General features: G+C 41.0%; 1 protein-coding gene across 1 annotated transcript; it reads left to right on the top strand.

Annotated features, from left to right (window-relative positions):
- Positions 1–17,780: 17,780 nt before the first annotated feature.
- BACE2 (beta-secretase 2) lies at positions 17,781–65,679 on the top strand. Its single transcript, XM_063127555.1, has 9 exons — positions 17,781–17,912; positions 44,043–44,131; positions 45,754–45,970; positions 47,425–47,553; positions 51,735–51,869; positions 53,967–54,068; positions 59,160–59,309; positions 62,232–62,400; positions 64,093–65,679. Exons 1-9 carry the CDS (start codon positions 17,832–17,834, stop codon positions 64,344–64,346), a joined length of 1,326 nt encoding a protein of 441 aa, XP_062983625.1. The 5' UTR covers positions 17,781–17,831; the 3' UTR covers positions 64,347–65,679.
- Positions 65,680–72,089: the final 6,410 nt, after the last annotated feature.

The raw sequence follows: 72,089 nt of genomic DNA, 5'->3' as shown, positions 1-72,089 counted from the left end.
AGGCATTCAGAAAAATTAAACTGGGAGAATCGCCGGGCCCAGGCGGTTTTTCAGGCGCGTATTACAAAAACTTTGAAAAGGAGTTGTTACAACCGCTACAAAATGTAATGAACTCCATCCTGGATACCGGGAAGATACCAGATACTTGGGAAATGGCATATATAACATTAATACCAAAAGAAGGACAAGATCCTACTTTGACTAAAAATTACAGACCAATCTCACTATTGAACAATGATTATAAATTATTCACAACAATACTGGCAGAAAGATTTTTAAAAATTCTACAAGAGATAATTCATGAAGATCAGAGTGGCTTTCTACCATAAAGACAGTTAAAAGACAACATTAGAACCTTCTTAAATATTGTGGAATACCTAGATAAACATCCAGAGAAACAAGCGGCCTTGATTTTTCTTGATGTGGAGAAGGCACTTGATAATGTTAATTGGAACTTTATTTTCGAAATTTTAGAAGAAATGTGTTTTGGACATAACTTCATGAAATGGATTAAATCAATTTATTCTTCACAAAAGGCACAAATAATTATTAATGGGGAACTATCAAAACCATGCAAAGTACAGAGAGGAACAAGGCAAGGCTGCCCATTGTCACCCCTGTTACTTATCTTAGTTTTGGAAATATTGAACAGGGATATAAGACAAGATGAAAAAATTGGAGGGATAAAGATTAAAAAAGAATCATGTAAATTGAGAGCGTTCACAGACGATCTGGTACTCACTTTGGAAGACACATTAAAGGGAATAGTAGTTCTGATGCATAAACTAAAATAATTTGGTGTAGTAGCAGGCTTTAAGGTTAATAAACAGAAGACAAAGATATTAACAAAAAATTTGAACTCCCAAGACCAATCAAAACTAATAGAAAAAAAAAGGTTTAAGATTGAAAAGAAGGTAAAGTACTTAGGAATACTGTTAAAAAATAATAACTGTATGTTGTTCTATATTAACTATGTTAAGGTGTGGAATGAAATCAAAAAAGATTTAATTAAATGGGATAAAATACAATTATCAATCCTGGGTAGAATTGCCACTATTAAGATGAATGTGTTACCAAGAATGTTGTTCTTGTTTCAAACAATACCTATAGTGAATTCGGAGTTACCATTTAAACAATGGGAGAAGGAGTTATCTAAACTTATATGGAAAGCAAAAAAAAACCAAGAATTAAATATAATTTATTACAGGATGCAAAAGAAAAGGGGGGGTCTAGGTCTGCCAAATCTAAAATTATACTTAGCTGTATGTGGCTTGGTATGGATGAAAGACTGGATACTGTTGAAAAATAAAAGACTATTGGATTTAGAGGGACATGACTTGAGATTTGGGTGGCATGGTTATATATGGTATGAGAAAGTTAAAGTTAATGTAGAGTTCAACAACCATTATATACGGCGTGCTATCCTGAAAATATGGAATAAATATAAATGGCGTCAAAAAACGCCATTATGGATATCAATTCAGGAAGCTTACCAAAGAAGGGAGAGGACAGGCAGTTACAATTGGTGGACATACCGTGATATTTTAGAACCATGGCAAGGGGATTATAAATTAAAGTCAAGAGAAGGGCTGACAAAAGAAGGGTACCCATGTCAATGGTTTGAATATATGCAAATGTCAGAAAGGTTTAAAATTGATTTAAAAAATCTGGTTTTGAAACAACAAAGTCAGAATTTGAAAGGGCATTATGTACGAATGACGAACATGTTATTGCTAAAATTTATAAACTCTTATTGAGGTTTGAGATGGAGGAAGAACAAGTGAAAGAATGTATGATAAAATGGGGCCAGAATATGGGACATAGTATACCAATGGCACAATGGGAAAATATGTGGACAAGAGGGCTAAAATTTACGTTAAGTACCAGTCTTAAAGAAAAAATTTACAAAATGATGTATAGGTGGCATATGCCACCAGCAAAATTGGCCAAAATGTATAAAGGGGAAATGCGAAGAACAGCAAGGGACATTCTATCATGCATGGTGGACCTGCAAAAAAGCAAAGACTTTCTGGATACAAATCCATTCTGTAATCCAAAAAATCCTAAAAATTAATATCCAATTGAAACGGGAATACTTTCTTTTGGGATTTTTGGATGAGCAGATGAATCATGGGACTATATCCTTATATATGACGACAGCTGCAAGACTGATATATGCACAAAGATGGAAGGGCAAAATAGTGCCCACAATAGAAGAATGGCTAATGAAGATGTTTGAGCTAGTGGAGATGGCGAAACTCACGGCAATAATGAGAGAAAAATCGACAGTAAGATTTATAACGGAATGGAAACCTTTTGTAAATTTTATGAAGGGACAAGAAAAAAATGATTTGTATATCTGTGGATTCAACCAATAGTGTAGGAAATGTTGAGAGAGAAATTAGAGATTTGGATTTGACAGTGATAAAGAAAAATAATAATAATAACGACAACATTGTTATATATTTTTGCTGAGGAGAATATTGGAAGAACATTTTATTTGGTGTTTTGTTTGTTAGATTTTGTTTTATCTCATTTTTGTGGGTGTGTCTTTATATGTTTTATATTTTGTTTTTTAGTGTTTTTTATTTACTGGTGTTTGGAAATAATAAAAAGATTGAAATACATGTATTCTGGACCTGTGAATAGCTCTGTATAAGGCTGAACTATGGGGAATATGCAGAGCAACTCTGCCAATCCAACAATAGAGGCCAAGAAAGCATTGCAGGTTTAATTTTTGAGATCAAATTCTTCACTTGGCTCAGTGGGATTTATCAGATAACATGACAAGGATGTGAGCCAGTAATTTTCCTTGACTTTTAGAATGAAAAGTTGGGAGTGCCTAAATTTAATTTAATTTTTGAACATTTCTTAGAGGACACATTAATGCCAATTCTGGTTTGCAAGAGACCATTTTTAGTATTGTATTATATTATACTGACATCTGGTGGACATGGAGATAATTGGTTTAAAGCTTTGGGTTCTTTTTTCCTGTGTCAATAAATGAAGGCCAGCCTTCCCCAACCAGGTGTGCTCCAGTCCTGAAAATCTGGAGGGCTTCAGGATGAGGAAGGCTGAACTAGACCATACAACAGTCTCCCCCAACATGGTACCCTCTGGATATTATGCACTGCAGCTCCTATCAGCACCAGCTAGCATGGCCAGTCATCGAGGATGATGGGAGTTGTAGTCCAAACATCTGCAGGGCAATAGGTTGGGGAAGGTTGCCATAGAGCATTAACATGGGAGAGTTGATGTGGTCCATTCTGTGCTTCTTAGGACAGCATCATATGCTCAACAGTGTATCTCAGAGCTAATGATTCAACCAAGATGGCAAATTTTGAATTATGTCTTGGACGATTTTTGGAAGGGTCAAAGGAGCACAAACTGACAAGCTTTATGCCTTCAACACAAAACAATATAATTATAAAGTATTTGTAACAAAAGAAAAGAAAAACTCTGTTCAGACATATGCCCAAATGAGAAAAGTGTGCTATGACACAGCATTTTACTAGAGAATGCATTAAATGCATGTATTCATTGACCGGGTCTTGCTGCTGCTTTAAAGATAGGTGCCATGGGGAGACGTGATCAGGAACAGGACCATGTCATGTAGGAAGAAGGTCACACACACACACACACACACACACACCCCACAATATGGCATTACCACTAGGAGTTGTCATTGGCAGCCATGGCAAATGGCAAGTTTAGGGTGGGTTTTTTTTTCACTGCGGCTGCAGTGCAGGGGAAAGGGTTAACTTCCCATCCCTGTGCCTCATCCAGAATACCCCTCCCCTGCGGCTATTAGTTTTAAAGAAGGGGGAGGAAGAATCATTATATGCTTACATTTAACTTATTATCACATTTTTTCTCACTATTTAGCCAAATAAGCTGCCAAGGCAGCTTACAAAGGTAGGTAATAAGACAGTCCCTGGCCACAGGCTTGCAGTCTAAAAGACGTGACCCAAAAGGAAAGGGGAATATGAGGGAGGAGGAAAAAGAAAATTCAGGCACTAAATTCTTAGTTGCAAAATTCAGCAGCTCTTGGGTACAATTGCTTCCTCTCCATCAGATATCCTCAGCAGCAACAGCCAGGAGAAGAAGGGAGGGGGCTTTGAGCTGGAGGGAGCCATGATGAAGGGGTCTCCAACTGTAGCTTCCACTCCTGATGGCCTCAGCAGCAACAGTGTGTAGCCAAAGGCAGGGGATTCTCAAAGTGGCACAAAGACTCTGTGCAAAGGAAGCAAGAACATGTTTTTCCTATACTAAACAAATGCGCTAAACAATGTATGAAATGACCATAATTCTGAGAACAAATCACAGTTCTAGCAGCAATCAAAAAAGCCTTTTTGAAGGCATTGGAATATGTCTGTGTCCTATACTGCTATGTCTCTGCTAGTTCCATTACAGCCACGGGACTCACCCCTAGTACAACAGGAACTAGTGCTTCCAAAGCAACCCTGGAAACAAGCAGAAGCACTCTTTTCCGGTTCAAGATAGGTCGGTAGAGTTCCCTTCTGCGAGCTCCACTGATCTGTCCCTTTCCAGAAAGGAGCATTTCTGCTCTTTCCAGATACATCATAAACCACTGGCTTCCTGTTGCGCCAATGGTGAGTCCTGCTAGTTCATGCGCGCAGCATAGGATACTGTCCATTGGTTACAATATTATGTCAATTTAAGGGAGGAGTTCTAAACTGGATAATTTGTCCCAAGATAGACAAATCAAGCAGAGTTGGGTCCAGCTGAGAGCAGCACCCTTGAATCTTAGCAGTTACCAGTGAGATTCAGTACCTTAGCAGGGCCAAGCCTAGAGAATCAAAAGGTTTGTCCGTTTCTACCATTTCTGTATATCAGATCATATAACTTCAGATTCTGTCTGGAAGCATCAACATTTCTCAATTATCAGGTCCCCTTAAGAAACGGGTGAATTAAACAGATCACCAATGACCTAATGCCAATAGGCAGTATCCAGCTGTGTCATTCCGCTAGTGCAAATGATGTTGCACTAGTGCCAGTTAGGATGTGAAGTATGCTCAAGAGGAGAAAGCTAGGTTTGCACAAGCGTGGTTATGCAAACATTTGCACAAGTTTAACGTGCATGCATTTGTGCAGTAGAAAGATTCAGCCGAACTCTCTTAGCACACTATTTGTGTTTTTTGAATAACTCCATTAGATACTACCCATTAACAATAAAACCCCAAGCATAGATGAGTTCCAGTGGGGAATTCTACAAACAATACAAATGTTTGTTAACTCCAAATATTTGTTAAAGTTATCAAACAATGTGCCTTATAGTGCAAATTCTTTGAGCACCTGGTACCAAATGAGGGCAGATGTAAGGAGGAACCTAGACAAGATGCTAGGAGTCATTTGATCTTTATTTATTTTATTTATTTATTTATTTATTACATTTTTATACCGCCCAATAGCCGAAGCTCTCTGGGTGGTTCACAAAAATTAAAACCACAATAAAATAACCAACAGGTTAAAAGCACAATTACAAAATACAGTATAAAAAGCACAACCAGGATAAAACCACGCAGCAAAATTGATATAAGATTAAAATACAGAGTTAAAACAGTAAAATTTAAATTTAAGTTAAAATTAAGTGTTAAAATACTGAGAGAATAAAAAGGTCTTCAGCTGGCGACGAAAGCAGTAGGCGCCAGGCGGACCTCTCTGGGGAGCTCATTCCACAACCGGGGTGCCACAGCGGAGAAAGCCCTCCTTCTAGTAGCCACCTGCCTCACTTTCTTTGGCAGGGGCTCACGGAGAAGGGCTCCTGTAGATGATCTTAAGGTCCGGGCAAGTACATATGGGAGGAGGCGTTCCTTCAAATAACCTTGCCCCAAACCGTTTAGGGCTTTAAATGTCAATACCAGCACTTTGAATCGGGCCAGGACCTGGACTGGCAGCCAATGAAGCTGGAAAAGGAATGGCATAATGTGATCTCGCCGGCCAGTCCCTGTTAGTAAACGGGCTGCCCTGTTTAGTACCAGCTGAAGCTTCCGGACCATTTTCAAAGGCAGCCCCACGTATAACGCATTGCAGTAATCCAAACGAGAGGTTATCAGAGCATGGATAACTGTAGCTAGGCTATCTCTGTCCAGATAAGGGCGTAGCTGGTATATCAACCTAAGCTGATAAAAGGTGCTCATTGCCACTGAGTTCACCTGTGTCTCAAGTGACAGTTCTGGATCCAAGAGCACCCCCAAACTACGGACCCGATCCTTTAGGGAGAGTGCAACCCCGTCCAGGACAGGGCAAACATCACCTCGCCGGACAGATGAACCACCCGCTAACAGTACCTCCGTCTTGTCTGGATTGAGTCTCAGTTTGTTAGCCCTCATCCAGTCCATTACCGTGCCCAGGCACTGGTTCAGAACAGTCACTGCCTCACCTGGGTTTGATGAAAAGGAAAGGTAGAGCTGGGTATCATCCGCATATTGATGACACCTCAGTCCACATCTCCGGATAACCTCCCCCAGCAGCTTCATGTATATGTTAAACAGCATAGGGGATAAGATAGAGCCCTGTGGAACCCCATGGCTTAGGAGCCACGGCACAGAGCAATAATCCCCCAGCACCACCTTCTGGAATCGGCCATCCAAGTAGGAGCGGAACCACTACAATGCAGTACCTCCAACTCCCAGCTCAGACAACCTATCCAGAAGGATACCATGGTCGATGGTATCGAAGGCCGCTGAGAGGTCCAGGAGAACCAACAGGGTCGCACTCCCCCTGTCTCTCTCCCGACAGAGGTCATCCCACAGGGCGACCAAGGCAGTTTCCGTTCCAAAACCAGGCCTGAAGCCCGATTGAAATGGATCTAGATAATCCATTTCATTCAAGAGTGCCTGGAGTTGTCCTGCAACCACCCGCTCAAGCACCTTGCCCAGGAAAGGGATATTAGCCACCAGCCTGTAGTTGTTAACATCCTCCGGGTCCAGATTAGGCTTCTTCAGGAGTGGTCTAATTACTGCCTCTTTTAAAGAGGCCGGCACCCTCACTTAAGGAGGCATTTACAATCTCCTGGACCCAGCCGACGATCCCCTCCTTATTTGATGTAATGAGCCACGAGGGGCAAGGGTCAAGCACACAGGTGGTCGACTGGACTTGGCCAAGCACCTTGTCCACATCCACCTTGTCCACATCCTTGTCTATATCTTTCTGATATAGATAGATATGAAGCTGGCAGACTGCATATCTGAATGGGGTGGTCATTTTGCTGATCATTTTGATCAGAAAAATGGCCCAAGGGAAATGGGTTAAGCATCCCCTCCCTGCTGCTATTGTCCTGAACAGTTTTGTAGCACTTCCCCACACACACACACACACACACATCCATCTACATATCACACAAAAACAAATCCAAAAGGAGGAAAAAACAGACTCTATTAATGGATTACAAGTCACCTGTTTCTCATGAACTGTTTTGATTTTGGTGCTGAACTCAGGATACACTCTAGGCAGGCACTCACCAGTCTCTTTCACTTTTCAATGAGATTGCAAATTGTTTGCATTGTTCTTGGTCAGGGCTGGGCAGAGTTGGACCAGTTGGCATAGGCCTACGATTTTGAGGGGACCTGCTCCGAGTCCCTCTGGGCAAAGTTGCTTGATTTTTCTGTTGTTGTTAATGAATTTGCCCAAAGAAAAGCACGTAAAGCATTTCTGAATGTGAAGAAGTGATGTCTTATATACAACTTGAATAAAAGTGCTTGCCATTACCTTTTCTTATAAATGGTTCTAATTCATATGTATTTAGAACTGATTTAAAAATACTTAATGAGCAGTTTGAAATGGGGCTTACATTTCCCATCTGGCCCAGGCCTACTACCAGCATTGCCCGGCCCTGTTCTTGGTTATTGTATTCGTACTGGTTGTCTGTGCCACATCCTGAAGAGCTCAAACTGGCAGTGACATGGCAACACCCTCTGTGATACATCAGGTGCCAATGATAATGTGATTTCAACATTTATATGTTTTTTTAAAAAAGCAATAAACAATGACAGCACTCCAGAGAGTGCTGGACAGCTCAGTTTGGGAGCCAGTCACCATTTTAATTTATCATGGTGTCCCAGAATCCTACTATACCAGGGACGTTGTGGGAAATTAAAATGGTGGCTCCCATACCCCCACCAGAGATGTGGTGCCATTTAAACTATGCACAATTCCACAGAGCAACACCACATCAGGAAAATTGTTGGAAATTAAAATGGCATTTTCTATCTACTTCATACTGATTGGAGCACCAGAAAAAATGTTTAAAGAAAGATCCCACCCAGGGCAGGCATCAGCAGTAGGCCCTGCCGGGGCCCTGGCAGCTGGCCCAAGAATTACAGGGGTTGATGCTGGACCAGCTACTTATAGTGCTGTTGTAATGATTGCAGAGATTATGATTCAGTTTGCACAATTGTGGTGTGATTAACAAGCCATGGTGGTTTGCTAATCTCACTGTGCATGCTGGCCACATTTCTCTAATTACCCTCACTGGCATGGCTTCCTTTAGGGACAACAGCCCTAAAAAAACCATCAGCTATTGTTGGGTTATTGGAAGGTTGCTGCTTCAGCCAAGCAAGCCATGCCACCCCAGTTTGGCTGACATGGCAAGCTGCACCACAAGGATAATTAGGGAAATCCAGGCAGCATATGACCTACATGCACAGCAGGGTTAGGAAGCTACTGTGGCTTGTTAACCATGCGGTGAACATGCAAACCAGCCTAATGTAGTGAATTGTTTTGAGCATTTCAAATGTGCAATATAAATGCTAATTATGATTAAATGGCCTTCAACACAACATTAACCTTTTAAAAAAAACATTACATTATATTTAGTATTGGCCCACAACTATTGATTAGGTGCATTTGGAAGGAACTAGATTTGGAGTTGCACATTCTGCATGTAAATTCTGCAGGAATTCAAAGATCTACAGAGTATATATTCCCTTGGAGTTCAACTCCCCTCCCCCTCAAAGTATACAGGAGGCTGCTTAGCAAAAGATCTCACCATTTGATTGGGGAACATGCTCTTAACTGTCTCAGAATAATCAATGGGGCAGCCGCAGAAAAGGGATTATGTCTGGTTGGATCATGCCCTTGGACTGGAAGGATAGCTGCAACAAGAATTATGATTCTTCCCAATTTACTTTTGTTTTACAGCCCTTTTTAGGAACATAAAAAGAGCCATCCTGAGTCAGACCAAAGGCCTACTTAATCGAACATTCTGTTTCTGACAGTGGTCAACCAGATGTCTCTGAGAAGCTCACATCAGGACATGAGGGTGATAGCTCTTGCCTGCTATTGCTCCCCAGCAACTCATGTTCAGACGTATGCCACTTCTGATCCTATAGGTAACATAGAACCATCAGTACTAGTAGCCACAGATAGCCTAATCCTCTAATTCAGAATAACACACAGTGTCCACTGGCACCTGTGAATTGGTCCCCAACATGGTGCCCACATATGGATTTCTATGAAATGCATATAACTTTCTAGCAATTATACATGGGCTGCAACAAAAATGGACCAAATATTCAAGTAAGTATTCATTTGAAAATGACATATGCCACCCTTTCAAATATTGAAAGTGTTATAAGACCCTCAATCTATAGGAGGTGAGTGTTTATCCTTCCAGTGTTGTAATATCAGTCTTTTAGCTGCCAAAAGGGTGTATAGAATCCATTTATGCTGACCATTTCTTAATTTCCATGAAGCAGGTAAATAATTTAAAAGAGCATGGACATCATTGAATGTTAAAGACTGTTCCAGTGCAAAGGATTTCTGTGTAATAATCTCCCTGCAAAGAGAAGCAGCTATTGGATATTGCCAAAAATTATGTTTAAAAGAAGCATTAGCTATACTGCACTGCCAGCAATTAGCTGAGTTAGACAATCCCTTATTAAAGAGATGTTGCAGTGTCCAATAGATGTGAAGCAAACTTTTTGCTGAATAAGTTGCAGCCTAAGGTCCATAAACACAAGAGTGGTGATCCACTGATTAGGCATTTTGTGGTGGTGCCCATAGCAGTATCTCAAATTCCCAAATGTGCCCACAGGTCCAAAAATGTCCCCTCGGGTCCACTGCTCTAACAAACTATACAAACTTTAATTATGTGTTGTGTGAAGAGGTTCTTCCTTTTATCTCTCCTGACTCCCCCACTATTCAGCTTCATGGGATGACCCCAGATTCTAGTGTTGTGGGGAAGGTAGAAGCTCTTCTCTTTTCCCACTTTCTCCACACACTGCATGATTTTATATAACTTCTCCCCCCTGGTTCACCCTTCCCCCCCCCCAAACTAAAAAGATCCAAGTGTCATGACCTTCCCTTGTAGAGTTGTTCCAGCGGATCTCTGGCCATTTTTGTTGCCCTTCTCCAATTCTGGACTTGGTTGAAAAATGACAAGCAACAATCTCTTTATATGGGCAGGCAAGAAGCTGTATGTATATAGCCAAAAAACAAGCAAACAAACCAAAATCACATTTAGAAAAACAGAGGGAAAGGTGAGAGTTACAAGTCTAACGTATTATGAAGTATTCCTGCTTAGGTAACTCATCCATGAGATTTGAAATTCTAAACAAAATCTCTGGTTGGAAATGGAGCACAGTATTTTGCAGCAAGTATTTTGCGTTGAAAGAATTTCTTTTCCTGCCAGGTGCCTCAAATGTCTTGCACAAAAATATCTCACTGAAGTGGGTGGATATGTTCATTAAGAAGCACCACTGGAGCAATTTAAATGCAAGGTATACCAGGTACACAAGTAGCTTTTCAAACGGCTGACAAAAACATAAGTTTTAACAGAAAACCCAAGAGACTGCTTTCTTGTGTAAATCTATGTACATTACTTGTCACAGTCAAATGCTCAAGGGGGCTGAAGAACTGATACTATCAAAAATACTATGATAATGTGAATAATGGCTCCCATTATTTTCTAATGCCTGTCCCTTTTCACACTGCAATCCCAGCTCTTCTACATGGGTGATTCATAGGAGTTGAAAGTCTTGCCTCTGTCGTGGCTTTCTGGCTTTCACATTAGGTTGTCCTCAGCCATTTAGGCAGCAGGGAAGTGTGTGTGTGTGTGTGTGTGTGTGTGTGTGTGTGTGTGTGTGTGTGTGTGTGTGTTTATCTTTGTCCTTTTGAACAGGGCCTATCCTGGGTGTAAAGAGCATGGATATTCTGTGTATCTGTTTACCTTCAGCATCTTGTTGTCGGCATTGATAGGCAGTGGATAAGCATACAATATGGAGAAACAGGGTTAGGAAGGAAGGCGCCTAAGTGTTTACGGCCAGTGCTGGAAGCCAAGTTATAGTGAAAACTGTGTTTATCCTTTCATATTATCAAAGGATAATATGGATATATGGATCCATTTGGACATATGGATCCTACCTAGGTGTCTCCGGGATGAAGAAAACCCAAGAGATAGTTTTCTTGGGAAAAGGTATGTCCATTGCTTGCTACAGTCAAATTCTCAAGTCACATCAAGTCCCTGTATTCAAAGTGGGTTCACAGCAGATATAAACAACACATCATAACAATTAAGAGAGGAAATCCTATGTTCTGTAGCCAGCTTCCCAGGGGACTGAGGATTGTTCAGCCAGGGGTGGGGGGACACCCTCCAAGGTCTTAGACAGAGCTCTGTTCTGGGAATACTTTTACATCTTCACAGCCCTCCTCCTGGTTCCTCCCAGCCAATGTGGAGGTTTCCATGGTGACTCCCTCGACGATGTCAGAATCTTGTAGACAGGGAGAAATGGGCATATTAAGGTGTGTCAGTGGGTGGGCGGGGAATGGCTGAGGAACTAAAGATCAGCCCCCCAATCATACCTCCAGCACAAAGGGGAAATTAGACAAGGTGGCAGGTTGCCACTGCGATAAGCAACCCCCACACTTTTACTGTGGCGGGACAGCAGCGGCTAATCCCGATGCACAGTGAAAGTGTGGGGTTTCCAGCGGCTGGGCCTGCCCCCTACCTGGGGAAGACGGCAACCAATCAGGGGTTGTCATCCACTCAGCCACACCTCCACATCAACGATGGAGCCAGGTTACACCGTGGAAAGGTCATGTCTGCCTCGCTCCATCCTGAAAATCAGGATTAGTCCCTGACTTTTAAAATGCAGAGCTTCTCTGGAAAGCCCTGCGATGGCTTCGAGGTGGCTGCTGCATTGTATAGACAGCCCCTAGCACTGAGACTTGTCTAACTGTTTTCCCCCTCCCTTTTTTGAAAGAAAAGAAGAGGCAACAAATATCTCCGATGTACTTCTGGCAAGAACCTTGCAGGGTTTTGTACTGAATGGAGCCAGAAACTCTTATGATAGCATTCAATAGAAAGTTGCAATTCATTTACCCAGTCTAGCAAAAATCACCAGCAGAACTCAGCAGTAACAAAAGTACAAATCAATTAACATGCCAGGTGTAATGAGTTCAATAAGGCTGTTAAAATGCACAGTTCAAAAACTAAAAATATGGGAGCAATCAAACAGATGTTAAACTGCAAAAGCCAGAAGTAGTTGGCAAGATAAAATAAATCAAAAATCAAAAAAGAAAAATCAATTAAAAACAACAACAACCTGGCAAGCTAGCAAGTTGCAAGGTAGCGTGTTGGCCTCAGATATCATCTTTATTTCCAAGATTGGCTCTGGGCCCCAAGTGGGTGGGTGGAGTCCAACACTTCATTTTGAAGCATGCCCAGCCACCCAGAAAAAAAGAAAAAGGCAGGCTGAAAGTGATGGGGAGCATCCTGGAGGGCTGGGGACAGGGGATAGCATCTTCAGAGGCTAGAGGGCATTTTAGGGATTGAGAGGGGATATTTTGCCTGTGCTGAGTTACATTTTGCCTGTGTTTGGGATCATTGATTTTGTGAGTATGGTGTGTTAGCTGGCTTGTTTGCTTGCTTCGGGTGTGGTGTATATTTTGCCGTGTTTGTTTCTGGGTGTGTTTGTTTCTCTGAGCATCACTAGTTTACCTTCTGTGAAATGGGTATTTTGCCAATGTGATTTGGCATTTGGAACTCAGACTCCATGTCTGCCTTGTACTTCGTTTCTTGGTCATGTTACTTTTCTCTAAAAGCTTCATCTCACTTACCCGTTTCCCTCGAATTATCCCCATAGTGTAAAGCTATCATTGTTGTTGTTGTTAGCTAAATCACACCCAGGGCGGCAGCACTCCTAAGATCCTTTACATACCAGGAAAAGTGTTTAAGGGGGAGAAAAGTAAAAAATCATTTAAAAGTCAACAGATGTCCCAATCTGATTCAAATTTGGTATGCTTAAAGCCCTCCTTAATATCTATTACTGTGCCAATTTTGATGTCTTTATCTTTAAAACTTACGCAGATGTAAGCATTTGTTTAATCGGTAGTTTAAAAATATCAAATTCTCCCCCAGTGGCCGCTCGGAGAACAACAAAAGATTAGCTCTTAAAGGGGTAGTAAAATACGATAGTTCTTTTGGCTAAGAAGCACAATTAAAGCAGGTTGCATGGGAGTGCTTCACAGTAAAAGCAGATTATAAACTGGAAAACTTCAGAGTCCTTTGCACACAATTCGCAGTGTTTGCACAGTATAACACTGGTGTGATGAAGCTCTGAACCAGTTTGCAACTACTTTGTGATAGCACTGACAGTTTTCTCTCAATATTCCAAATGGCCCCCACTGGACCAAAAAGTTGGGGCTCCTTGCTTTAACACATTCAAAGGAGGAAAAAAATTTTTTTAAATTATAAATAGTTCCCACAGTGTTCCAAACTTTGAAAAGGGTGTCTGTATTACTTGTCAGAAACCACACCAAAATGTACACTCATCTAATGCAGCACTGCTAGTTGCATTCTTGGGAGTTTGCTTTGGTTTTTCCAGGATGCAACTTATAAGTGCTACAAAACATGCCCAAAACAAGTTAGATTAGCACTTGCAGAGAAAATAGCTGGAGGATCCTGCCCCCCCACCTCACCCCACCCCAAATTAGATGCACCCAAATCTACATTCTCTTTGTTCTGGTCAGTAACTAAGTGTGTAGAGATCATGGCATCTGTTTAGATAGGGTGACCATATGAAAAGGAGGACAGGGTTCCAGTATCTTTAACTGTTGTGATGAAGAGGGGATTTCATCAGGTGTTGTATGCTTACAAATACAACTACAGAGTATTTGGAGCCCTGTACTCCTTTTCATATGGTCACCCTAGATTAGATGGACATGTCCGCAGGCAATTTTGACAGGTGGGTTTACAGTCTTGGTCCATCAACTCCCCAGTCATCATCTCAGATTGGTAAGTAAAATTAATTGCTAATCATACAGCTATATTTCTTGAAATAACCTTGTATTTGTAAGTCCTATTGATGTCACTGGGACATTGAGGTTTTTTCATTTGGGCCCTGAGGTTGTATCCAACCATGTCAATAAAAACAGCGTTTCTCTAGGTGATAGAAGCTTTGCATTAGTGAAATGGTACCATTGGATAACTGAGTATAAGTACTTGTGCTACATTAGAACTGGGCTACATTAGAATAGTTGTAGAGACCTCTACAGCTCAATTCTGTGAATGGTTTACTTGGAAGTAAGTACTACTGAGTTCAATAGAACTTAGCCTCCCAAAAGTCTGCATAGGATCACTTCCCAATCTCTTCCTTTTCATTTGTCTAGTCCCAGGTCTGTGCACTTTCTGTCCATTTCAATTTCCCATTAAACAAATGCCCAATGTACACCAGCTATGTGCAACAAAGAAAACATTTCTGTCTACTCACACCTCTTACCTCCCTCTTGTGATATCAAGAGGAGGGGGGCTTTAAATAACACAGGATGGCCATTGCAATTTGGAAATAATAATGAATAATCTTCATGAACCCGGATACTCCATCATAATTGCTTTGTCATTGACAGCCTCTGGTCAACTAGGCTTCAAATTATGTTATATTTCCTAAATAAATAGAAAAGGAAGGAAAATCTCCACTATTCTCATGGCAATGCCTGATTTCCCCCCTGTATCTGATCTGCCCCATGTAATTAACAGAATGGGTAGAGATTAATAAAAACGGTGAAAAGCTGTCAGGACTGCTTCTTTGGAGAGGTTAGCACTCATGAGAAAAGCAGGCATACAGAGATGGATTTAAATGTGAAATCAGAAGAAGCTATTATCGTGCCTGACCCTTGTGCAACAAAAAACAAATAGTAAATTATATGCAGGCACACAGTTTCAATCATTTCGTGTAGTCAAAGTGTTTCTCTCCCCCCACCCTTTTCTTCATACACTGTTTTTTACATGGCAAAGCCTTCTGCCTTGTCCAGTCAGGTGAACAAGCGTGGCCAAGATTAGTGTTTTATTGCAGGCTTGTTGCTGGGTTCTCATGAAATTTCGCAGGTCCCTCTCATGACAACATCTGTCTCCCGCCCCTTCTGGCCTTCTTTGTGCCACAAAAACCACCCAGAAAGTCCGATATATGTTTTAAAACGGAAGTTGCTGCTATCTCCTGCTGTGTGCAGCGCGAGCAGAACAGCCCACTGACTGGGCCATGTGCATGTTGTTTACTTCCCCTTTTGAAAGAGGAAGTATCAAGCAACAAAAGCAGGGGCGGAGAAGCGAGGTAGGGAAGCGTGATTTTACCCCCATCTGATGGATCTCCAAAATCAACATGGGACACCGTTTTTAGTAATTCTTGCTTCCTATGTTGGACAGCAAGGTGCATCCTGGAAAACGTCTTCCTTGGCACTAAATGCAGTACATATGAAAGTACAATATACTCTGCAATTGGTTTGCTGGTCCCAGAAAGAAGAGCTTCAAATACACAAGCAGTGCTTAATGACTAAATTAGAAAAGGAGGTGCTAGGACTCATCACGGCAAACTCTGATCTGGAAGCCCTTCTTCCAGATCCCCCAATATTTATTTATTATTGCATTTATATCCCACCTTTTTTCCTCCAAGGAACCCAAGGCAGCGTACATAACCCTCCTCCTCTCCATTTTATCCTCACAACAACAACCCTGTGAGGTAGGTTGGGCTGAGAGCCTGTGACTGGCCCAAAGTCACCCAGTGGGTTTCCATGGCTGAGTGGTGACTAGAACCCAGATCTCCTGCCTCCCAGGCCAACACCAATATGTGTTGGTGACTCTCAGTAGTTCAGTGGAGTGAAGCAAGAGGCCTTAGCTCCCTGAACATTAGGGATGGGAACACTTTGTTGGACTGCAACTCCCATCGTACCTCACTATTGGTTATGCTGGCTAGCCAAGGGCTGATGGGCATTGCATTCCAACCACATTTGGAGGGGCACGCATGTTCCTCACCCTTGTTGGACATAATCGGAGCCACTGCCCGTGTATTCTTTTCACTCCAGCCATGGCAAGAAGAGGCATGTTTGTGGTTTCATTCCTTTTTGTGTAGGAGTAGGTAGACTTTTGGAAAACACAGAACTCCACCTCAATCAGCTGACAAGGAATTCTGTGTAACTAGGAAGTGTCCATATTCTTTTAACACAAAGGGAACTTAAATAAAAGGTAGCCTTTGGCTGAGTTCGGACGACATGCCAATCAACGGTTGTTTCCCATTTATTTTTATTTATTTATTTAATTTATTACATTTATATACCGTCCCATAGCCGAAGCTCTCTGGGCAGTTTACAAAACTTAAAAACAATGAACATTAAAAACAGATATACAAAATTTAAAAACCACCAAAAGTATAAAAAACAATATCCATTTAAAACATGAGACAGCGTTTCTCTCGGCTCTTCGCTCTCAGTCCTTTTGCCAGTTCCTACCCACCTTCTACATGCAAATCTCATCTATCGAAAGGAGCTGGAGAATGGGAAACTAGGGGCTGGAGGGGGCGCAAAGCTCGGTCCATTCCGACCTCTCCACGGGCCATCTGGGAAAGGATCCCATCTACCCGCTGGGCATAAGGCTGGTCTTCTTGGGGCTGGTACAATTTCCTAATCTCTGTCGTCCGTCTTTTGTCTTTAGAGGCACCAGTTGCAAGGAGCGACAGCTGAGGCGCACCACTCTGAACAGGACTCAGGCTCCTTAAGGCATTCTGTTCCTATTACCACCCCCACCTCCCAGTGGATTAGCGTGTCGTCGGAACTCAGCCTTTCTCTTCGCCTTTCCCCACCCCCACGCGTTTTCCACCTTAACCCGTTGATTGGCCACGTGTAGGTGTCGCGGCCCAGCCCAGGCAGGGAGTGCTGTGTGTGCCGAGCTGACCGCCCTGCTGGGGACTTTTCCTCCGAACAATTTCCAATCCCGTCACATCCGCCGCTTGGCGGGGCTTGGGAAGTTACTTGGCAATTGTTTGCAAAAGAGGGAGGAGGCGGCGGCGAGGAGGAGGTGGAGAGAGAGAGATTCTCTGGGGTTTCAGCGGCCGGCGCAGCCAGGAGAAAGTTTCCTCGTCGGAGTAAGGGAGTCCTCTGCAGGCGGGCTTTCGAGGGCGCGGGGCAGGCGGCATGCGAGGCAGCGCGGATCCCGGGGAGGGGAGATGAAACCGGACCGTCGAGGGCCCGTCCTCGGTGGGAGCTCCAAGAAACAGCGTGCGGGCAGGCGGCGGCGGCGGCGGCAGCAGCTCCAGCTCCAGCTCCCTTCGCTTTAAATTGCAGCGCGTTCGGGCGCCGGGATGGGCAAGTCGGTGGCAGCGCGGTATCTCCTGCTCCTCGTGGCCGCCGCCGTCGGGCGCTGCCGGGCTTACTTCGCTTTCCCACTCCAAGTGTCTCCGCCGATCGTCCCCAACGGCTCCCTGGTGCCCGCGCCCGTGTTGCTGAAGGCGCCGAGCAGCGCCGGGACCGGCAGTCCGAAGCAGCCGCAGCAAGAGGCGGCGGGCTTGGCCTTAGCTTCCGAACCCGGCGGCCCCGTCAACTTCATGGCCATGGTGGACAACCTGCAGGGAGACTCGGGACGCGGCTACTACCTCGAGCTGCTCATCGGCACTCCGCCACAGAAGGTACGAGCGGGGTCCGTGCGAAGTTCGCCTGACTGCGGGTGCGCGCAGACTCGTGATCGCTTGATGAGAAGGAAAACTTGCATCCAAATTTCTGACGACTACCTTATCGTGTTATCTGGGGGCGGATTTCCCCCCATTCTTTCAAATTGGGTTTCTTGCCAGGAGCGATTTCAGAGCTCTTGTCCAAAGGGGTGATCGTGATGACTGAACCTAGTGGGAGCTACCTTAAGGCAACCTTCTCCAACTTTGTGCCTTTCAAATGTGTTGGACTGCAACTCCCATTATCCCCAGCGGGTACAGTTGTATGTATTTCTACATTATGTGTCTATAGCGCCCAGTAGCCAAAGTCTCTGGGTGGTTCGCAGAAAATAAATACCCTAAAAGACAGCATGAAAAAACTGTACAACTTTAAAACAGAATAGAACCAGGGTAAAAACCACCAGGAGGGGAAGATCTAAAAACAGAACAAACATTTAAAAGCCTAGATCTCCAACACATCTGGAGGCCACCAGGTTGGGGAAGGCAGGCTTAATACTTACTACACAGTAGCGATTGTGAGTCCCTTAAGGCACCTACTTTACAATAGGGATGGCAAACTTCAGACTAAGGGCTTATTTCAATTTCAGAGAAGCTTTCCCAGTCATATTCCAATAAAGCCCAAAGGGGCAGGACTAAAGACAAAAGAGGTGGAGCCAAAGCACCAAATATACCAGCATATTTTAACTTAAACCTCTTACTGCCAGTAACTAAATCTTAGGAGAGGCATTTCAACCTTTTAGCCTGGGGGAAATAACTGTGGAAAAGCTGTGAAACAACAAAACCATCATTGGATGAGGGCCCAGGGGAAGAGGTGTGGCTATCTGGAGACACACAGGCACCCAAGCAGGCCAAATTTGGCCCACGGAGTTGAGATTTGTCACCCCTGTTTTATAAGACCTAAGAAAAGCCCTGTTGCATCTAGTCAGGTATCTGGTTTCCATAGGCCAAATGTTTCCAGGAAGCCCACAAAATAGGACATGAAGGCAGTAGCTCTTTTGGCTATTGACCACACCTAGTAGCTAGTATTTAGGAAGATGCTGCTTCTGCACCTGGGGGTTCTATTTAACTATCTTAACCAATAGCCATTGGTAAACCAGGAATTTGTCTAATCCTCTTGTAAAAGTGTCGAAACCTGTGACCATCCACACAAACTGTACAAGTAAATCCATAATTCAGATATGTGTTGTGTGGACAAACATTCTTTTGTTCATCCTGTATCTACTCCCATTCAATTTTATCAGCTGATCCCATTCTAGTCTTATGGAAGAAGGAGATAAAATTCTCTCTTCCACACCAGGCATATTTTTTATGAACTTCTGCTCTATTACACTCAGTTGTTTCTCTCTCTTCTTTCTTTCTTTCTTTCTTTCTTTCTTTCTGAAAACCCCTCGAATGCTTTAGTCTTGTGCTTCTTTTCTTTGATCATGTTGGCTTCCTTTTTCTGCACATTTTCCAGCTCTTTGATCATGATTATTATTATTAATAATAATTTATTTCTTACCCACCTCTCCCTCTGGATCAAGGCAGGGAACAACATTGAATAGAAAAATATAAAATACATAAAACTGATTAAAAAAATAAAACCAATATATTATTAAAATCTTTTAAGACATTTTAAAATTTGACTGGGTAGGCCTGCTGGAAGAAATCTGTCTTTATAGCTTTTTTAAATTCAGAAAGACAATTAAGCTGGTGGATCTCTCCTGGCAGGCCATTCCACAGTCTGGGAGTGGCAGAAGAGAAGGTCCCCTGGGTAAAGCTTCTCAGCCTAGTTTTGGCTGACTGAAGTAAATTCTTCCCAGAGGACCTGAGTGTGCACAGCAGATTGTACAGGAGGCGATCCCGCAGGTAACCTGGACCCAAACTCCGTAGGGTTTTAAAGGTAATAACCAGCACTTTATACTTATCCTGGAACCTAATTGGCAGCCAGTGAAGTGATTTTAAAGTTGGTGTAATATGTTCACCCCTAGGTGTACCACTGACCAACCTGATTGCCATATTTTGAACTAGTTGAAGTTTCTGGACTATAGCACATTGCAGAAGTCGAGCCTCGAAGTTACCAGCATGTGCACTACCGTCTTTAGGTCTTCCAACTCTAGGAAGGGGTACAGCTAATACTGAGTTTGAGACTGGGCGATCAGAATCATACACCCTCTTCCATATTCAGCAACACCATAAATTTAAGGTATTGCAATACTGGCCTAAATTCAATCCTTTTTTCTTAGTCTGCAGGCTGTCCCATGATTTTCTTGTATTGTGAGATTTTGTAGAGAAATGTTAATTGTAGCTTAGGGGGGGAAAGTAAGTTAAAAAATTATCTGAAGCGACTCTTGCAGATTATCTTGTCTTTGGTCCTATTGATAAGTCAGAAGTATCTTCCATGAGTAACCTACTTTAGTTGGTGGCATAAAATCAAAGTCAAACTTGTCTCTAGATTACATTAGAGCCCAACTACATGTTACACTAAAGGCACAATCCTATGCATGTTTAGACAGAAAAAAACCTACAACTCCCAGCATTCCCTAGCCAGCATCTCTGGGTGGGAAAGGCTGGGAGTTGTAGGACTTTTATTTTGTCTAAACATGCATTGGTTTTCACCCTAAATGTGACACTTGTAGTGTTGTTATGTTTTTTCAAAAAAATATTTGTAATCAATACTAAGCAGGGGCATTATCAGGACTGCAGAGTGTATGAAGTGAAATTTAAGTCTTCCTTCCCCTGCTGACAAAATATACCCCCTGTGCTGTAAATAGCGATAGACAAAAAAGGCAGTGAGTGAATGGAGGTACCTGACTTCCTTAAAACAGTGCATGTATCTGTGCTTCCTGTTGTCTGTTTATGAGTGTCTGCTGTACTCCTTTGAGTTTATTTCAGAACAATCAGTACTTTGTGTGAATGAAACTTTGGATTATAAAATCAGACTTGGCTGCTCTTAAATGTTGATCAGAAGTACCTTTCTCTCGATAGGTCTATCATATGGATTACTGTTCCCAGACTGCTTGATTTTGTAGATCTATAGGAACTTCGGCTGTGGGGCAGTATGTAAATGTAATAAAATAAATAAATAACTCTATTGCCATTGTATATATATTCCTTTAATTGGCACATTTCTACAAAGGCTAGTTTTATGACAGAGATTCTTAAAGTGTGAGGTAGGCCTCCTTTGTGAAGGAAAGGTTGTGCCTGACATTCCTACTCTCTTTCCCCCACCCCATGCTAAATTTCCTGCTAGTCTTGGTTCTGTCTGCCAGCAGAGTACGACCAACCAATATTCACACTCGAATCATAGTAGTTTGAGTTCTACATCAGTAACTGTAGAATTCTGCATAGATGTGAATCCAGAGCTACAGAAGTCTGTATTCCTTAATCCTTGTGTTCCTTGATTGCTGAACATCGTGGGGGTGGGGGAATCCTTGCTTTACTTGGTGGTTTATTTAATTAATTTATTTATTACATTTTTATACCGCCCAATAGCCGAAGCTCTCTGGGCGGTTCACAAAAACTATAGTTTTTAGCTGCATTCAAATGCAACTATTTTAGCTTGATTCAAATATTAGCTGCATTCAAATGCAACAATAGTTTACTGAGCTGTGAACACATTGCTGCAAACCACACACTTGCACACTCTTCACTCCTCCTGTCCAGAGACAGGTTCAGAGGCTTTTGCTTCAGCTTTAATTAGCCATGGTTTGTCATGTTGTCCAGACTGGTGACCTGTGATTAATATGAACTATGATTACATTACAACAAGACCACTTCAAACCATGGTTTCTGAAGCGGGTTTGTTTAAACTAACTATAGTTAATATTAACTATACCTAGCACAAGCAGCTAAAACAATTTCTTGTACATTGGGGAGGGGTCTTAAGTAATTTCTTTCTTAACTTTAGGAGATTCACAGGGCTAAAGTCCAGGAGCCTGGTTTAGGAGTTATATAGTATATATTAAGTATGGTAAACATATTGACCATTTTATGTAAAATAGCTCTTGTCATCTTAACTGTCTTCCAAAAAGAAAATGTTTGTGGGACATGTTGATGTGATATTTGAGTTGATGATGCCTTGTTTTAGTTTGCCCGTGTGGGAACACAAATGTGACTTACAACAAAACATTGCGGAATGGAAGGCTCTTGTTCAGGATGCCTGCCAACCATGCCCTTTTCCATACACTATTCCAGTTCCATCTCTTTCCCTCCTCCCCTGGCGTTCTGCTTTCCCCCTTCCCAATTATCAGTCAGCATTCTGTGGCCACTAAACATCTTCAGTCCTCATTGTGCTGGGTGTTTTTTGTTTTGAGGAGGGGGGTGTCTCCCCTTAGATTACTCCCCCAGCCCCCCAAAAACATTGTTGTACATCTGAAAACCTGGGGATTCCGCAAGCCTGCTGATACCGCCCTCATGTGCCTGGATGGTGCTGTTTTAGCAGTAGAATGAATTTGCTTGTCTGTAATATATAAACATCAGCCTGAACAGATTTTCTAATTAGTGGCTATGGAAATAGGCTGCTTTAAAAGTAGTTCTCTGATCACTGAAACAAGCATCTATTTGGAAAAGGGTTGGTGGGGTGTGTGGAAGGGGAGACCTTGGAAATCAATTCTGGCAAAGTGGAAAGTAATCTACTGATTTACATAATTGTGCTTGCTAGCTACATACACTGCATAATATCTGGAAACTGATCTTAAAGCAGTGCAGGAACATAAAGGAGCAGACAACATTGGGCAAATGTGAATTTGACAACAATGGTTAGTTACAACTTGTTTAAATGTGAGTATGGGCTGGAGATAGTTGCCCAGACAAGAGAGACTCCTCTGAGCATGCCATATGCTCTCTTTTTTCTGTGCCTTCTTGCTGCCATTCAAATCTCTGTGTGATGAAATGACATGATTGGGGGAGAGTGGGACAATAGCAGCAAGACCATCACGTAGCACTTAATGCCATCCAGGTTTGCATCATTGGTACTTGAAATACCAATAAAACCTGTTGGTTAGTTTGTAGGAGTTTTGATGGAAATGCTAGCTCCCCAGGGGAATAGCATCATGGTTTCCCACAAGAGGGCCTATTGGATCACAGCTTAATCCATTGCTTTCTTTCAAGGTGGAAACAGACCTGGTATAGGTGATCCATGATGTGTTCTCCTGACATTTTTAATTTAAACGTGCCTGCAAGAGGCCTTAAATGAAATTTGAATAACATCCCCAGAGATCGGTTATTTAGCCCTTCACTCTGGTCTAAATTGCACTCCCTGGAACTGCTGGTAGCTCCAATAAGGGGGAAATGCTGCTATTTTACTGATGCCTGTATCTGCCTCACCTAGGGAGTTAATGGCAGCTATGAAGTGGATTGGAAATTGGGGAAAGAGCACAGTAAAAAGTTTAAATATCCCTGCACAGTGCTGCTGCTCCAGTTAAAACAAAACCTGAGTGTCATAGAATCAGAGAATAGCAGAGTTAGAAGGGACCTACAAGGCCATCGAGTCCACCCCCCCTGCTCAATGCAGGAATCCACCCTAAAGCATCCCTGACAGATGGTTGTCCAGCTGCCTCTTGAATGCCTCTAGCGTGGGAGAGCCCACAACCTCCTTAGGTAACTGGTACCATTGTCGTACTGCTCTAACAGTCCAGCCGGAATCCGGCTTCCTCTAACTTAAGCCCGTTATTCTGTGTCCTGCACTCTGGGAGGATCCCCCACCCACAGCTGTTTTAAAGGGGAAACAGTTTTGGAAGAACCATTTGCAGATCCCCTGACTTAACAGATGTTTTGGATTGAACCAGACAGTTAGGTTTTAACTTCACAGACTAGTGCATCCAATCAGGTGCTTTCCAGGTGTGTTGGACTACAACTCCAATCACCCCAGACAGCATAGCAATTGGGAGATGCTGGGAGTTGTAGTCCAACATACCTGAAAAGCACCAGATTGGCAAAGGCTGGACTACGCTTTGCAAACACATTGTAAGGCCCTAACTCTACTGTCCTAGTCTAAGGTCATATCTACATTAGAAAATTAAAACTTGCATAAAAGTTTTGTTTGCAGTCAACAGTCTCTTATTTCCCCTTTTCTTTCTTTAGTGGGTTAAAATAAATCACTATTCCGCATTAGAAAATTTTATTTAAAATTGAAGTTCATGTAAAGTGATACTGCTTTTTGCAATTGTGAGGTAACCTTATTGGTTTGTGTTTTGTAAATGTAGATGGAAAGAAAAGGTTTAGAAAGGGAGCAAGGTTCACTTTCCACATTACTACATTCATTTCCTGTACTTTTAGCATTTTTGGCAAGAGACGGGCAAAGAAGAAAATAATGGGGATGTATAGAAACTCTTTATTTACCATTATTTGTGTAAGCGGTGACGGTGAGATTAATATCTTATTATCACATTATTCTTTCATTTTTTTTCACCTTTATGGGGCCAAACCGTGATATTTATCAAAGCAAGGGGAAATGTAGGATGTCTTAGTATATTATAAAAGAACATAAGAACAGCCCTACTGAATCTATTTAGCCAGCCTACTGTTTCCAACAATAGCCAATCCACAAGCAGAACATGATAACATTACTCCAACATTCTCCAACAACTGGTATTCAGAGAATTGTGGGCTCTGATCCTGAAAGTAGCCTATAGTAGACACTGGTCACCTTTTCCTCCCTGAATATGTCTAACTGTTGTGCCAAGTATTCACATGTGGCTTCTACTCCACATACTCCAACGCCTCAATAGATAGCATTTAATTAGTACTTTCTGAATGTTCCACACACTTTGGATTATCTCAGTAATCCTTGCATCAACCCTGTAAGGTAGGTCACTGTGGATGTGGACCTGAGGATGAAAGATAGGGCTTGCTTAAGGCTACTTACGCCTAGTTCTTACTGAGGTGTTAAACTTGCATTTTGACTGGACCAGTTACTCTGCAGTTTAGTTATCTGCAGTTGATATGATGGAATTCTCCTTCATGAAAACATATTCTTGCATATAGGAAACTAGCGTGTTGGAGATATAATTAGGCCTCCCTGACTTCTAGTTTTCTACGTGTAGGAAAGTGGGGTTGTTGTTGTTTTTAAACTGGAGTAGTATTTAGACATATGAGATTACACCTTCAGCCTGAAGGAATATAACCATAAATGGATTTACTGACTCACTACTGAGAAGTAAGACTGAGCTGAGGTGAAAATTGAATTGTTCCCAGGTCACATTCTTGGGCATTATGTTATGCCAGCTGTATTTTGGTTTACTGGCACTTTTTGAGAGGGACAGAATCAAAATGATGTTCCTTGGGGGAAACGTATAATCTTTTCTTTCTTTTAGTGGGTTAAAATCTTAATCATTATTCCATGTTAGAAAATTTTATTTAAAATTGAAGTTTTGTCAAAAGTCTAGCCAGATGTTTAGCACAATCTAAGTAACAACCCTTTACTTAGTTGAAAATATCAATACTTCAAAGGAGTGTGTTTCCTGTATATGTGTTTAATTCTTAGAAAAGTTTTGAAGGCTTGTTTTTTTTTCAACTGTGTCATGGGATCTCATGTGAATAAGTGATGCATTATTAGCCAGTATGATTAGTCAGATGATGAGGATTAACTGTGTAATCCTCAATGTGCTCCAGGATCCTGAAGTCCATTGGCATAAATGGAGCTTGTTCTGAAGAAGCATTTGAGGAATGGAGCCTTATTTTCTGTAACCCTTTAGGGCTTTGTATCTTTATTTTTTAAAGTCTAATAGTCCTTTGCAGTATGCACTTAGTGTAATAATTATAGGGCAGTACTCATATGAACTGGGAGAGGCAGGCAGGGGTAGAAAATCTCCACTCGTCTATTCCATTTTTTCTCTGTCCTTCAAAGTACATACAATAATAACTATGGTTACAGCACCACAGGTCTTGAGTATCGGTAACAAACATTTGGAGGATCCAAGGAATACAGGCTCACTGTGCTTGGGACTTAATTAATGTTTAGCACTAGTGTTATTTCAATCCACTGCCCATTCTTTATTTGCCTACCATTGCAGGGGATGTAGGGGGTTACAGTGGGGAGGAGGTTCACGGAATTACCCAGCTGCATTGGATACAAGCTATAGATAAGTATTCTGAAGCCAAGGTATGAATCTTGGGACCTGTTAAAAGATTATAGCAGTGATGCATTTGCTATAGTTCTAGCTAGGTGGGGGCCCAGCTGGATGACCCAGCTGCCTGTCTTTGGCATCCCACATGGATCCAGCTGATCATGTGTTAAGCGTCTATACCAGCATCCCCATCCCCAGGGAAATGTGTGGCACTGGCATGGGAACTTTCCAAGTAATCTGGTGGATTCCTGTGGAAAGCAACTGATTATGCAGGAACTTATTTCATTGCAACCACCCTACCACTGTTATGACACTGGAATTGGGTCTTGTTTTAGTCTCTTTCTAACACATTTTCCTGTCTACTTGGCAATCCAGGTAGTATTGCTTATTAGTATAACAGCTTTGTCTTGCCCTTTCTTACAGGTGTAGCTCAACATTATTTCCAATAAAGTGTGAAGGGGTTAATGTCCCCAGGGGAAAAAAGAAAGGTAATACATAAACAAATGGCTCCTAGCTGGCAAATCCAGCATTTCCCAGCCAGAATGTAGCTTATTGTTATTTTAGTAGAGATGTCTCCATTCTTAGGGCCCGTAGTTGATCTCTGTTTGTTTGTTTTTTCCATTCCTGGGACATACGCATGAGCATAGCTTGAACACTGGCTGTGGATCTTTTAATAATTTTGGAAAATTGATTTAAAAAGAACTGGGCCAGCCTTTGAGCCCTACTTTCTTGGAGGCCTCCCCCTCCCCTTTGTACACCTTTGTTTCTCATACTGCTTTCTTCTTCTGGATTCCAGCAACAGTAGAAAAATGTTCCCACTACATGATAGAGTTAGCTGTAACTGGATTGGGGTGGGGGAGCGTGCAGAACCTAATTATGAAAAATAAATGGTGGAATTCCAGTCACTCACTAAAGAACCGCTGTCAGTTTAAATTGATCTGAATAATCAGAACATTCTTGTATTAAAATGGCCTTGTCAAGATGATGGTGCCTCTTTGTAATGGTTTTTCCTTCTCTGTGATTTCAAACGTCTAGTTTGTCAGCATTTTTTTAAAAAATGTTTTGCCTCTTGCTCACAGAATGAAAATAGCCTATTGGTTATACACAGAGAAATTGTGTGGCCAGCATGTGCACAAATTTGGAAAATTCACTGTAAAACAGGGATTCAATATCACATACACATGCACACACACACCAGCAAAAAAAGTAAGAATGCATTAGAAGGGTTATACTCTTGTATTACTCCCCCCCTAATTTGCATATACATTGTGCTTTAGTTTCTTGAGAGAGCAATCCTATGGTCCCTGGGAAAATGTTCCAGGGATTGTAGGATATTGCAGAGTTCCCCCCCCCCCCCCCGAGGCCTTAGACATACCAATAACATTGGTCAGGAAAATCCAACTGCCTCCCTCGCAGCTGCCTCTGAAAGTAGCAACCTTGGGAGAGGATGCAAATGAGAGGGAACAGGGCGGAGAAGGGGGGTGCTCAGGATCCTAAAGCTTTTGTCCCCACCCCCATGACTCCACTATGTGCACTTAAAAGCACCCATCTAGTGGGAAATCAGTTGAAAGGAGGATGAAGAGCCAGTGTGGTGTAGTGGTTAAGGTGTTCAACTGGTAGTCGGGAGATCCGGGTTCTAGTCCCCACTGAGCCAATGTAGATAGATACATTAATGCAGCTTAACCACCCTTCTCTGTACATAATTTAGGGTGAAGTTTAATAAGAGTGCATTTTCTACTTTCTGTATATTTGCTTATGGGTGGAAAATTGATTCTGATTCATGGTAGGGAACTGTTCCTTCCTCATTCCAATATATTAGTTCCATCATCCTATAAATAATCAAAGTTTGAATCTTTTACATCAAAGTGTAAAGTGCCTATTTTATCACTCCCTCTTGTTTTATTTAAAATTTATTTTACTTGTGTTGTTTTTAAGAATGTAAAATTCTTTAGTTAAAAAAAGCAAAACAAGTTACCTCGAATTCAGAGGGCTGTTCTGAATCCTTCCCTTGAAAGGGCATGATCCCCCCTCCCGTGGTTTAATAGCTGTTTGGGTACCCTTGCCAAAGAAGAAATGTTTGAATGTGGATTGGTTCTTATTAAAGGTTAAAATGGTAGCCTCAGCAGCATTCATCTCAAAAAGAAGTTGAGATGCTGAAGTTGAATTTTCAGTTCAGTAAGACATCTATTGAGCTCCCCCCCCCCCCCCGCCATTTCTTCCTTTTAATAGAATGTGTATTGGTGAATAAGTGATAAACAAACCTCATACATCATGTGAAGTGTTACCCCTAATGTCACTCAGATATAGAAGCTGCAGAAAAATCTTGAGAATATAACTGCTCTGTTGAGTTTTCTTTCAGTGAAGCTGTGTGCGTGTGTGTGCGTGAGAGAGAAACAGCATGTCTCAACATAATCAGTTTCCTTGAAGTAGTACTAAAGATAGCATAACCTTCTACCTAATGGCATTTTGAAATCATGGCTATTTCTTCAATAGTCTTTCTATCTTCTAAAGCTGTTAGCCCTTGTTCTCATTTCTTTTTCTCTCCCCAATCACTCCACCCATTTTTTTTTGTGGTGATGAGTAAAGTTGTTATGAGCCTACACACACACACACACACACACACACACACACACACACACTTTCAGTCTATAATTTGCTTTACTTTTAAACCTTAAACTTCCTAAATTATTCACTTTTACACCATATTATCATCTTGAATTAATAAAAGATACTTTGGTTACGTTTGTCACATTTTTAACCACTGTTCTATGTGCTGAGTTCTAGCCCAGAATTCTGTGGGCAAAAGCTGCCATGTAAAACCTCACAGCACATTGTGCATTATTTTTACTGCTAAGGGTGCAATCCTATGCATGGTTAGACAGGGCTGGGGCCTGATGGGAATTGTAGGACTTCTTCTGACTTTTTCTGTTAGGGCATAGGATTGTGCCCTAACAGAAATATGTAGTGTTCAAGTTACAGGAAGTAACAGTTCCGCTTTATTTGTCATGCTACATTTTGAGTACTGTGTCCAGTTCTGGGTGCTACATTTTAAGGTGGACATTGACAATTGGAGTGACCAGGATGGTGAGGGGTCTGGAAACCAAGTTCTATGAGGAATATTAAAAGAGTGCTGGAGAAAAGAAGATTAAGGGGAGACACAATAGTAGTCAAATATCTGAAAGGTTACCATACAGAACATGGAGCTGACTTCTTCTCTGTTGCCCCAAAGGGCAGGACTAGAAAAAACAGGTGGAAATTGCCGGCAAAATCTTAGGCAGAACTGCCTAATGGTGAGAGCTGTTTTCCAGGTGGTGGGTCCTCCTTCACTAGAGGCCAGACATCCATCTCTCAGGGATGCTGTAGCCTGCACTGAGCAGGGGTTCGGACTAGATGATCTCTAGAGTCCATCCAACTCTATGTCTAGATTCACACAGCACTCTAGGCTGTGATGGTTTATTTTCTGGCAGATGGGTTAGTATGTCGCCACCCACGATGGGTTAACCTGCCCAAACACCCCACTCTGAGAACCCATGCTCTGCAGAATGGGCATAGTGGGCTGTTTGCAAAGTTTATGATGCATTGTGTTAGCAACCCATCATGGCATAGAATTACTTGTGAATCCAGCCTATGATTGACTTTGATAGCTTTGAGTGTGGAATTCTGAGACCTCTCAGAGGCATGTTCAAAGTTAGTAAATGCAAAGTTGTGCTCATGTTATCCTGTTGCATGGCACCTACATTTGGAAATCAGTGTGCCCACCAGTTAGCATGCTGGAATGGGATCATGAGAATCAACCCTTAGCTGTAGTTCGAATTTTGTTTTTCAAACATGCTTGGAACCCATTGTCTTCCTTGAAAGCTATCACGTTTTAGTGGATGGACTCTTGAAATTAGTTTGAGATCAAATTGCTATTCATCTCTGAGGTTACTATGTGGGTAGTCACTATCTTGGTGCCAATTCTCTCCCTGTTACATGGAAGTAATAATGGTCTGTACTTCTAGAATAATGCATGATTGTTAATAGAAAGGTGCCCATAAAAGATATTCTATGGCGCTTTTATTCACTGCTTTCCTTTGCCTTCAATACATCCATTGGAAGGTCAGTAACTAGTGGGACCTGGCTGCTAACAAGATAATTTTTTTAAATGACCTGAAGGGAGACTTAGAGAACACTACTTCAACCATGATCTAGTGTATGATGCAATATGCCCTAGATGCCTGTGCACCATTAATTCTTTAATTGTGTCTAAAGGTCAATTCACACGCTCTAGGGACAGTAAATCCTTCTATTTTGTTAGGAACATGTTGAATATTAATTTCAGCAAGTACCCCATTGTGCATAGAGGTAAACCATTCCTCCTATTCATTTTTTACTATATATTTGCAGTTTATGTATTTAAAAGTCTTCCAGGGCTTATGCCACAATAAATCTATTTGTCTAAGATGGCACAGGATTAATTAATAAACTTGATTACCTTCCGTCATTCCTGGCCTTTTTGTCTTGACTTTAATAAAAGACATATTAGATTTATCTAACTCGCTTCTTCAGTAAACTATAAACTTCTAGTCCTTTTATTGCCTATCCTGGGTACATTTTCCAGTTCTGTTTTGAACCAGGGTTCCAGATTTATACATAAGAGGTAAAAAGGTGTCCTGATTCAGTAGAGCTGAAATTAATTTGCTCTCAACCCTATTCTTCATAAATGTTAATAGCAAGTATTTTGTTCAATAAATCTAATGTTTACTTCAATCAAAGTAGGCACCTTTTGATGTCAAATTTTGATTCAGATGTGTTTTGATATCAAAATTCAACACATTTTGAAATTTCATTTTATCTCTATTTGTCGTTGCTGTGTTTATGGTTTTGGTTGTTGTAATGCATTGCTACAACCACAATAACTCAAAAACCTTTCTTTTATAAGTAACAAGCATATAACCTAACACTGTACTAGAGTAACTGGAACAATTTTTTCAAGCATAGATTACTGTGTGCCTACCTGTCAAACTTAGTTTAAGGGCTATTTTGAATAATTTGTGTAATATTAAATAAACATTGTGCATGCTTCACTCCACTTACCTACAGTCATTAGTTAATATGCACTAAAAAGCAAAGGAGTTGGTCAATTCAAAACCAAAAGACTTTCTAGTGCTTGGTCCTTCTGCATTGTGAACAATGATGAGGTATGTTAGCCTTCTATTTTCTGTGTTTTCAAACATGGAAGGATTTTCCCTGTTGTGCCATAATTACTTCGCTTTTTAAAAAGAGTTTTGGGGAAATCTTTGGAAAAATGTTTAACATATGTATTTTGCAACTTTAATCTGTTATGATACCATGCTAGCTGCATTGGAATTGTCCACTATTGCTTCCTAGCCCTTTGGGTTCCCTGCTTTCTGGTTTGTCTCTGTAAGCCCCATAAATAAGATTAATTGAAGTGTAGGAACAGCCTTTTTAAACAATTGAGGATAGATATAGGTATAATTATGCTAGAGATTGTCATTGAAAAATAACATTGGTAAGGAAATGTATGAAATTAAAGAAGGCAAAGTAAACAGCAGCTCAGTTCAGACATGTTTCTCAATGGTGGTTTTAGAACTCCACAGTGGAGTTTTTACACCACTGTTGAGAAATGTGTTGTCTGGCAGGAAAACTCCATGCAGCAGTGGAGCTTTTTTGGGAAAACACTCTACACAGAATATCCACGCTGTGCAGAGGAGAGTTCCTCCACAACTGTTGTGTTGTGGGGTGGCAGGCTCCGTGGAGTTTTCCGTTGAGTTGGGTTGGCTTTTCCCACTGGCTACAGAGTTCCCTGGCAAGAGTGGCGAAAGGAGTGATTGCCACTCTGGGAGAGCTGCTGGAATTGTTTTTTTGCAGCAATGGCTGATGGGATACCATCAGGAGGACCGGGGGAGGAGAGAGGGTGGAGGAACTGTCAGTCACCCACTGCATTGAAGTTTACTCAACCCCACAGTAGCCCACAGTCACACAACGGTGGAGTTAAAACAAACTCAACCATTGAGTGGAGTTTTCACACTGTGTTCACTAAGGTGTTGTCTGAACTGAGCCAGCGTCTGAGACAAAATATCCTAATTCTGTGCATGTTCACTCAAAAGTAAGCACCACTGAGTTCGAAGGATCTTGCTCCGAAGCAAACTTGCATAGGATTGCAGCCTAAATTGCTTTTACAAGTGATGCTTAAATTGTTTTCTTCATTTCCTGCATATGAAAATCAAGTGAAAAGGTCTCACATCATTTTTTTAGTTGTGTCTAACTACCTGTTTCATGTATCATTTTAACAACATTCACAAGTTACTTAGCATCATTTTTTAAAAAAACAACCAACACCTTAAGGAGTACTTTGGACATTCCAAGAAGTGAAGGAAGTAAGGCATGTGACTGTACTAATAGTGTGACATGAAAAGCTTATACTCGTGGTTTTCATCCACAATGAAATTCATGAGCTCTGAAGGTCATGTACAGCTTGTGAACCTTTCTGCAGGTGAAATTTGAGTCTCTACTTCTCATGATACAGCTATAAGTATGTGTGGTGGTGGGAGATGAAAACAGAGGAACAAGTTACTCTTATAACTTTGAATTTGGCTCTTGCTAACCGGAAGAAATGCAGGTTCTTTTCAAACTATCCCCAAAAGAGATGTTCAAAGTATCTGGAGACTTAAATTTGGAAAACCAAAACTAGAAGGGAGACATCCAAACTAAACAAAAGGCAGAAAGTGAACATATTCTGAAAGGTGCTGAAGGGAAGCTTATGTTATCCCAGAGACAAAAGCTCCTTCAACATGGTCGATCTTAGAAAATGAAAATACTGAAAACGGGCTAAGCTAGCTTCCAAAGGTTGTGGCTATCCTTCAAACACTGTCAAAGCCTTATAAGATTGTCCCTGATGAAGCAGCTTTTGTATCTGAAATGTGAAGGGGACTAATAAAAAAAATGGCACACCCATCTTTATAATACTTCTCTGAAGAGGGAATGTTTTGTACTGAAGCCAAAATACATAAGGTTGTGGCCAGGGTAGGGCTCCAATTGTCAGTGCTCCTAGTGTATGCTACCACTTCCCATGGGTATTTCCCTTGCAAGTGAATAGGGGTCCTTCCAGATTAGTTTTTTATCATACACTTGTACTGCCTAATTCATGAAATTTTATGGGGGTGTCACAGCATATGAATATAATGTATGTTGTTAAGAATTCATTGCATTTCATAAGAGTGCTATTCCTTATTATCTGTGTATGCTGAATGTAAGTGATCAGTAACAGATATAATGAATTCTCTCTGTGTTGTGTGATAACTGTAAATAACAAAATGTATTCTTAAAAATAAAAGTAGGCTGCCACAAATGAGTTAGTCAAGTGCAAAAAGCACTACATAGCTTAACTTAGCAGAGATACCTTCATCCATGTGTTACTAGTGTCAGTGGCACACCTGGTTACATTAAGAAAAACAGAAAATCTGCTAAGGAGGGAAAGTTGATGTAGCTGGACAATGCCTCTTGATTTGTAGCACCGTGAAGCACTGACTTCAGTAAAGTTCTTTAAAAGAGACTCCCAGGGCTATCTTCCACAACAGTGACCACTTTCCATAACTCAGATCTGACAAGAAAAAATGATCAGGCAGTGAGGAAACTTCCTAATGCTGAGAATATCTTGGTTCTTCTTCCACAGGTGCATGAGTGCTCTATAATTTTAAATTTATTTATTCATTTTTTACATTTTGGTACTGCCCAGTAACCAAAGCTTCTCTGGGTAATTCACAACCCATAATTTATTTTATAATATTTTATTTAAGGGATGTGTGGCACTTTTCAAGATTAAAATCTTCACAAAGCAGCTCACAAAAATTGATTTAGATGATAAAATACACTATTCAACACCATAACAAAAACTAATAAAATCACATTTAATCCCCCCAAATCTAAACATAAAAAGAACAGCATAAAACACATTGTAGCACCAGTGAACCATTAGCAGCAGAAAATACAATTGTGCGCAAAAGAAAAGTGACGCATTGATCATTTGAAGAGTGCCAACCCATCTTGCTAGGAGAGCTAGAGAGATGCTCAAGGACAACAGCAATTATTTCTTTGACTTTAAATTACTAAAAGGACCTTGTTTTCCATTCTCACATCCTGCTGATGCCAGATGTCACTCCCTAGTGATTCATACTAAGACAGCATGGTGCAAGTCCAAATTGGCAAGCTCTGTCATTCTTTCCAGTTTCATAGCTGGTATGTGTGTCCTGAGTAAGGTAGTTGGGGCACACAGTGCTTAAGATAATAATGGCTAGACTAGAAGGCTTATGTAGCCTGAACTCCCTGAGCTTCACTCAGGGCTAAGCTGCAGATCATTGCTGGCCTGGCTAGGGAATGAAGAACTCATGGGGTGCTGCCCGCCTGGCCCTGTTCTGGGAGCTGGGCTGGCTGAGTGCTTGGCGAAGCACACTTTTCGGGGCCTCTAGAAAGTGCACAATTCCCTTGGTATGCCATTAGCAAGCTAAAGAAATTGCTTGCCTTTCTGGAGGCCCCGGAAAGCATGCTTTGCCTCCCTCTCCCCTATGCCTTAAAGGCCCTCTTAATCCAAGGGGCCTTTAAGGCCAGGATCAGCATTGTGTGTGTGGGGGGGGGGGGATAAGATTTCCCCAACGCTGGGGAAATTGGATATTTTCCCCTGCTGTGTGATTTCCCCAGACTTGCACCCCCTTTGTCCTGCAGCCAGCGATGGGGTGAAAATCCACTGGGTGTAGTCGTTTGGGCCTGGGAGGGCCAGATGCAGGGGCATCTGCTGCCCTCATGGGCCCAGGCAGATTTTTGCCCCATTGCTACTTCTGGCAGAAGTCCTACTCATAAGGATGGTGTTGCTCACAAGGAGGCCTTTACTCTAAAGGAGTCTTTTTCTGCAAGCAGGTACTCCTTCACCTGGCCATGGACCTAGCTTGCATCTTTAGGAGCTGGCATTTTCAGGGGCTGGGTGGTGGCTCAGAATCCCTCTCTAACTCAGAAGCAGGCCTTTCCACCTCTCTAGAGGTAAGACCTGAAGCCATCTCTCCTGAGGGACCAGGTCCTTCTTGATCAGCCCTGGGATGTCCTGAAGCAGCTTGTTCTCTGGGGATGTGTGGCTCAGGAGGCTCCAGATCATCCTCCAAAAAGGATTCCTCATGGGGGAGGGGCTTGGCATCTGGGGCTTCATTGGCCACTGCATTGCCAAGATTCCTGGAGTGCCTCAGCAGCACAGGGCCAAACTCTGTTGCCCTCTCCAGCTCTAAACCTGGAGATGAGAAGTGGAGTCAGGGAGTTCCTTTATTTCTCATGGAGATACAGCTCAAAGTTAGTGAAAGATGTTGGGCAGGACCATGGCTAGCTAATAATTGTAGACCCCTGATTCCAATGTTTTCTTCTTTTTAACAAACAAACAAACAAAAAAAAGGCTGCCAAGGACTCTGCATTAAATCTAAATAGCAGTGCTGGGGAAGGGGGTCTTAGTCTATATCCCCTCTCCCGGTTCCTGTTAGCCCCTACAGTAGATAACTGCAGGACTAATTTTGTGCAGTGGTGATGGGATAATTAGATCAGGGAAACAACATGAGAAGATTTCACACCTTCTCCCATCCCATCACTGCTCTGATTAACTTCAGACCTCCCCTTCCCCCCAGCTTCTTTCAGATAAAAAAGAGGAAAAGATATGGGGATTTGGTCACAGACTTTTCTCAACTTATCTGTTTTGGCCCTGGGGGTCCAATCCTAAGCATACTTTCCTGGAAATAACTCTTATTAAAACCAGCGGTAGTTAGTTTTGGATAAACAGTGTTAAGATCATGCTGTAAATGTCATGTAAACTATTATTAACTTCTGTGTCTCTGTATATCAGATGAGCAATGCAGTGTGTTAAATGCAGCTCTTAAAAGAAAGAAAGTATTCCTTGTAGGTAAATGTGGGTAGAAATTGCAGAGCATAAGAAATCATAATGGGACCCAAGCAACCCTTGCTCCATAGGCAGACTCTCATCTGTTACTGTAAAGGGGGGTGGGAACAATCCTGTTGTTATATTCCTACTGATACATTCTGGCTCGAACCTGTAATGGCTTGAAGTACCCATGATGGCTTCATAAAGGTTAGCTGAATAAATTCTTTTACTTGGAGATATCCGTGGATCCATTAGAGGAGGAGTGAAAGCAAATGGCAGGGAAAGCCACAATGTGCCAGTCAAGGCAGCATTGGTTAGTACTTGCGTTTCTTTTTGCTGCTTCTCAAATCAGTGTGAATAGAGGAGCTTTTCTGTTTAACAGAATATCTGAAGTGCAATGAAACAACACCTTTGCAGGGAAAACTCCAGTTTAGGATCACACTGTAAATGCCTTAAAATGAGACACAGGGCAGTTTATCAGACATATTCTGACTTGGTACACGCATGCACACACACCTACATATAGTTAAAGAGACATCTCATGTAGCTAGCAGTAAAGGTGCAAGCTAATTTACTACCTGGTGTTTCTAGCCCTGTGTCTGCTTTATCAGGTTTTCCAATTTTTCAGAGGCTTCTTTCTACTCATGTTCAAGCAAATGTGAGTAGAAATGCCTTCAGACCGCCACCCCCTAATGTGGGGAGGATGGGGGTGGAGCTTGGATGTGTGCCCACAGACGCTGACTGCAGCCAGGAAATCAGAAGACGTTTACTTCTTGGGAGGAGAGCAATGACAAATCTTGATAAAATAGTTAAGAGCAGAGACACCACACTGACAACAAAGGTCTGCATAGTTAAAGCAATGGTATTCCCTGTAGTAACCTATGGCTGCGAGAGCTGGACCATAAGGAAGGCTGAGCGAAGGAAGATAGATGCTTTTGAACTGTGGTGTTGGAGGAAAATTCTGAGAGTGCCGTGGACTGCAAGAAGATCAAACCAGTCCATACTCCAGGAAATAAAGCCAGACTGCTCACTTGAGGGAATGGTATTAAAGGCAAAACTGAAGTACTTTGGCCACATAATGAGAAGACAGGATACCCTGGAGAAGAGGCTGATGCTAGGGAAAGTGGAAGGCAAAACCAAGGGCAAGATGGATGGATGATATTCTGGAGGTGACAGACTTGACCTTGGGGAAGCTGGGGGTGGCGACAGCCGACAGAAAGCTCTGGCGTGGGCTGGTCCATGAAGTCACGAAGAGTCGGAAACGACTGAACGAATAAACAACAACAAAATGAGCAGGATGGATGCCTGCAAGGCCTTCTCTCTCTCTTTAACTATATTTAGCGCTGTTTGTGTGTGTGTGTGTTTGTGAGTGTGTGAACTCATGGAAGTAATGCAGGCTAGCTGTCAATGTTCCTTGTACTTGGATTTCACATAATAAACAAAATTATGCTCACTAATTTTGTGTTTCCCCCAAAAGCCAATATGAGTACTATGAAGTGTAGAAAGAATCATATTTACAAACTCTATGCCAGTAATAACATGCAGTAACTTTGAGGAAACTGCACACATTATAGCAGTTAGAGTGCTTTATCAGTCCTCTGTTATGGTTGCAAGCGCTTCTTCCAGATGGGTTGATGATGTGATTAGAGATTGTTGTGTTAAATGAGGCAGTCTTTAAATTGCCTTCTAATTTTCCCACCTATTAACCAGCCTTTTTTCCCTCTTTGCAGAAATCACTGCATTAGAATGGTTTCTGGTAGCTGAACATTAACTATAGAATCTTAAGAGCCCTCTGCTCCAACTACCAGAAAATAAGCATTTGGAAGACATATTGTGCGGGAGTCTGGCTAACATTTCCTTATGTTATAGACAAAATACCTTTTCACACATTGGTTAATTAATTTATGGAATTCACTGCCACAAGATGGGGTGATTATTGCCACAGGCTTAGATGGCTTTAAAAGGAGATTAGACAAAGTCATGAAGGATAGCTCTATCAAAAGCTATTAATCACACAACAGCTATTGGCTAAATTAAACCTCCAAGTCTGTAGTATGCCACAGAATACCAGTGGCAGCAGTGGATGACAGCTCTTATCTTCATGCCCAACCTGTGGGCTTTCTAGCAACATTTGGCTGGCCACTGTGGAGAACAAACTGAGATTTGGTCTGATTTAACAGGGCTGATATTTATTACATTTCTATCTTTTTTCCTCTTTCATGGCCATTTACCCAAAGTAATAGACATGATCCTCCTCCTCTCCATTTTGTCCCCATAACAACCTTGTGAAGTAGGTTGGGTTGAGAGTCAGAGAGTAGCTCAAAGTCACTCAGTGAGCTTCATGGATTAGTAGGGACTAGAACTTGGATATCCCCAGTCCCAGTCCAATGTTCAGGCACTACACCACTGTGGCAGTTGTATTGTAGACATAGCAGGTGTGCAGCAACTTAGGATAGCCATGTCCCTCTACGAGGAATGGTTACCACTGAGTTGATGTGCAGAGGTCTAAAGGTATGAATGTACTAGTGCTTTGCCCTGATATGCTTGCGCAGAATAGTCTGTCCCTCTTCACCACTCCTAAGGCTCCATAGCACATTGCTGCTCAGCAGCTATAGGATAGAAAGAAGTGTCCAGATGGCATCACTGCCACTTGCAGTGGGCATGAGGCAATGTTTGGCATGGGGTCCCCCATTTGCACTATACCGTTCCTCTTCTTTAGAATACCTCAGTGCTCTTCTGCTTCCTGGCACATTGAAATACCAGCTATGAGAGATGGAAACCCAGACAGATGCAATGCAGTAGTAGGATGGGAATCCAGTATGCTGTTGTTCAGCAGACCTGCATTCTGCTTAGGTTGGCACACTTCATTATGTCATAGTATGCAGTATGTATTCAGGTCATGGTATAAGGTTTTTGTGGGTTTTGTTTTTTGATTTTAAATTTTAAATTGGCCTTCAGTGTCAGGAAATTCTTCTAAGATTAAAAAAAAAGTAATTTCACAATGCTACATATAATCTAGCATTCTGATACAAGGTCTATAGAGTATAAATTCAAATTGATTTATTCTGCGTGTAGATAAATTATTTCAAATAAACAGATATTTTGGGTACCATGAGATGGAAAGGAATCAGCAATGTAAAAATAGAGGACAAGATGGTGTGTGTGTGTGTGTGTGTGTGTGTGTGAGAGAGAGAGAGAGAGAGAGAGAGAGAGAGAGAGAGAGAGAGAGATGAAATTACCTTGTACTTCAGATCACTGGTCCATTTAACTTAGCATCTTTCCACATTGTGGTAATATTTTTTAATAGTTGAAGGGAAAACACATAGGAAATCATACATCATGTCAGTTGCTCCAAACTGTCCCAGGGCAAAACTCAACAATGGGACTGTATAAGGAGTATCTGTCCACTCCTTAAGAAAACATCATCTGCCAACACTTATTTTAGGAAAGGTGATTATCTGGTAGCCAAGCAGACAGATTCTTTATTAGCCCTTTTGACAAAAGGATTGGCTCATTATTAATTCTGTTTCACTCCTCATAAGCTTTTAACATATATCGACCATAGGTTTAAAGTGGGAGTGGCATTTCAACTGTTCAGAATGGGGGAAAAACTGCAAAGGCCAGGAAACCATCAAGTAATAATTCGTTGGAGGAAATGGGGGGTGGGAGCAGGGGAAGGGGGCATGGCTTTCTGGGTACCCTTGAAGGGCCAGTTTGGAATCCTCAGAGGACTGAGGTTCTCCACCTCTGGTTTAAATCATTTCTCTGTAGCCACATTCAGAATGTGATCCCTGGGAAGTCCTTTAGTGCTAGTGTTACCACCAAAGCTGCTTAATAACTGTGTAGAAGGAGAGAGAAGCTAGTTTTTAGTTCTTTAAAAATGCTTTTTTTAAAGAAATCTGACGGGTACGTATAATAGTTCAGGTCAAACTGGCATCCCTTGTAATGATTAACATGGGCACATGGGAAACAGTGTATTGTGTTAAAACCGAATATTAATGTGCTGAACTATTTTGAAATGAAATAAGAGCATGTGTTTTAAGCAATGTATTTTAATGTGTTCATTAATCATCTACTACTCTTAAAGTACCGCTGCAGTAATTTTTGCTCTTCTGAGTTCTACCTAAATGTGGTTTTTTAAAACAATCTAAAAGTAAGTCTTTAGAATGGCATTTTTTAAAAAATAAATGAGCTGTAAAAATATATGTACTCTAACCTTCATGGTGCAATTGAAAGTGTTACCAAAAGTGAAGTAGACTCTAGTTTATGCAATCACACAAGACCCTTTCTTTCATTTTGTTTGGTGTCTTTTACTACTACTGTTCACTACTAGTGTTCACCATTCGATTTTGTTTGCACATGATATTTGACATATATCCTAATGAATGTGCATTTCATGGAATCCTTGTAGGTTTGGATCAAAGAGGAATCAGCATTTTTTTTTGCTACTTCATGGATATCTTAAACTGAAAAAAAACCCACTTTCCTTTTCCCTTTTCCAAAGCAGACCAGTTTCCCTCCCAAAGTTATATCAATGTTTTTACAGCCTCTTCCGGATTTCTGTAATACCTTTAATGGGAGAGTTGCTCTCTGTATTTTTGTACAGCATTGCTACAATGTTGGGAGGAGAGAGAGTAGTCCCGTCTTAAGAGTACATGCTTGGCATTTAGAAGTTACCGGGTCTCAAGTTCAATCCCTGGCAATCTCCAAGTAGAGATGGGAAACATCCTCTGCCAACATAGACCAGCCATCTTCAACCTGGCACCCTCCTTATGTGTTTAACTATAACTTCTGTCATCTGGGGATGAAGGTTGCAGAAAGCTCTTGTAGGCAATACTAAGCTAATTGGACCAATGTTCCAACTTGGTATAAGGTAGTGCTGTGCCTAAAATTTCAACCGTTCCATTTTTGACATTTCATGGGGGGTGGGGTGGGGAAATGAAAACATATGCAAAAGAGTCTGGGAGAGGTGAGAATTTCAGAGAATTTTCTCCTTGGGGAGGGGAACAAGTTTTCCACATACCTTTTTAAATGTAGCCAGTTGTTGAGGGGTCTTCTTTCTTCCCTTTTTAAAAACAAAAACAAAAAACCCAGCATTTTCAGGAGCCCAGGAGTGCTTACTGGATGTTTATTGGAGAGGGTAAGTTCACATGGTCTCCAATAGGCATGCACTAACAACCGCTGGGCTCATCCAAATGCTGGAGGAAGGGGGTGTTCCGTTTTGTTTTTTTAAACGAAACGAAACTAAAAAAATAAGAAAGCCCCTAGCAATCAGTTACACTTTAAAAAGGTATGTGGAAACCCTGTCCCCTTCCCCAAGAAGAAAATTCTTTGAGTTTTTCCCCTCCCTGTGAAAGAAGCAGAAAAAAACACCAATGCCTCTTTCACAGGGAGAGAGAAACTTACTGGAAGTAGGAGGCAGGTTTTAGCCAAGCACTAGTATAAGGTATGAATGTGTCTTCTGTTTTGGCCAAAATCAAAGGAGAAGCAGAAATAACTGTCACTCTTAATGATCTCCTTTATGAGGAGTGTGCAAAGAACTAAGTAAAGCCTTAAATCTTCAAAAACAACAAGAATTGCTCATTTCTACTCCCCACCATATATTTAACTAGTGCCATTGTAGAGAGTACAATAGATCACTGTTTGCCTCAGCTGCTTATGTCTGGTTATTCCAGATTCATATGGATATGGAATGTTAGTCTGAATAGCAATTAGTCATGTGGATTCTGGTCATGCTAGAGTGGGCTGCAGCTTTGATGTTCTATTTCCTGCATGGCGTTTGTGTTCTGTGGAGAACATTATTTCCTTGGAGAACTAGACATGGTGAATACTGTACTGCTCACTAAGATGGGCAGTCAAATGCCCTTTAAAAGATGTATGCATTTTTGTGGGGTTGTAGCTCAATGGCATCCTTTGTTGCACTGGTGATTTTAATTGAAACTTTCAATTAGAAGTTGTGTGATGTTGTGTTCTAGTGATACCAAATAGCAGCCACACACAATTAATGTGTGGGACTGAGAACTTTAAAAAAATCACTTTGTTTTTAGAGCTCACTTGACAAACTATTGCACTTGATAATTGAGAATCAGTGTAGTCTTATTTTCTTGTATAAATGTCCATACTTCTCTAAAGGGGCAGGGGAGCGCCAAAATAAATGACTGAATTCTCTGTGCATGCTTTTTGTTCAGTGTCTATATACCACTAGTAAATTATAATTCCAAACCATGTATTAAAGGCATGTCCTTAATCTCCTTGAGTGTTTAGTCCCATTCCTGTACCCAGCATTTATGTCAATTTTAATGATTTATTCAGTGAAATACTTTTTCCTGATGAACAATAAAGAAAAATGGGGGGACAGGGGGACATCTGCATCATGATTTTGGTCTAGTGATGCTCCTGCATATACTAACATGGGAAGGAAATATATAGTATATGTATTTTAGACAGCTATACCCTGAAAATCAAGCAGTAACTCAGATCTGCTTTTCTGACCTTAATATTTTTCAATTATGAATAGCTTACAGAATGACCAATTCAATTAAAAAAAAAATTGAAGAGTGGCCTACATATTTCATCGGAACAGACTCTCAGCACAACCTACCTCACAGGGTTGTTGTTGTGAGGATAAAATGGAGAAGAGGAGGATTATATACGCCGCCTTGTGTTCCTTGAGCCTCGTGTGGCGCAGAGCGGTAAAGCAGCAGTTTCTGCAGCTGAAACTCTCCCCACGGCCTGAGTTCGATCCCAGCGGAAGCTGGTTTCAGGCAGCCAGCTAGGGTAGACTCAGCCTTCCATCCTCCTGAGGTCGGTAAAATGAGAACCCAGTTAGCTGGGGGAAAGGTAACAACAGCCGGGGAAGGCAATGGCAAACCACCCCGCTATAAGGCCTGCCAAGAAAATGTCAGCGAAAGCTGGCGTCCCTCCAAGAGTCAGTAATGACTCAGTGCTTGCACGAGAGGTTCCTTTCCTTTCCTTGGATTCCTTGGAGGAAAAAGGCGGGATATAAATGCAAATGATGATGATGATGATGCTATCAATGTCTACCAGTTATATTGGCTATATGATACCTCCTTATCAGAGGCAGTTTGCTATTCAATACCTGTAGCTGGGGAACACAGCCGGGGGCAGTTTTGCTGCTATTGCACACATGTCTACAGCAGGGCCGTCTTAACAGCATTATATGCCCCCAGGCAAAGCAGTGCACTGGGCCCTACCTACACAGCCACTCACAGGAATAAAAATGTAAGTTATCGATAAAATAAACTTACATTTATTGGTACCTCCAACAAAATCAGTGTTTTGACATTAAAAACCACATGCATTAATCAATGCAAACGTTTGGACAATATAACATGAGCCTTGAACTTGAAAAACAAAAATTTCAACATAAAAATGGTACTTAGTTGGTAAATCATACTGACGGAGATGGCACGGGCACACAGTATGAAATTACTATGAATTATTTATTATTGATCAAGTGTTCTGGTCTGTGTATAGATTAGCATGGGGCCCCTATGCTCGTGGGGCCCTTGGGCAACTGCCCAGTGTGCCCAGCGTGCCCATGCGTTAAGACGGTACTGGTCTACATGCAGCTGGTTGGCCATTGTGTGAACGAAATGCTGGACTCAACGGACCCTTGGTCTGATTCAGCACAGGTCTTCATTTGTTGTTATGATAGCCTTAACATTTGAAAGATTTGAAACTACTTCCATTAGCCCCCTCCCAAAAGTACTCTAAAAATTATGTTAAAAATTAATTTTAAAAAAAAAAATCATTTTTCGGGTAGGTACACAATCTAACAATATGTCATTTTTTTCTATACATAACATGCATAGCACCTACATTATATTCTTTTAGATGCCAGGTGAAGACCTTTTTATACTTCAGTATTTTAACAATCTATAAATTAATTTTAACTTGCTGTTTTAAATGTCTTTTAAATTTGTCTTTTTGCATTGCTGCTTTTTTATCTTGGTTGTGCTTTTATATTGTATTTTATATTATGGTTTTATACTGTTGTTTTATACTTGAATTGTCTTAATTTTGTAAACCGCCCAGAGAGCTTCAGCTATTGGGCAGTATAGAAATGCAATAAATAAATAAACATGAGAAATTGCCTTTTCTTTTCTACAGCTAAATATTCTAGTTGACACTGGAAGCAGCAATTTTGCAGTAGCTGGTGCATCAAATCCAGATCTGAGCACATACTTCAACACAGAAAAGTAAGAGTCTTGGTTACCCCCTGCCCCTGGAGCTATTTGTCAGGAAAAAGGGTAGATGAAGAGCTCACTTTACAGGCAGTTGAACACTGGATGGTTGACTCTCCGTATTTTGGAAGCTGTATTCCTATGTAGCTCTTCCTACACACCCCAGTAAAGTGTGCACGTGTTAAAATATGGTTTCTCTGGCATTGCTTTTTCTTCTGGCCAAGCAATATCTGCATCAGAAGTTTTAACCCCCATGATCCTTAACGCTGATAACAATGCTGCATAGAGCCAGTCAGGTGTCCATTAAGCACACTATATTTGTGTGGCATAATTATAAGACCTGTCCTCTTACTTTAAAAAAAGAAGCCAAAAATATAAAAAGTGGTGTTGTGTTAATAGTTGCTTCGTTGTTCATACATACCATTTGCCAGGCATGAGTATGTAATGAACAAATGTAAATATAGATGCAGGCAGATTCTAAAATGATTATTGTAATGCTGAATGAATATGTCAATGGATTATAGCAAGTTTAAAGTTGAACATTCCCAGGAAAACTTGCTTTTTATCAGGGACTCCCAAAGCTCAGGAGATATACTGCTGATGCAACTGACATTACAGTAAAGAATGTTGATGGGAAGGCCTCATTTTTGTCAAAATATTGAAATACATTAGGGCAAAATGCCATTAAGGTAAGGTAAAATTACAGCAATACCATATTCTTTACTAATGCAAGTAGCATTAAGGATAAATGATCCTATAAATGGAGTGACAGTTGCTGATTTTTTTTTAATCTCAAAGTGCACAGTCCTATGCATGTTTAGAGAGAATGGTCTTACAAACTCCCAGCATTCCTCAGTAATGCTTTTTTCTGTCTAAACATGCATAGGATTGCCCCCTAATACACCTTACAACTAAATGTTACGTTTAGTAGACCTAACAGACCTTACATCTAATGGTTGGACACCCTTAATTGTGGAAGAATATCTAGCTGAAGTCTAATTTCATGTAAGAAGTGCTGCTCATGCGTGACACTTTGCCTGCATACACATACACACACACACACACACGGAGAGAGATTGATTGATTGATTTTATTTATTATGTATTTATTTATTTAGAATATTTATATACCACTACCCATTGAAAAATTTCAGAGCGGTATACAAGATAAAATGAAAATAAAAACAGAATAAAACAGTTAAAACAAAATTTAAAAGAAGCAACAACAACAACAAAACAGATTCAAGGCTGCATATTAAGGAAAGGCTTCTTGGAATAAAGATTTTAGGAGAAAGCACATAGCAGTCACATTTGAAGCATCTCATTTTGTCTCAAGCTCAGGATTGACAGCTTCAGCACATATTAATAGGGTAGCAGAGTTCATGCTATATTTAAGTGAAAAGTTGAAACATGAGGGCGGGGGTGGGATTAGACTGGCTGATGTGACATTTTGAAAATGGTTGTGAAAATAATAACGGAAAATATGAAATATTGCTGAAATTAAATAATGTGTACCGATCACAGAATTCAGCTTTTCGTAGTGCAGAATATGAGTTGGCTGGTTTATAAATTTTAACATGGAGTATGTACAGTCTTGTTAAAAAAATCTTTACTACCCTTTTCTTTTCTTTTTTTTAGATCAAGCACATATAAACCACTGGGCTTTGAGGTCACTGTTAAATATACCCAAGGAAGCTGGACTGGAACCCTTGGCACAGATATTATTACAATGCCTAAAGGAATCAATGGCAGTTATACTATCAACATTGCAACCATCTTTCAGTCTGAGAATTTCTTTTTAAAAGGCATTCAGTGGCATGGGATCCTTGGACTTGCCTATGATGCTTTGGCCAAGGTAATTTTGACTTCTTGTTCTACCAGCTGCTATATTTGAGTTGAAAATCAAAGCAGATTACTGATGACAAATAAAACCCTGATAGTGTCTTTCCAATACCAACTTCATGTACTGGAACATCTTAGTAATTCTGTTGAAAGACAATGTATTGTGTATCAGCCTAAAAACAATGTTCTTCTTGTATCCAGCCTTATGCCCTTACTTGTGCAATAGTTATGCAGACGTCAGACTTCTATATAATTGAAGAGAGGGGGGAGGTTGGAGTTGCATCTTATATCATGTTTACAAAACATTATAGTCAAAATACACATTTGAAGGAACGCCTCCTCCCATATGTGCCTGCCCAGAGAGTTCGCTTGGCGCCTACAGTGTACTCCTTCCATTGCCAGCTGTTTATTTTCTCAGTATTTTAACGCCTAATTTAACTTAAATTTAAACTTTGCTATTTTAATTCCATATTTTAACCTATATCAATTTTTGCTGTGTGGTTTTATCCTGGTTGTGCTTTTTATATTGTATTTTGTATTTGTGTTTTTAGATTGTTGGTTGTTTTTATGCTCTTCATGATTTTAATTTTTGTGAACCGCCCAGAGAGCTTCGGCTATTGGGCGGTATAAAAATATAATAAATAAATAAATAAATAAATAAAGTAAACATATATTTTAAACCTATTATGAAAAAGTGTCAATAGAAGATTTGGAAACAGACTTGGGCTGACCGACCGATATTTCAGATTGTTGCAGGCGTAATGCTCCCTAAATACTAACCAAGACCTAGCAGTAGGGAGCAAGTTGTGGGATTGCAAGTTATTTTATGTTTTATTTTCTACAAAAGCTGGATTTGTTGGTATTGTACATAAGCAGATCTGACTTTGATAACTTCTGTATGCATTTTATAGAGCTTTGGGCCAGATTAGGTTATGAATTCTCTGATCCCCACAAGTGGTGGGGAGTGGGAGAGTACCTTACTTCCTCAATCATCTGGCATATCTGCCCACCTCCAACAGCGCCAGCTTCAGAACACATTATAAATTCCCAGATTTTCTAGCTGGGAAACGACCATGTGAAATAGGCATGTCTGCATTGGATTGTACATACGCAAGCCTCCTTGGAATATTATACACCAACAAGAATAGCTGGTGGTGTTGGAAGTGAAACTGGCACCAAAGGTAAGTGAGGAAGTAAACTACTGCTCTCTTACTCCCCAACACGTGTAGGGGAGGATCAGAGAAAGTATCGTCCAGTGTGGCTTAACATATGCCTGAAATCTAGAGATGAACTATTAAAGTTTTAATTTACTATAAGAACTGTGTATCTATAACTCACTAATTTTTAAATTTATCATTTAAAATTCCTTTTATCCAGCCAAGTGACCTGCATGTTCTATATGGGAGGGGTAAACATTGTCTGAATGTGTGGACAACTGTAGTTTTTGTTTTTTGTCTTTTACTGCAGCCTTCAAGTTCTATGGAAACATTTTTTGATTCCCTTGTGAATCAAGCAAAGATTCCTGACATTTTTTCCTTGCAGATGTGTGGAGCAAGTTTACCGGTTTCTGCAATTGGTACCAATGGAGGTAGTCTTGTGGGTATCTGTCATCCTGAAAGGAAAAATATTAATAGTTCTTTCTTATTACCTTTCTACCATATCTGTAATTCAGTAAATTTAAACCTTATTACTTGGAAATAAGACCTCTTTTTATTGTATTTGCTTTTTTCATTACCATATCCATCAGAAACCAAAACAACATGACTTCAGCAGCTTACTAAATTTTCCATATAGACCATTAAATTCAAGAAATTTATAAATATCTCATATTTGTCCATATTAAGTTTCCAATAATGTATACCTGTACTGCTGAAGATAAAGACTCAAAAATCTGTTTTCAAAAATCGAATACAGTATAAGTCAAGATATCAAAACTTTAATATCAAAAACCAAATTAATCAGTTTTCCAATGTTTTGCTTTTAGCAGCTTTGCGAACTGAACACTGTGTTTTTCTTAGATCCTAAGATCTAAGTCAGTGGTTCCCAAAGTAGGTGGTACTGCCCCCTTGGGGGCGGTAGGATTGCATAGGGGGTGTTAAGAGGCAAGGGGGCGGCAGGGGGGCGCTAAGAGGCAAAGGGGAAGCAGGGGGGCGCTCGAGGTGGTCTTTTCTGAGAAGCGCCTCTCCAGAAGGTCTTACAACCCAGGGACATTTTTATGGGAGAAGGTAGTTTGGTCCGAAGCCATATAGGGGAAGAATCCACACATGTATTAATACCGTTTAAGAAGAGTCATTTTAATGGTGAATTGAAATGTTTCAAAATGAAGAGACATACCCTGCTTGGTGTACCCCGCCATGCCAGCTGCAAAAAAGAGGCGTTCGCTCTCTTTTCCCTCCCTCCCTCGGCAAGCCTGCGGTGGGTGCTTCCCATTTAAAGGGGCCGCATGCAGCACGGCCCCTTTTTCATTCTCAGCTCCTTAGCTCAGCTCCTCTGCCCAGCCACCGCGCTGCTCAGCCCAGGTGCCCAGACCAGCAGGATCCAGAGGAGCACAGCCCCTTTAAATGGGAAGCACACACCCCCAGGCTTGCCAAGGGAGGGAGGGAAAAGAGAGCAAACGACTCTGTTTGCAGCCAGCATGGCGGGGCACTCTTTATTAGCATTTTGGTGCTTTTGAAACATTTCAATTCACCGTTAAAAGGACTCTTCTTAGACGGTATTAATACATGTGTGGATTGAAGAGGGTCTTGTTGGCAGCACGGCTCCAGACATCTCGGGCTGATGGAGCGCCTCTCCCGGCATGACCCTATCCAAATACACTCATCATCTAAGGCCCTCCTAGCAGAGGTTTGCTCCTGGTTGCATTTCCAACATCATATTTGGTGGAATGTGGTTTTAGTGTGGTCTGCCTACTTCTCTCCAAGCAAAGAAATCAACTCCAGATTACTAAACGTGGTGATTTAAGACTCATGTTAAGTGACTTTAAACCAGACATTGGGAAACTGGTATCACTTCATCAAGCCCATCCATCACATTAAGAATTTACAGAATAGTGAGGTACTCTACCCTAGTTACTAAATGTGGTATCTAATATTCTTGCTAAATGGCTATCAGACTCTTCTTAGACGGTATTAATACATGTGTGGATTGAAGAGGGTCTTGTTGGCAGCACGGCTCCAGACATCTCGGGCTGATGGAGCGCCTCTCCCGGCATGGCCCTATCCAAATACACTCATCATCTAAGGCCCTCCTAGCAGAGGTTTGCTCCTGGTTGCATTTCCAACATCATATTTGGTGGAATGTGGTTTTAGTGTGGTCTGCCTACTTCTCTCCAAGCAAAGAAATCAACTCCAGATTACTAAACGTGGTGATTTAAGACTCATGTTAAGTGACTTTAAACCAGACATTGGGAAACTGGTATCACTTCATCAAGCCCATCCATTTAGTACCCTAGTTACTAAATGTGGTATCTAATATTCTTGCTAAATGGCTATCAGACTTTGAAAAGATGATATCACTGGATCAAGTTCATCAATTATGTTTAATTGAATAAACTAAAAAATGTAATTGGATTTTGAATAAATATTCAATTGTTACTGTTTTGAATGTTATTGTTATTATCTTCCTTAGTGGGTCGTTGAAAACCGCTATTCTGAATAATGATTTTTATAGGGTAAGGTAGGGGGCACTGGGCATGAGTTTGTGGAACCAAGGGGGAGGTTACCTGAAAAAGTTTGGGAACCACTGATCTAAGTCCTGTTAGGTTCAGTGTAACTTCCACGCAAGCAGGTATAGATTACGGCATAATTTCAGTGCATATATTTTGTGTAACTGAAGGAACCATGGGTTTTTTTTTAAAAAAAATATCCCCCTTTCTGTTAAAAGAAAAAAGTGAATTAAGAAATTCTCATTTGTCAATCTTCTTTTGCTCATACTTTTACAATTTTTAAAATTTTCTGTTAACAGTCAACATTTCATTTAGAATTTGTTTTGAAAGAGAGACACTAACAACACAATCCTATGCATATTTTCTCAGAAGTCAGTTCCATTGAGTTGAATGGGGCTTACTCTCAACTGAGTGTGCATAGGATTGTTGATGGTTTTTCTCCCCATAAAGATAATATGCTTAGCAAGCAGTCACAATAAAGGATGAGGCTGCAGTACCCCATACCTGTTCTGCTCTGAGTGATTTTTGCCACTGATTTTCACAAGTGAAAATTCACAAGTGAAAGTAATCAACTAAAACATTAATGTACTAGGCTATGAGGCGGTATAGAAATATAATAAATGAAATTATTGTACTGCTTGTATCAATACTTATATCAGCTAGGTAAACCATTTTAGGGAGAAGTCACACTCCCCGCCCCACTTCTCAGTCTCTGACTAACACTACAAAAGTGATGGAGTGAGTACCCTGAGGGGTAGGTATCAAGAGAAGGGAAGGAGGAACTCAAATCATTCGCTTCTCATCTGCATGACAAAGGCAGTAATCCTGTCACTCCTACAGTGGACCAAGTCCTATTGAACTCAGTGGGACTTTTTTCTGAGTACGCATGCTTAAGTTTGAACTGCACCTTTATTTAGTAGAGCAACCAATTATTTGGAATCTAGGGCAATCCTGTAAGCTCACAGCAGCAGAGTAGAAGACGCTGGACAGCTGGAGGAAAAATAAGCACACCAGCTCCAGGACTGATATACTTTGAGCCCCTGTTGCTGGTGGGGGAATGGGAGCCATCAGACCCAAAGCCTACCCCAAACAACCCTTACCCAAATGCTCCCCTTTCCCCCCTCTCTGCCTTTGGAGCACCAGTAGCAGGGGAACAAATGGCTGCTTGGTGGGAGGAGTCCCCCATTGAGAGGGACATCAGCAGAATCCTGGGCCTCATCTACACCAAGCAGGATATATTACACTACGGAAGCAGTATATAAAAGGCAGGAGCCGCACCAAGCAGGATATAGCGGTATGAAAGTGGGCTATAGTATGTGTCAATGGGTCCCAAAAGTTGTCAGTGCACTTCAGTAGTGTGGCTCCTGCCTTTTATAAACTATTTCATAGCGCAATTTCCTGCTTGTTGTAGATTAGGTCACAGGGACCACAGGATTTTGCCCTTAGTTGATTAAACAGTTAAGCACCAGATATTTAATCAATTACAATTATATATTTAACAGCTTAAATAAATGAATGAAGTCCATTTCTTCATAAAAACAACAACCTGTAAGTTGAGAAATGAACAAACAAAACCCACCTGAGTTATTTTAATATCATTTTTTGATGCAGGGTATGCTCTGACCTTTGTAGGTTTATTACTTTTAATTGGTGATTTCCGAAATTGATAACATTGTCATTCTGTTCTTCTGTTAGCTGGTGTTCTTCAGCCATTGGTTTAAAAAGTCAAAAGGTACACACTTATTCAGGACCACCGATATTATAAATGCCATTTCAGGTTGCAATGGTTTGACCAAATTTTCTTTTTCTGAACTCCTTTCCCAAGCAAAGGCTAGAATACCGAAGGAGCCTGTTCACAAGGCTAGTCGTACCTGATTAACTGTTGTTGTTGTTGTTGTTGTTGTTTTAAAAATCTCTAATTGAGTAACTGAATTGAAAAATCAGACCAGACCTAATTTATACATTAAACATTAATGGCTCTTTTTTTTTTTTTTTAGAAAAGTACATGCATGCTGTATAACTTTAAATTGCTGTGTTTTGATAGTGTGGTGTAATAAAGTGTGACGTGTGACCTTTTCTGTGGTGTAATAAAGTGAGACTTGTTTTTTTCCAGGTCCTGGGTGGAATTGAACCAAGCCTATACACGGGAGAAATTTGGTACACACCTATTAAGAAAGAGTGGTATTACCAGGTTGAAATACTCAAATTGGAGGTTGGAGGCCAGAGTCTTAATTTGGACTGTAGAGAGGTATTTATAACCCAAAAAATCATTTAATATTCTTCCATTTAATATTTTGGTAATGTATAAGAAAATTTTTCACAAAGCTGATCTAAAACGTTAATCAGTAAATTGGTGATAAATAAGGCTATTGTACATTCCTAAACATACTTCAAAGTAAGTCCTATTTGAAGTCAAGGTAATTTACTTCAGAGTAGAATAGGGGTATAACTCAATTAATTAATTGAAACTACTGACATTGGCTTATGTAATTCACTGTGTTCCTTCTATAGTCCTATATCATCACTCCTTCATATCTGAAATCTACTGAACGTCCCTGAAGCTATTTAAATATGGGTTTGCCACTAAGTAATGCCCACTATTACTAACTCTGTGCACAGTCTGTAAACCTGCCAAACATATTTTGGTTTTATAAAATGGTGAAACTTAGTACAGAATATATCAGACATTATGTTTGTTCTATTTTATAACCTCGAAACTTGTTTGGCAAGTTTACAAACTGTGCACAGAGTTAGTAATAGTGGCGACAGCTCAGTGGGAACGTCTCTGGTGTAAGTCCTTTGGAATGAAAGGATGTTGCCCAAGAGCAAATGCAACAGTCAACAATTGAAGGAGAAATGCGGTGTTAGTAATGGATAGGCACATCATTACTTTGTCAATTGTTGTTAGTGTGTGACAAGGTCTTGGTTTACAGTTTCAAGCTTTTATTTTCCTCTGTACTACCAAATCGTAAACTGTCCAAGATGGAAATGTTGCTGGTTGGGAATGTGCTCTGGAGTAAGAGGACATACTACGTTGGATGGGGGTGCATTCCCCTTGAAGACTCAGATCCACTGCTCAGGAAAGACTCCGCTTACTCCAGGACACATTCCTCTCAGGCCTAGCACTGCTCCCAGTTGTCCAGAGGGCAGCAGTGGCCAAGGGTTTGCCAGTTGTGTCTTTTCCTAGTCTAGTCACAGTCCTAGTCTAGTCACAGAAGAATGTCCTGTGGATTCTCCCATGTGTGCAGGGGAAGCAGGTCAGGTCAACTAACCTTGCCCCTGATGTAGTGCATGGCAACTAGCTGAACCTGCCAGTCTGTCTGCACAGACATATGTTAGGGGGCAGGGCTAATTTTTACTGATGTGACAGGGCTGGGAAAATGCTGACATAGACACACACACCCCATTCTATGCACACTTCCTTGCATGTTCTATGGGCAAGATGCATTATTTCTGATCCAATTTAAATTGAACTTTATGTATAAGAGTGCCAACACAAGTTACTGTTCCCTAAAAATGGCTCCTCCTCTTCATCATCTCTGTCATGGTTTTAGTGCTGGCCTTGTTCTAATTGCTTCCCTCTCAGCCTCATATGTTAAATGGGAGTACTAATTTGTTGCCTGAGAGGTGTTTTGAGCAGCTCTTCTGGATTTTTTTAAGACATGTTAAGAGTTTAGGAGCCCCCGATCTGTAGTAATTCAGATGTGGATGCGTACTTGTATATATGGCAGTCATCCTAGTCTATAGCTCGTGGGGTACAGGTGGCTCCACACAACCCCATCTTCCATAGGCATCATTTTGGGTGGACTTCCAGGTTTTAGTAAATAAAACGAAGTAGATCCTGCATGTTTGAAGTAACCCACCCACCCCACCCCGCATGCTCTAGATGGTGTTGAGAAGACATGGCTGGCTGGGGAAAGCTGGGAGTTGTAGGACTTTCTTCTTAGCATGCCTAGGATTGCAGCCTTGAATAGCCATTTTAGATATGAAATTAGCTTTCTAGTCCCCTCTTTCAGATTCACACAGTGCCCTGAGATGGTCCTGTGAAGTATGAGGTTTATGATGATAAATGATGAATAATGAATGGCACTGGGCCAGTTAGGAATGGAGTCAGGACTGGCCTTACCATTAAGCTTCTGCTGTGCTAGGGGAATCCTGACATGGCTTGAGCTCAAAGCATTTCAGAAACGTCATTGGCCCATAATGGGTTGGGTTGGAGAGTCACCGACATGATGCAGAGCATCTATACTCTGCCCTCCCCTCCCCTGGCAGTTTTTATTGGCTTGCCTGTGCAGTTGGTTGCTACAGTGTGTTTGTTTGCTTTTGTTCCTCTTTCCCTGTCCAGTACAACGCAGATAAAGCCATTGTAGACAGCGGCACCACTCTCTTGCGCCTGCCAGAAAACGTCTTCAATGCCGTCGTGGGTGCGATTATAGAAACATCCTTGGTAAGATTACAGTTCATGAAATTTGCCTTCTGGAACAGTTTGTCCCTTAAAGGGACAGCTTTTAATAGTTGTATTAGGCCAAGAGTTATTCAGTTCAGAATCCGGGGACTGCCGCTAAATGTGCCTCCCAGCAACACCCACTGGGCCTAACCTGAACCAAGGCTTCTTAGTTGAGGATGTGTAAATAAAACTTTAATTACTGCTAAAATGGAATCATTCTGCTTTGCTCCAATGTATTTAAAAAGCACAAGCATGATGCCCATCTCCAAACATGAAGGTCTTTGGGCTAAACCTAATTGCTTTGTTGGCAACCATTCACAAAATAAGTGCTTTTTGCCTTGCAATGCTGAGTGTTGTTCACTGTATCTCTTTTTTATAACATAATTTTGTTTGCTCTAATGGATTATTATCTATGTATGGCTCAAGGCCTAAAGGACAGATCACATTCTCTCTGTGTGTGTGTGTATGTGTGCTCGCACACACATGCTTAAGAGTGCATTTGTCATGATCAAAAGATTAAGAATCCAAAATTATAACAAGGAAGTGAAGAGGTTAGGACTCCAGATTTCTGCCTCAAGACAAGACCACCTCTCTCCTCCAACCCTCTGATCAACACACACAGTGACAGTCTCCAACCATGTACAAATAAGGAGAAGGGCAGAAACTCACTGGGTTATGTGAAAATATCATGGGTATGCTGCATACTATGAAGGAATTTAATTGCATGTTTCCAAGAAATAAGTAAGCGAGAGGAAAAAGAAATTATAGTTTCTTTTCTCCCTTTCTGGTCCAAAGAAGAAACTAGAAGCAACAAGGTAAACCACAGCTCCTATAACGCCATGGGTTTCACGCACTATCAGGCTTCAATAAATCTGCTCACCATAGTGAGAGAGGTACCATGCACTGAAAAACATGACAAGCAAGCCAGCCTTTCTTCCAATTTTGAGGTATCTGGACATGTGTGGGGGAACCATCTCCTCCCAGTACAAAGAGGATGCTTGGCAGGTAGGGCCTGGTGACAAGGGGTGGTGGTAGTGTCTATACAACGCGTCTTTGTAGCTTCTTCCCTCAAAACACAATAGCATCACTGCTGTGAAGCAGAGCTGATAAATATAGATTAGATAAATACAGAGAGCTTCGGCTATTGGGCGGTATAGAAATGTAATAAATAAATAAATAAATAATATAGATGGCAGGAGGGAGTGTGGGCTATCTGGCCGGAAAAACACAGCGCCAGCAGTCATTTGGCTCATCAAGTCCTCCTGCTGCTCTGCATTCCCTGGATTGGGGGGGGGATTACAATTGGGCTTGGATCCACTCCCAGCAACACCCACTGGGCCTAACCTGAACCAAGGCCACCACTGTCAGATGCAGAAACAACATGGTGACCTCACAACAACAACAAAAAAATCATGGTAAAAATCACACTGTGAAAAAGCGCAGCTTTAGGCATAAAAGGCCGACGTGGCTGTGTTGAACAACACAGCGCCACTGCACAGCCATGACAGGGTAAATAGAGGGACACTCCCAAGGAAATGAAAGAAGGCAATCCAAAAACTGTAGACTCTCACACAATCTGGAAATGAGTTTCTGTTTTTTGTTTTTTTCTTCTATTTTTCAGTCATTTTATGCTCTGAAACCATGAGGAAGGAAGTAACCATAAGGGAGAAAGTTAAATGCTTTGAGGAAGCCCTCCACCCCTCTATTAATTTCTTATATTTATATACCACCCAATAGCCAAAGCTCTCTGTGCCATTCACAACAATACTGCCCTTGGCTCTTGAATGTCATCTTGCCATTGCCTGGGATAACTTCTGTTAGTTTGGATCATTAAAGTCATAGGTGGGGTGGGAGGTGTGGCCTGTGCACAAGGAAGTGAAGAGCTGACTCAAAGCTAGACTCCTGTTGATGGTTTCCTTCACTAAAAGGGAGGAGCTGGGCCCAGGAACAATGCATGATTTGCCCTTATGTCAGAAAAGCAGATTGAAATTCTTATCACATCAGACAGAACTTTCAGCACCATTTGCAGGTTGAACTGCGCAGTGTGAAAGAAATTGTATTATTCTGAATAATCCCATTCACCAGCTTGGCTTTTTCAGTACCCCATGCAGAAATGAGCACCCTGTTGCAGTGCTGTTGGCTTTATGGTTTCCTGGCTATTCGATCTAAACTCTTGGAGTATCAAATATCTTAATTGGCCAGACTTCTTTATTTTTAAAGACCTATTTGCAAAATCATACTACCGTAGGTATAGTGGTGATATGACTCTTAGCACTGAAAAGTATCAAGTATGGTGCTCTGCTACTGGGTGTTTTTTTAATGTAGCACATTCTCTGATTTTATAATTAATTTCTGAGAAGAGTAGCTTGTCTCTTTTCTCCCCCGTCTCTTTTCTGAATACATATGCTCCTACTATCACCATATTCTAGGTATGTTTCCCTTGTAAATCACTGTCCCTTACCTCTGCCTTTTCAGTGAAAGTTGTTAGATGCCATTCTACATACACTTCTTTCTCTCCCTCCGTTCTCCTGGTCTCTAGAACCGATGTCTCTGAGTGAGGGATACATGTGTACTTGTCTGTAGTGTGTATGCATATACATTCACATGTGTGAACGTGTCACGTAGTGCACAGGCTGCTATTCCAATGCCGATGAGGCATTGTAGGGCACTTATGAAAGTTTTATTTTGGGTGAAAGTTATACAAGAAAAACTACCACCCTCAGGGCAATCTTTTTGCCGGGTAAATGAATACAACACAGAGCAAATGTCAGCATCTTCAGTAATGTGATAATTGAGTGAGAACTGGCATAGGCAGTCATCCCTTAATTAAGAACAGGGGGTCCTACAAACGTGTCCTTATTTTTGTGTCTGAAATGTTTGTGAGTTTGTAAATATGGTGTCTAAATATTAATGTGCATGCCGAATGATATGACAATGGAGGTGAGCTTTTCTTATTCACCCAATGTGTGTGTGTTTGTTTTGTCAGGAGTATTTGCTAGTGAAGAGTTAATAAATTCTGTGGTTGCACAATAAAGCATACAGTGACCACAAGACCCTCAGTGGAAGGAAGTGTCTTTGCCCTCCTGCCCTGTATACGTATTGGATCATTACGTTCCTCGCAATGTGTAAATGTGGGAAAGAAGCCTGGCCTGGCTTGGGTTGGTTGTTTTTGTGTTTTATGGTGTTGGGATGGATTCTAAATTATTCATGTCTACCGAGGAGAAAATCTCACTGAGTTCAATGAGGCTTGCTCTCAGGCATGTGCGTATAGAATTGCAGACTTGGGGAGTAAATCTGGATGTAAGCCCCATTGAACTCAATGGGACTTATTTCTAAGTAGACAGGCATAGGATTGTGCTGTAAAAGGAACCCAGGAGTAAATCACATTTCCCAGATCTGTCGCTGATGATGTATAAAAGGATGAAATGAAAGCAGGGCTGACAGGTAGGTTAATCTTCAGCCCATTAAAATAGGTGTTTTTAGTAGAAAGCCCTTTTGATCTTTAAAAACTCGACACATTTAGTCAGCATGGTAGGGAACAGACTTGGAAAGGTTAGTTATTGTTCAAGAGACTTGGTAGGATTGATTCTTCCTAGTTATCATATTACCTGCAGTCTTTTTCTGCTTCTAGCATCATTTTCCACTGCCCTTTGAAACCAGGGCCACACACTTCCGAGAAATGAACCAGTTGCTTCTTTTTCAGGAGTTTTGCTAATGCTTCTCTTCTAGACTGCATCTGTCCATAGGTGACAAAAATGGCCTATCCATCATTAAATCTCAAACCACCTTCCAGCCAAGCTGTCAGACTAATTAAAATAAGTCTTTGTACATGAGATACTACATTAATATTTCCCAAATGGTCACTTCTACCATGGGAGTGTCTATTGATATACAAATTGCATAATTTTAGTAGTGTGCCCACTATGGAAGATCATCACTGCATTTTTGGACAAATTCTCCTGGTTTGCAGAAGCTGGATTTGAGCAGCATTCAGTGGCCCTTATGTCAATCAATGAAGCCACCCACCTTCTTTCTTGGGACAGGACTGTGTACAGTGCTGATTGGCTGTGTCAATTACAAAGCCCCTCCTTTTTGGAGTAGTTTTTCAAGAACAACAATAAATGTAGGGAGCAATCCTTTATGGTTGCTGACCTTCAGCCAGCATCTGAGCGGCGATAGGACTTTTCGGATTCCCAGATCAGAGTTAGCGCTTCAACCTTGGAGCTGGGAATCTGTGCTTGGCTTCCCCTCCCACCAGCTGCTTTCTGAGGTCAAGAACTGGACCTTGGAGGATGGGGGGAAAGGAGTGAGCAGTGAGCGGGGAGGGGACGGGAGAGGCCAGAACACAAGCTGTCCTGAGGCCTTTGCCGCCTCCTTCCCTTCCCCTCTGAAATGCCCCAGCTAGACAGGCAAGAAAGCCCATCTTGCGATAATGCTGAGCAGGCTTACAGGGCAGCAAAGACTGCCTCTGCCACTCCTCCCACTCTGCATTGGATGGTTGTAAGCCTCTGCGTTTGGATGCTTACAATCCTCAAGGGCAGAAATAATAAGATTACACCCTTAGCATTTTTTTTTTTAAAAAAATTAAAAAGTAGATAACTTGTCTAAAGCATAAGTTAACCGGAAGAAGTAATCTAGACTAGATCCAGAAGCTGTATGTATGTCTTGTGAGGAGCATAGGACACAGGGAACAGAATCACCCCAGAGCAGAAAACTCCTGTTTCACCATGCATTACTATATGCAGCTCTCACAGGGCAAAAAAGATTGCCTCCCACTCATATAATAGGTGTTTTTGAAGTCACTTGTGAAAATGCTAAAATACACCAAGCCTTGATGTAGGGGTAGATTCTACCCCTCAAAAATAAAAAAAAAAGAGCATGAAGTTTTGGAAGAATTGGCATGCTCCTGTTCATGAGCTATAAATGTCATATTTGTTGAGAAGAACCCACAGCTATTGTTCCACACTGTTAAACTGAAACACATCATCCATAAGCAAGTTAGGAAATTAATTGGGGGGGACGGGGACATTAGAGACACTGAATAGTAAGTAAATTTCATCTTGGGCTGTTTCCTGTTTCCCTTCCCTACAGATCCAAGAATTCTCATCCGGGTTTTGGAGTGGTTCACAGCTTGCTTGCTGGGATAAAACTGAAAAACCTTGGACCTTCTTTCCGAAGATCTCTATCTATTTGAGAGATGAGAATTCCAGCAGATCGTTTAAGATCACTATCCTTCCACAGGTCTGAATGAGCCTTTCTATTTTGTATTGTATTGTATTGTATTCATCATACAGAGAAATGATAATTGCATTGATCATATGATAAAACAGGTACTGAGTACTCCGTTGTAGATTTCAGTGGTTTTGTTGTGAATTAAACCAGTATTTAACTTACAACACTTGCTATGCCTTCACAGACTTAGGCAGCCCTGCTCATGTCACATAATCAATTAGGCCATGCCTTCATACAAGAGAGAGGGCCTTTTCAGTGGTTCTCCCCCCCCCCCCCCAATTATGGAATGATCTCACTGATGAGGCTTGCCTGGTGCCAACATTGTTACCTTTTTTGGCACCAGGTCAAGACTTTTCTCTTCTCCCAGGCATTTAACAGCATATGTTGAGTTTTTATCTGACCCCAAAATAGTTGTTTTAAATGGAAATTGACTGTTTTCATGGTTTTTAAATTTTGAATATCGGTTTTTAATGTTCAATGTTTTAATCTTTATAAACCACCCAGAGAGCTTCGGCTATTGGGCAGTATGTAAATGTAAATAATAATAACCATAATAATCATAATAATAATAACCATAATAATCATAATAATAACAATAACAGTAATAATAATATAAAAACCATAAGTTGAATGCACAGGGTGGATGGATGGCAGCAGGCCTCTCCCCCCCACCACTTTGCCCCTGTTCAGAGGACACGCTAAGCCACGATGGTTAAACATTTTGAGCTAAACATTATGGCTTAGCATGTTGTGTGAACCATTCCTAACCATGGTGGCTACATAATCACAGTGTAAGCATTCTGACTAACCATGTGCTGCAAAAGGGTTAGCAGCCTAGCTTGCTTAACACAGGCCGAAAGAGTCCAACTTCTAGTTCAGTATTTGTGAACTAAATATGCACAGCCCACCCCGACCCCTGGTTCTGCAGTTATGTCATACGAACAGGGAACCTAAAATACTGAGAGGTACATGGGTTTCTGTAACTGACTATGGCAACAGAGTGACCCATGCACAGGCACATATTGACTAGACCAGGGATCGACATCTAGAGGGCTACAAATTGCCCACCCCTGGCTTAGCAAAGGTGTGACAATAACTGGACTGTGTTTTGCCTTTTTTGAGTTTAATATTTTCAGGAAAACAGTGGCTGGTTCACATAGGACAGCAAATCTTTCAGAAATATGCAAGGCTTCTGTCGGGTTTTCTGCTAGCCTGCTGTCATGCTCAGACATTTTGCATGAAATGACATCTTTGTGTTAGTTATATATTCCATGATGGAAATTACAGCCACAAGGTATATGTTGCCCATGTGGAGCATCACCACATAAGTTGAGGATATGTGCTGCCTCTAGAATCAGAGGCAGTAAGCCTATGTATGCCAGTTGCTGGGGAATATGGATGGAATGGTGCTGTTGCACTCGTATCCTGCTTGTGGGTTTCTGGTCGACAGCTGGGGTGGGTGGTGCGAGAGTTAAACAACTCTCCCATAACCGTAAAACAAGCCATGCTGGACTAGATGGACCCTTGGTCTGATCCAACGTGGCTGTTCTTAAGTTCAGTCCAGCCAGAACTCTGAGAGCAGGCCCACATACTCCTGGTGTGACATTGTTAATGAACAAGCCCTGTGTCTCATAGTGATAGCAGACCAGACCAGTTTATTAAAAAAAATCTGTTTTTAGACTGGCTATAGATCAATTATTTGTGGGGTGGTGGGGAATTGCTAAAAATTCTCTTTCCCCTGAAGAGCAATAATGAAGTAAAGTTTTATGAAGCTATTATAATCTTTTTCAACTGAGTATGCAAAGATTGATGGCAGACAGTCCAGAAATCATTCATGTAAATCTGATTATCTTGAAATATTTCTGTAATTTTAAGTGTTTCCTTGCCTATACTTTCAAGCAGCTTTAATGAAGCAAATATAACTTTGAAATGGCCTCCAGTTATAATTCCAGTCTTAAACTTTTTAATGAGCAGCCAAGATAAAATAGGGGTTGGTACTTGCTTTGATGGCATTGTTCAATCTGAAGTATAACATTATTTCAGAAACTGGTTGCAACATTTTAGGGAAGGTTATACATACTGATAGGCAGAGCCTGGATCAATTATAATGGGAGAACTCAGAGTAACTCCCACACAAAATTGCAGTTGCTTTCCCTGTTCTAGTTACTGGTATATTTATATATAATACAAGGTACCCATGATAAAAAGAGAAAGGCTGCGTTCAGTAAATACGATAATCAATGGTGGGGTAATAATAAACTCAACAGTTGTTTATCTAGGGGGTGCTTCCCACACAACATTATAATAATCAACCGTGGTGTGGATTAGGATCAGATTAGAATTGACTATTAGTCAGCGCTGAATCGACTCACTCATTCCCTGCCCTCTCTCTCCCTTCAGTCCTCCCACTAGTATTCCATTGGCCACTGCTGCCCAAAATCTATCCAGCCAGCTGGACTAGAGCGGCAGCCACTGCTTTTGACTGCTCTGCCTTGTGACTGTGGCTGACAAAATAACCAACGGTGGCCGAGGAAATAATTAATGGTGCCCTGCATACAACATGATAACCAATGGTTGGTTAAATAATCATTAACTATTTAAACCACCGTTGGTTGTCGTGTTGTCTGAACCCAGTCAAAGTTAAACCTCATGAATTAGACCTCATTTTGATATGAAGGCTGAAAAAGAGAGAGGAACCAAGGCAAAGTCAATTGTAAATAGAGGATGATGCCAGCAGGTATATAAATTTCTGAGTCAAAGACAGGTGGGGATTGCATACTCTGACTGGTAGCTTGTTGACAGCTCCCATTTTAGGATCTAGCATTTTTACAATCAATGGAGTCATTCCACTTCTTAATCCATCTGGCTGCATTGTGTGTTCAATTCTGTATGTTTCCATTCCTTAATCCCATTTTTCTTTCCAATAAACAGCTTTATATCCAGCCTGTTGTAGAGATTGGTCAGAATCTAGGCTGTTATCGGTTTGGCATATCCTCTTCTACCAATGCCCTGGTCATTGGTGCTACAGTGATGGAAGGATTCTATGTGATTTTCGATAGAGCTCAAAAGAGAGTGGGCTTTGCATTAAGTACTTGTGCTGGTAAGAGACCGATTCTGAAAAGGAAATAACAAACTCTTTAAGGTAGCTCCTAACTTTAATACATCATATAGAGGCTCAGTTCAGACAACACGTTAATCAATGCAGTGTGAAAACACCACTCAACAGAGTTGGTGGGGAACTCCCCACACAACATGTTCTAACTCCACCATTGTGTGACTGTGGGATACCGTGGGGTTGAGTAAAATCCATTGCAATGTTTGATTGACAGTTCCTCTGCCCTCTCTCCTCCGCCAGTCCTCCTGATGGTATCCCATCAGCCACTGCTGCAAAAAAACAATCCTAGCAGCTCTCCCAGAGTGGCGCATACGTTCCTTTCACTGCTCTTGCCAAGGAACTCCTGTAGCCAGTGAGAAAAGTCAACTCAACGCAATGGAAAACTCCACGGAGCCTGCCACACAACGGTCGTGCAGGCATTCTCCTCTGCACAGCATGGATATTCAGTGTGGAGTGTTTTACAAAAAAAACCCTCTACCATGGGGTGGAGTTTTCCCACCAGAGAACACATTTCTCAACGGTGGTGTAAAAACTCCACCGTGGAGTTCTAAAACTACCATTGAGAAACGTGTTGTCTGAACTGAGCCAGTGTTTGCAAATCTGCAAATGAATATTTTTTAGCACTTTGAGTGTGTGTGTTTTGCCATTTTTATATTCACAACAATCTTGCAAACTAGACCAGGAAGAGAGATTACGATTTGCTGAAGACAGCCAATGAGCTTCATAACTCAGCTGGGCTGGAATACAAAGAACCATGCAATGAGTTTCATGTGCCCAAGGAAACTTGAGGCTTTTTAAAAAAAAATCAGTTTCCTATTCCGTTTGAAAAATTACTTTACCTTTGAAACTGAGGGGATTGTCAAAGATCAAAGAGGAATTGTGGGTTTGTTGTTCAAAAAGAAAGAAAAAACTGGTTTTCAGGTCCAAAGTAACTATTTGGGTTATGGTTTGGATCTCTTTGTTAGGTCTAGAAAAACTGCTTAGATGCAGATTACTGCAAGAGTGTCTAGAAAGTAATGTTACCTTTTTACATACGCTGTGAAAAGCCATTTTGCTGTCATGTTTCTGAAACCAGCCCAGAAAAATAAATATGAATCCATAAAATTACCTTGTGAAATAAGTAGATTCATTTTGGCTTTTCATTTCTAGAAGGCATGTTGGAAGAACTTAAATAGTGTGTTTTATTAAGGTTGTTCCTGCAGCCATAATCAGATGTCTTGATAGGCTTAACTATCTATTTATCTGAAACTGCATTTCAGATAAATTATTAAGCAGGGAAGAGGTTGGGTATGTAGCAAATGAATAGATGTTACAACTGAAATCTTTTGATGTTGAAGAACAAGAGACAACAGTCTTGACATCATTCATTTTGCTAGAAGGAGAACAAAGTGTTCACTTTGCTTTTATTTTAAGATGAAGTGCATTTCCCTTCTTATTTGGTATAATACATCTTGTAGCCTGACTAAATGGGAGATAAACTACAATGAAAAAGCTTGATAAAGGTGCAGCTGGGCTTCGTTTCTAAACATGGTTCTTCTAGCGGTAGACGTTTTTCTTAGTTTAAATTTAACAGACAGGTGTAACATATTTACAAGCATATAATGGTTAAAATGTGTAAGCATTCTTAAAAGCTTCTTTTTAGAAACATTTCTCTCCTCTTTTATTGTGTTTTTTTAGAAATGGATGGTCTTCCAGTATCTGAGATTGAAGGTCCTTTCTCAACTGCAGATGTAGCAAGCACCTGTGTGTCCACATTATCCCTCCATGAACCATTGCTGTGGATTGTGTCATACACACTTATGAGTTTCTGTGGACTTGTCCTTCTTGTGCTCATTATCTTACTGCTCCTTCCACCTAGGTGTCGTCGTCATTATACTGATAATGACATTGTAAATGATGAATCATCTTTAGTACGACATCGATGGAAATGAAGAATTCTATCAAGGCACAAGGAATCTTGTGGTCTGCTTAGCAGAATTTAAGGATGGTCTGTTCCAACCAAAGGTGGAAGTCCAGGATTCTCTTCCCATAAACACAAGCACCACATTCCACCACAGAATGGGCTCCATTTCTGCTTCCGCATAATTTTAAGCTTTATTTTCTATCTCTGATTTTTGAACCATATAATATATATAGCCACTGCAAGTGCTACTCTACCATTTCTAGTTGACAATCATACAGCTGAGCCAGTTAATATATTGTTTTAAGTGCTAATACTTTATTCTATAGTTTCAACAAGATTGGCTTCTCCCCCATCCATCAAAAACATAACAAACACAATTATAGTTTGGGTAAGTCATTAGACAAAGCAGAATGATGAACCAAAAGCTCTATTGAACTTTGCTTTTTGTATTATTCACATTTGGAGGGTGTGTGAGGATTCTGTTGGTTTCTTGTGAAACTTACCCACATTAGTAGACCATGGAAAGGGAAGCTAATCATTTATGCAGAAGAAAGAAGCAAGGCAGAGTAAAAAGGGTTTCCCCCCCTTTCAGACAGGAGAATATCTGTTACTTTCAATTGATTTTCCTTTGTGAGTCTCAAAGAGATGAAATAGGGAAAAACATTGAAACCAAAACCTATTGTGCAGCCTTAATATAAAACAAGACTACCTCTGAATTTACAAGGATGCTATTCATAAGTATGATGCAAGTAGAACTGCTCTTGACATAGAAAAAGATCCCTTTCCGCAGGAATAGAACAATGGCTATTCAATTGTCCTTTTGAGCTTTTTACCATTTAATGACATTTTAAAACTTTTTACTTCAGCAACATGTTTACTGAATTCATGCATCGCTAATCTTGAGCCTTTGTACATGCATCTAGCAAAGCAGATGGGCTGTAAAGGCAAATGTCTCTCTTTACACCTTTTGATCTCCGTAACAACTAGAAATTGAAATGAAAACAATGCAGTGTAAGGTGAATCTCTTTAATCGAAAGGTAGCCCATTTGGCTAAGGCCACAGCTGGGAAAAGCAAAGTTTTCATGAATGAACAGTGAACTATGTGGTGGGCCACTTAATTAACATGGATTCCGCCCCTCCCCACCCCGCTTAGCCTGCTATTGCAACAGTTTCAACTAAGGATTGATTTGCACAAATGTCTTGTTCCCTGCCAACTTCCACCCATGATTAGTATATTAAAAAGATAATCTGTGTTGAACACAGTATATGGCAATACCAGGCCCACAAGTGATTTAGGACAGGTTGACTTCTTTTTTCACAGATGCCACGGGCTGAAACACTTGTGTGAATAGGCTCTAGCAATGGGCAAAAGCACTGAAAATGAATTTCAATCAAAACTCATGAGTTTGGTTCTTAACTGGGAACCTATCAAAATTAGACATTCATTCAGATTAGTGAAGTGGATCTATCTATATCCATTTCCCTCTAGACTAAGTAAGCCTATTTTACAGAAATGGGAAAATAACAACTTTTTTTAACTGGTAGCCTACACATGTTTTTTTACACAGAAAAGCTGTCTTCACAGTTTGGGCTGTCCTGTTCCCATAATACCTTTTGTGATGGGACTTCAGCTTTCCTATTCTGCACAAAGTGAATACAATTATGACTTGAGATAGTGATCATCCATAACTGTTAATCACTTCTGGAACTCATGCCATCATACTGTTTTACTTTTTATTCTCCATTCAGAAAATTAAGTTGCCAGAGGAAACCAGTTTTCTGCTGAGAGGGACTCTCCGTTTTCAAATTATTACAAAACCAATAGTTGTGTCCAATGATGCACTTCCATCAGGTGAATGGATGTTACCAGTGGATCAAATTTCCCCTCCCTACAGGCAGCCCCTCACATGCTCAAGTCTGCACCAAATTGTTTGGGAATCCTCCAAAGCAGATGTGAAAGACTGGGGGGGGGGGGCTGGAAGGGAATAGAAACCCCCATTCTGCAAAGGGAAGTCAGCTCAAGACATTTTTCTTTTCAGAAAAATAATCTTTTCAGTAACCCCCTTTTCTCTCACACTTTTCTCTCTCTCTTTTAAAAAAATCCAATATTTTTTACATAAAATGTCTACATCACAGGGTAAGCAATCAACTATTATCAGTATGAAGAAGAACTAACACCTTTGGAGCATGTATACTAGTTTCTCTGATATTTATGAAAAAATGTGCTGGCAGATAATTTGAGCATTGTTCTCAGTTTACATATTAATAACAATTAAATTTATGTGGAGCTTTTCACTCCACTGTATTTCACATCAGTGCCTATTAACTCACTGTTTAATTTCTAATGTCATTGGGGGTCAGGACACTGTAAATGCAAATACTTGAAATATATAAGCAATAACCAAGTAAATAAGAAATGGCAACATGGTGTGAGGCGGGTGTAGTTTCTGTGTGAATTCTGTGTGTACTCACTTGGCTAATGAAGACAGCGCCGTCTGACATTTTCTTGTAGCACAACTTTCATCCATCTTTCTAAATTGAGATATACAGTGGCAGATGTCCAGGTAGTGTATTGCTCTGTTGCTTGGGCAACAGGAGCACCAGTGGCAGCCCTGACAAGGTTCCATTTTGAACCTGAAACACATTAAGAAAACGCACTGAAAGGTATGGCACTCTTCAGTCTTGCACATCATTTCTTCAGACATTTTTTTTTTTTTTGGTGGTAAAACTTACTTAAAGAAACCTGTAGCTAAATTGAAAGAGGCTCTTGTATTAAAAAATAAGAATAAATCAGGGGGTTGATTAGCTAGGGGGTTGTTTTTGTTCAATTAAATATATGTCTTTTAAAATTGGAGTCATGTTTTCCACAGGGAACTGCTGTTCTTAATTTTTAGCCACCCAATTTTGCCTCAAATTGTACTCTTGTTTTGTAGAGAAACTTAATTTTGTTGACTTCCTTTTATCAGTGAAAGGCCCTTTCTACACCTACGGGTTATCCCAGGAAAATGGAGGGATCATCCCTGCCTGCTCCCGGGATCCCCTGTGTGGCATTTGGATGCACAGGAACGATTCTGGGATACAGGGCTGGTGTAGACATGGCCAAAGATTTATACTGAAGCACAAGACTGTATCCTTTCTTAAAGACAAAACTCATGATTGGCAGCCTCATGTGATGTATCTGTAGCCGGACTGAACTGCTTTAGACTGCAGGTGAGGTAACAAAAATAGAAATGTGCCCATTTGTTGTTTTTAACATTGCAATGTCAGACATTCTAGTTTTGGATGTGTGTGTGCAAAGAAGTTTTGATGAAGAGTCTCATTCAAGTGTCTGAAATCTTACCTGCAGTCTGAAACAGTTCTTTCCAGCAACACTTAGATCTCATGAGAATGCTGAGAATGCTTTGAAAGAAACTATGTGATTGTCATTTTGGACCACCTGACATGACTGATTGGCCTAGAAAACAGATAAAATGCAATACATGTTAACATTTGTGATCCCTAATATATAGTGACCAGTGAACTGAACTTCAGTGCAGATCAATTTCTGTTAGCATCCTTCTGCAATATATATTTAACATCCCTTAATGATAGTGGTTCAGGAATGAAATTCACCCCCTTCCCCTTTGCCCTTTGGCCTTCTCCAAGGTAATGGACGGAAAATCAAAATCCACCAAAATATTCTTATTCCCCTATCCCCTTTCTCTCTACAGAAATGCCTACTTGAACAGTGGTTCATTCATCTCAGTTGAAGTAAAGTTACCATGTTAAATATCAAGGTGGTATTTCTTAGCGAAATGAAGGGATATTGTTACCTGCATGGGTTGTGAGTGTGTTTATTGTCTCTGTGTTTATTCTCCTTTTTGTTTCCATATGCCAGTTATAATCTATAATGCCCATCCTAGTGACCCATTTCTTAAAGTATTAGATGGAACTTTGGCTGTCAGTTTTCTAATATGCAGGATTTAAATCATAAACCTGTTCTAAGGTAAAACAGGTGGAAGAAAAAGTAATATACTATAGGCCAAGAAGTTTTATCTCTCAATTTAGGCTGCAATGGTGTGAATAACCTCAAAGGAACTTGCTTTTGAGTAGACATGTACAAAATCATGCTGCTATCGTCATAACTATAATCTGTTTTGTGAGGGTATATCTCTGAAAAGCAGAGATCCTTCTGCTCTGCATTTTTGCTAGAAAGGCTTTTTTGCCTTTCTAGCTGGGGCAATTCAGAGGGGATGAGAAAGAAGCTGGAGAGTTGTCAGGATAACTTGCATCCTAGCCTTTCCAATATCCTCCCCGCTCCACCCACCAGAATGCCTGATTTACCCCTTCTCTGAAGTTGTGTTCCCGACCTGGAGAGGCAGCCAGCTCAGTTCTTTCTGCACCAGTTGCAAGGGGGAAGGGGGCAAAGCACGGATTCCTCCTTCGAGGTCGGAGTGCTATCTCCAACCTCGGAATCAGGAATCCAAAATATCTTATAGCCCCCAGATGTTGTCTAAGGGCTGTAGGATTGCTCCTCTAGAAAGAGGTTGTGGTCACATGCTGGCAGTTCTTTACAATGCAAAACATCAGTGATATTCTGCAATGAGTTCAAATATGCTCAGGTTCTTTAAAGAGTTTTTACAAAGCTGTCAATACATGTTGATTCAAAGCTACTCAAATGGGAACCCAGACTCTTATCCCATGGGACCTACTTGAAATGCAAAATAAGCTAGTTATGGTCCACAAATCCCTCGCCCCCCGCCCCCTATATTTAGGAGTTGTCATCACCTTATATTGAGGAGTTGGTAGTTAATGCCATCTTAAGATGTTTACATTTCACATAAACCCCTGTAGACAGCTAGCACATACAGGGTGGGTGGGTTGTTCTTTAACTGTTTTACATTCAGAATTTTACTTTACTTTAGGGTGGTATATAAATTAATAAAATAAATAAAATAAATAAATTAAAAGAGACTTCAAGGTTTAAAATACATCTTCCCTAAGTAGGAATGAACTGGGACTTCACAATTATACTAAAATTAAAACTTGTCTAAATATTTTCTTATTACTATTATCAAGATCTTCTGAAGCTTAAATACAATCTGGGAAATCCTACTTCAGCAGTATTCAGCAGGTAGTGAATAAATAAACTTCATTAAGACCTTCATATACGTGCACACAAGCCTTAATTCTTTTTACTAGCAAGAAAATATTTGACATAAAGTGGATTCTGGGAAACCAATAATTTAAACAGTCTGTTTGGTCATCAGGTTCTTCCTGTTCCTGAACCTGCTTGGTGGGCAGACAGAGATTTGCTTTCTGGCCCTCCACAATCTTCCAGCCACAGAGATGTTTTGTCTTTGATCTCTCTCTCTCCTTCCACTCCCAGCCTCTAGCCTTGCTATTTCTCTCCCCCAAACCCCCTTTCTCTCCTCTCACATCCCTACCTTTCTACCCTTTCCCCTTCTATTTCCCCCTCCCTCCCAGCCTTTAGCCTATTTCTCTCCCTCCCTCCTCCACTGTTTCTCCCCCTCCTGGCCTTGCTCTTTCTCTCCCCTCTACTTCTTTATACTGCTATTTTCTCCTCCCTGCCTGCCTCTAGCCTCACTATTTCTCTCACCACCACCACTACCCCTACACTCACTTCTGACTAGCCGGGGGCCCCACAGCAACCATCATGTGACCAGCCACATCTTCCATTGGAGCCATTTTGTTGTGGCACCCAATTTCTCAAAATCCCAAATGTGCCCACTGCTCCAAAAGGGTTGGGGACCCCTGGCCTATGATGATTAGGTGATGCATGTCGTGAGCTGGACTGAGCTGTACGTGCTAAATTGCCACTCAGCTCACACCTTGTCCTTTACTTTGAACAAAGGGATAAACCTTGCAATAGGGACCGGTCCCTGAGGCAAGCTCCTGCATATAAAATTGCTCACCATGTAAAGCAACCACTGCACATATACAGTCTTACAGTGGGTTTCATGGGACAACTGCATTGTGTGAAGCAGCCCTTAGCAATTATTTAGAACTTGGTACAGTTGCTTAAGTTGATAAAGACCTTGATCTTGGCAAGTAACTAAGTTTTTGATATACAAAAATGAATATAAATCTACTGCCTTGGGACTACAGAGTTGAAGAGAAATGTATTTTAGCCTCTGCCATCAACTAAGGAATGAAAGGCTGCTGGGTTGTGTTTGTGTACTTAAAGGCAGGGAGACCCACCTGTACAAATCAGATGACATTGCTGAGTATGCAACTTCCAGAATTGGTACTTGAAGTTGTTTTCTTCCCTCTGTGTTCCTTCCCCCCCTTAATGTACTGTCTCTTTGAGAGGGTGAGCCTGCAGGCAGGAACTGTCTTACATTTCAGTCTCTGTACAGCACTTTAACATTTTAGGTGCTTTATAACTGATAGAAAAATGAAATATAATGGGGGCCAAAATCTTGTGTTACTATATTTTATAATATGCTAGAAAACTTGTTGGTCATTACTAGATTTTTAAACAGTTGGTATCTTTTTTCCCTACTTTTAAGCTCCTCTGTTCTCAGATGTGCACTATGTAAAAAAAAAAAATCTTTCTGGTTTAAATTAATAAAGGAATCTAACCCCTTCAGTGCGTATGTACATTTTTAATCCTCTTGATATTATTTATACCATGCCTTAAGTGCACATAGCGCCTTATTTACACGGTTACATAAGCAACCTTAGCACATCCCTGATAGGCACCTTAGCTTTGGCAAGTGGGATGGTGGAACACCATTTTTTGCTCCGCCTCAAGCAGCAAAATATCTTGGGCCCCCCTGAAGGTTTCATGTTTGTCTCTTCTTGCCTTTGCAATTCCATGCTATTCTCAAACAACCAAACCATTAGCTATATAAGCTATTCAATAAATAGGTTTCAGATAAAAAATGAGAGTCATTGGGTGAAATCCTAGCCTTGCTGAAACCGGTGACATTTACCGTATTTCTTCGATTGTAAGACTCCATCGATTGTAAGACGCACACTAATTTCAGTACCACCAACAGAAAAAAAAAACCTAAGACACACCCGTGATTCTAAGACGCACCCCATTTTTAGAGATGTTTATAAGGGGGAAAAAGTGAGTCTTAGAATCGAAGAAATAGGGTACTCTGTAGATCTAAAATGGTGTGCATGATATCACACACAAGGTGGCGATCTTGCACAACCTTCAAGAAGAGAAAGTTTTTTTTAAAGCATGCCTTTATTTAAAGTTTAATTTCCATTGTCAGTTAAACAGCTTCAAAAGACACGCTACTGGATGTATTTGGTGAGACTGTAAGAAAATCAATTGATAATACAACAGAAATTACAGGGTCTAAACTACCAAGAGACTTTTCTGTTCTACTCTTAGGTAAGCTTGATGATGCAATCTTAATTAAGGCCCCACACTATTCACACTTACCTGGGATTAAGTCCCACCAAATTTAACAGAATTTACAAGGCTACCAGAGGACCTTTTCTTCTGCTGGTCCCAGTTTGTGGAATGGTTTGCCGGGAGAGATTCGTCAATTTAACAGTCTTCCAGAATTTAAGAAAGCCATAAAGACTGATCTCTTCCGGCAGGCCTACCCAGTTGAATTTTAAGATGCCTTTTTTAATAGTGTGCTGCTTTTAATGATGCACTGGTTTTAAACGTTTGAATTAGTTGTATGTATTTTATAGTGTTTTTATCTGTGTTGTACTCCGCCTCGATCCAGAGGGAGAGGTGGGTAACAAATAAATATAATATGATGATTACTCTTGCTTTTATTTTGTTTTCTTTCAGGAATCA

This window comes from Elgaria multicarinata, chromosome 5 (assembly GCF_023053635.1).
Source record: "Elgaria multicarinata webbii isolate HBS135686 ecotype San Diego chromosome 5, rElgMul1.1.pri, whole genome shotgun sequence".
Taxonomy (NCBI): domain Eukaryota; kingdom Metazoa; phylum Chordata; class Lepidosauria; order Squamata; family Anguidae; genus Elgaria; species Elgaria multicarinata.
This window is presented reverse-complemented; position numbering and strand designations above follow the sequence as displayed.

Coding starts and splice junctions, on each gene's coding strand:
- BACE2 (XM_063127555.1), top strand. CDS start 17,832: ATGGCCATGGTGGACAACCTGCAGGGAGACTCGGGACGCGGCTACTAC. Junction 17,913..44,042: donor TCGGCACTCCGCCACAGAAG/GTACGAGCGGGG, acceptor TCTTTTCTACAG/CTAAATATTCTAGTTGACAC. Junction 47,554..51,734: donor GTACCAATGGAGGTAGTCTT/GTGGGTATCTGT, acceptor GTTTTTTTCCAG/GTCCTGGGTGGAATTGAACC.